Below are 72,089 nucleotides of genomic sequence, written 5' to 3'. Positions count from 1 at the left end.
GCAAACAATGTGCAACAACTATTGCAACAGAAGCAAGTCGTTGCAACATCGTAAATTCTTTTGATACGAATTTTGCAACAACCTACAACATACCATTTTACCACTTACATGTTCCATTGCAATTTAGCCACGACTTTTGCAATGAGAATAGTGAAGATCGCATGGTACGGTCCGGGAAGGCGCTAGCAGAAGCGGTGAAAATAAAAACGCATAATATCGAAATTAAACCAATCCAAAGGGTGCACCTTTGGAGTTCCCAGGCTTCGATGTACTAAACAAAATGTATTGTTTATATGTAAGGAATGTTAGCAATAACTTTTACTTTTGTGTTGGGAATAAGTTGTAGAGAAAATTGTAAGTTCGACAGTACTAAAAGTTGGATGGTTTAGAGAAATGGAATATTATTTACAATTTTACCAATAAATTATAAAATTTGGTATAGAGTTGCTTACTGGTTTTGTCTTAAATCAACTTAATTTAAATAATTTAAGAACAAAAATTGTGAAACAAAAATACTATTATTAATTTATTTTTAGCAATAAATTGAAAATTGGTTGTTTTGAGCATTAACACCCTCATAATTGCACCATGTCGTTAGAGTTTTACAAAAAATACTGAAGTGAGTAGAAAAAAACTAAAGAACTTTTAATTTTGTCTCTTACACTACAAAAAAATGCAACGTTAATTTAATTATGGTTAATTATCATAATTAAAAAAAATAATAGCGATAAATAATCATTGACCACGATGATGCAACGGTTGTTAACCGTGATATCTGATAGGGTGGCCAAAACATCTTAGCCATGGAAAAAAACGTTTTCTTGGTAGAAAATTTATGTTTTTGCTTTGATATTATTTAAATTTGGTCAATAAAAATTATTTATCACGCTTTTTAGTTTGTAGTTATTAAAAATTATAATCAATAGTCATTGTTTTTCTAGTATTATTAAATGGTACTATTTAATTTTGGATATATAAAAATAAGGATACTATCTAAGTCCACCTTATCTTAACCTAGCAATGTCATGCTTTGTACCACTATACATATTTCAATGTGTGAGTCCACCAAACTCCCTAATTGCTCTCAGAAGAGTCCCACTCATGACATTTGGTTGACAAGAGGCGCTAGTGTTTAATTTATTGGGATAATTACACTACTGTCTCTTGAGGTTTGTGTAATTATACATATATTTTTTGTGGTTTGTGAAATTACATTTAATATTTTTTAGGTTTACTTCCGTATAATAAATAAGTCCATATGTTAGCCAAAATAATTTATCGATTTTGCTGAAATTAACAAAAAAATTAAAAAAAAAATCAATATTTACCTCCAATTAATTATTACTGATTTATTACAAGTCAAATAAATAATTTTTTGACTAAATTACCCTCATACGTTTTTGCTCATTAATGCATAGGAGGAGGTATATCTTCATCGTTATAAGGGTAGTTTAATTGAAAAAAAATTATTTAACCTGTAATAACTTAGTAATATGTCAATCAAAGATAAACATCAATTTTTATTCAGTTTTTTATGTTTTTTATTAATATCAGTAAATTTGGTAAATTTTGACTAACGGATGGACTCATTTGTTAGGTGGAAACAAACCTCAAGGGCGCTAGATGTAATTTTTCAAACTATAGGGGATTTACGTGTAATTACATCAAATTTCAAGAGAGGGTAGTGTAATTGCCCCTAATTTATTTGATGCATCACTACTTTGTACGATTTTTTTTTTTATTATTATTTCTTGAATCTTTTTTTAAATATTTAGATTAAAATATCACAGTGACTATAGTCTCTATTTTATCTGTTGATTCTTTTCTTTAAAAGCAGGTATTTGTAAAACTTGACAAATTCTTGAATTTCGTTAATTCGAGGGCTCATGCCTGTAATTCCGAATTAAAACACTATAGTCTTGCCTTGATATTTGATGATTTGAAAGTGGATTTGCCACTTGAATCTTTTTGAGAATATATTTGAATATTTAGAACGTTAATTCAAGGGATTAACGCCTGTAATCCTGAATTAATCCCTATAATTTGTGGCGCACCTTCGACGAAAGAGTAGATCTCCGCCTTGAACGCCTTTGAATATTCTTGAACCTAAAGATCTATCCAGAGAGAATTATTTGACTTCTTCCCTTGCTTTGCTTTTTGTTCTGTATCTTTGTGTGTGCTTTGAATGAATTTCAAGGACCCTTTTATATATGTGTAAAAAAAGTAGAGTTGTGATGTACCTGAATACCTTTTGTATTATTCTTTATAATTTAATTTTAAGAGATAAATACATCAAATATTTGAAATGATATGATTGGTCAATTTAACATCTCTTCAATATTCGTACTTTTTAAAGAGATAAATATCATAAATATTTGTCTTGACTTGATTAGAGCGTACATGAAGTTGCTCCACTTGACGTGGTCTGAATGGCTTCAATCTTTGACTGCTAAGCATAATTTGATTGGTTGGAACACTTCATTTGGCACTTGTTGGCATTAATTTGATGACAAAATATATATTAAATTATCAATTAGATTGACTATTCACATTTAGAATTAATTTAATAAATTTCAAAATATGAATAAAAATTATTATAATCAATAATTAATATATTATTTTTTACTTGTCATTATTTAATTGGGCATAAAATTAATTTGCCTACAAATGTTCTCTCAAGACTCGTTCACAAATATATACTTAAAAATGTAATTTTACGAAAATATAAATCAAATTTGAATCGGGTTTATCATTTTATTTAATGTCTCATCGATTTGAGGATTTGGACAGCAATGTGAATTGGGTTTTCCCTCCGAATAAGCCGTTAGGGGAGGCCCATCGCTCTTCATACATGTATATATATGTTGGGTTAAGAGAACAACTTGGGCTGAAAATTACAAGCCCAACCCATGGAGAAAGGCACAATGTTGGTGGTTTACACACCCCTCGTTGGTGGTAGAAATGTGAACCCATGGTCGAGATCAACGAATTCTTCTTACTTAGACAAATGATCTCGAGAAGTTTCATTCAGCAAGAATATTAAGGCGTGGACTTTACGAGCTACCCATGATGAGCTTCCCCATCATCAACAATTAAATGACCTTGTCCTTTTACAAACTTTGAGTCGTTCCATCTTTGAAGTGGGATGGCGATCTTCGATTTACCGGATAATCCCACTACATCAAAGGATATTGGGAGTGGACTGAAGATGTACTTAGTCAGTGCGGAGATAAATTACGCTTCACCAAAGTATACTATGTTGTTTATGCTTTGTTGTTTACTTATGATTACAATTCCAAGATTGTCAAGGCATTTTGTGAAGTGTGGTGCCCCCTTATGAATACTTGACTTACTTCTGTGGGAGAGTTGTCCATTTCATTATAGGATTTACATGACATTGCTGGATTTCTTACGACGGGCTGCCTTTATGATGAAGTAGCACCAAGTGCGCTAGAGCTTGCCGACATTGACGAAGAGAGAGATAGATTCATTCCTCATGAGACTAATATAAATTATAATTTTATATATTTTTATGGATTAATATGCAATATAAATTATTTACTTTACACATCCTCTTATTCTTTTTACATTTTTCTCAAACCTTTTTCTTAGAAAAAAAAATAAAAAAAGCTAGAGTAAAATAATAATTTCCACCATTTTTCTATGCAATAATTGCTACTAGTTATTGTGAATGACAACTTTTACAAAACAATTGTCAATCAAACTATAAATTTCGCCATCGTGACCAATAAAAAAAAAAAAAGTACACACAATTAGGGATAACACTAAAATTGTCATTTAATCTTTGAATAAATGAATCAACAAGTCCTGATGTTAGGTTTAATAACACAAATAGCTCTTGTTCTTCACTAAATTACAAGTCCACCCCTGAGATTGGAATTATAATTTACACCGTACCCCTCTCAAGGGCAAAAAAATTACAAGTACACCATTTGAAATAAACTACATCGACACCTCATGAGAATTTTAAAGAATGTAGGATTTGCTTGTGTAATTATACCTAATTTCAATAGGTATTGATGTAACTTACCTATAAATTTCTTTTATTGTTAACCTCTGTAAAATGACTACCTCATCTGAAAGTTTAAACTGTTACAAAGAAGAATCATGAGTCCGAACCCTGCATACGAAAGCTTTCTTTTATAAATGGCCGACAATGATATTGGAACCAAAAACCTCTTGTTTGATTTTATTCTAATACCATATTAAACAACCACCTCATCTAAAAATTTAAATTTTACGTAATAAAAAATTATTGGGAAAAGTATTATTTTAGTCCGCTAAGTATGCTTAATTTTAATTTTAGTCCGATAGCTATGTCCATTTTTGTTTAGATCCAGTATCTTACGAAATTGTTTGTTTTTAGTCCTCTAATAGATTTTCGAACAATTTTACCCCTATGAGTGCATATGGACTAAAACTGTCTTTCAAAAGTTTTATAGGGGTAAAATTGTCCGAAAATCTGCCAGAGGACTAAAAGTAAGCAATTTCATAAGTTACTAGATCTAAACAAAAATAGACATAATTATCGGACTAAAATTAAAATTAGACATATTTAACGGACTAAAATAATTCTTTTTCCAAAATTATTTAATATTTAATATCTTAACAATCGTCTCATCTTTTTTGTTGTACCACTAACATGTACACATTTTAGCCCCAAAGCCCCTAAAATAATCCTAATAACCACTACAAATTAAATCCAACGAAAATTATATTTTGTCCTATAACTCTTTGTCGGTAATTATATTTTTTATTCTGTAATTTATTTCATTTACACATTTAGTCATGAATATCTCACATTTGATTTTTTTTTTTTTTTTATAAATTTTAGCTTTATGTTCACAATTTTGATGCTTTTCATACTGGAGTATATATCATTTTTTGTTCTATAACTATATGTCATTAGCACCCAAATTAACACAAAATCTAAATTTGCCCCCCCCCCCCCAAAAAAAAAACAAAAAAGAAGATCAAATTGTGAGATGTTCGTGACCATATTAATTAGTCAAAAAGAAGAACTAAATATGTAAATAAAGTAAGTTACAAAATAAAAAATAGGGTAAATTATATTTTGTCATTCGAATTATGCCCATTTTCATGCTTTGTCATCATAACTTTTTTTGTGTCAACTTACCATCTCAACTTTGTGGAATTTATACTTTGTCATATATGATCATTTTTTTATTGGAAAAACATCACATGCGTGTGTGAAAAATATCAAATCACGTAACCCTTAAACATCGGATGTCTGCATGTAATGTTTTTTCAACAAAAAATCTGGTTGAGAAATAGTTATAAACGACAAAGTGCAAAATTTTATACAACTGAGAAAATTGACACAAAAAAAGTATTTAGATATAAAAATATAAAAATATTCATAGGTCGAATGACAAAATATATTAACCCTAAAAATATCACTAATTTATAATTTACAGGACCAAAATCCATTAATCCTCCTTTGCAAGATCACTCTCTCTCTCTCTCTCACAGGTAAAATTTATACAGAATGCAACTCAATTGCACAAGAGATATATACACATTAGAGTTTCTGAACAGGCTGCATTAAATAAATCAAAAAACAGGTTGAAAATCGTCAAAATCAAAGCAGCAGGGGCCCTTTTTACAAGGACTGTAGTTGTAATTAATGGACAGGAGCGTTGGATAATCAGTTTCCCAGATAGAAATCGACGGATGGAATTCAATAACAGAGTAGCTAAAGGGGCCGTCGTTCAGACTCAGGCTTTTTGTGCGGATGGACGTCCGTCGGATGTGCCTACAGACCCCCACTATTGGTTCATGTGAACAATGGTTTTTTTTTAAATTATTATGATTATTTTTTATCTCTGAAATGGTAAATTACAATAAATTTTATTAAGATTTATCAAAATTACAAATATTCATTTTTATCAAAAAATATTTATAAATACTTTAGTAAAATTAACGGTCACCTAACAAATATTCTATCCTAATAACCTATTGTAATGGGGTATTTCTTAGACGTCTTTTAATTCTATAAAGACATTTGTGGTTTTTCAAACAATAAAGGGGTATTTGTAATTTTGATAAATTTTAAGAGAGTTCGTTGTAATTTACCTTTAATGAAATAATAATAATAATAGGGTAAATTACAACCCCGCCTCTTCTAAAGTTGACACAATTATAAATACCTCATAATTGTTTGATAAATTATAAATATCCCTAAATTTTAACATCTGTCTAACAACCAACTCATTCCAATAGTCTCCATTAGGTTACCATCTAATTTTTGCAGTAAGCTAACCAAAATGCCATTTTAAATTATGAATTATAATTTTATATATTTTTTAGAACCTCTCTAAAATATTTTTATGAACTAACATTCCCAATAGATTATTTATTTTACCCACCCTCAAATTTCTGACACTTTTTCAAATTTATTTTTTTAAAAAAAGATCCAACAGGGGCAAAGTAGTAATATTCACCTCACCATTTAAGGGCTACATATTCATTTTCCATTTGACAGAGGTACTTGTATTTTGTTTTAAACAACGAAGCAGTATTCTTAATTGTTCCAAGATTTAGGAACGGTAACTGTAATTTACACAATAATAATATGTACTTTTATTAGTACATTGAGCAATATGATAATTCAATTTGCAATCTGATCGGTGCACTTTTGAGCAAGATATTATTTGTTCTGAATTTATATGTGCATCAAATTTTTTATCTTAAAAACTGCTTTATTAAGAAAACGAGGCCTTAAAATTTATAAAACGTTCAAACTCCACCGGATAGCAACACATAAAATAACATAATGTATTGATTTGTGATGGTGATAGCAAAAAGAAAGTATAATTATATCCACTAATTCAAATACATTTTCATCTGAATCAATTACTACAAAAAAAAAATACGAAATAAAAACTCTCTAAGTTAAAAAATTACATTTAGTATCCCTAAGGTTTGCTTCCATCTAATAAATAAGTTTCCTTCATTAATTAAAATTCACCTAATTTACTGATATTAATAAAATAGTTCAAAAAAATTAAATATTTACTTCCGATTGACTTAATACTGATTTGTTGTAGGTCAAATAACAAATTACCCTCATACTTCTTCACGCGGTAATGCATGAGAGGAGGTACATTTTCACCATTATAAGAGTAGTTTAATCGAAAAAAAAAATTTTGACCTGCAATAAGTCAATCGAGGATAAATATCAATTTTCTTTCAATTTTTTGTTAATGTTAGCAAATTTTGTGAATAGTGACTAATAGAGAAATTTATTTATTAGACAAAAGCAAACTCTATATTTACTAAATGATCTTTCAAACTATAGGAAAATTTACGTATAATTTTTCCAAATCTCATGGCACACGTATGAGTGTGGGTATCTATCAGCTCAAGACCATCATTTGTTGTTGGTGGATGCTGGTGGCATCTCTCAACATTTACTCGGGGAGGGGGGTTTCCCTTCTTCCACTATTGTTGTTCGCCTCCCTATGATCGATTCCAGTATTGTAATTTATTTTTTTGTATTTTTTAAAATATAATAATTTATTCTTTGTGTTTTTTAAAATAAAGTAATTTATCATTTTAGATGGAAAGGTAAGTTTGCTTCATCGTTTAATAAGGGTTAAATACAATTACCACCCATGAAGTATCCATCCAACATCAATTACTCCCTAAAATATTGAAAACCTTCAAAAACCTTTAATTCTTAAGTTTCAAAAGTCCATTTTACCCTTACAACAATTGTTTTGCGAAAAAAATAAATAAAGTATTATATATAATATGTATATATGAATGCATACACCTCTTCATCTTCATTTTTAATACCCATTATGTTATACACCCTTTTGTATCCCCCATTATAATTTGTAATTAAAATAGTTATGATGTACTTTGTAACCACAATTTTGGTGGTCTATAAATACCACCATGTATTTCATTTGTAAAGTGATTTTGGAGTGAATAAGAAAGTTTGTTGGAGAAATACATATATTATTTCTTTATATTCTATTAAGAGTGATAGACCAATAAACTTAGAATTTCTCTAAGTTTATAACACGTTATCAGCACGACGTTACGTTACGATCGATCAAGGTAAAATGTTAATTTTATTAGTATAATTTTTATTCTTTGTTTGTTTACCTCTACAATATCATAGTTACTTTTATTCTTGAATATTCATAATAAAATATGAGTAACTATATTATATATTTCAATGTCTCCTGAAGTAGACATATATATATATAAATTCTCGATTTCATCCCCTGAAGTGGATGATATTGCCTCCAGAAGTAGGCATATAATTCTTGATTTTATCTCCTGAAGTGGATGTGATATTGCCTCCAGAAACAGGCATACAATTCTTGATTTTATCCCTTGAAGTGGATATGTTCTATAAAATTTCATTGCTTCCTGAAGTAAGTAATGAGTTAAAATCATCTTCAGTAGTAGGTGAAATTTTTTGTACCAATTATGTGCAATATCATCCCTGAAGCGATGATAAATATATGTTTGATTTTCTCACCACCTGAAGTGTTTTGAGATAATAGCTTGATTAAGAAGCCCGATGCTTCTTTGTTTATTTATTTGATTTGTGATAATTTTTCGATAACATAGTATAGCTATTGTTATATGACTAACTTGAAGTTAATTTTATTAACTTTGCCCACATAGTTTTCTTTCATATGCCCATATATGTATTTTGCATGTTTTGCTAATATATTTATGTGCAACAAAATTTATTTGTTAAGAAAATAATTTTGGCATGAATAACATTTAATTGTTATTTGTAACGTAATAAGAGTTAAGCCAAACTTAAATATATTTAATTTCATGTATGCATGCCAAAATAATTCATACTAATTACATGGTAACTTATATGTAACTTAATGTTAGTAATGTTTTCATGTCATTTTTACTTTATATATGTGTAATACATATTATTTTACTTTTATGTATATGTTGAATATTATGCTAAAAGTGCATATTAACTTGTTGTAGCTTAATGGCCAATCTCACAAAATTGAATTTCGTTGCTCTTGATGTTTCTGGAAAAAACTACCTATCATGGGTTCTTGATGCCGAACTACATTTGGCAAGTAGCAAATTGGGAGAAACAATAAAAGAAAATACTATTGATTCTGAGCAAGACTGTGCTAAAGCAATGATTTTGCTTCGTCATCATCTTCATGAGAGCCTGAAGTCTCAATATTTAACAGTCAAAAGTCCTTTTCAACTTTGGAAGAGTTTAAAAGATCGATTTGACCATCAAAAGACTGTAATCTTACCACGTGCAAGATATGAGTGGATACAATTACGACTGCAAGATTTCAAAATAATTGCTGAATATAATTCTGAAATATTTCGAATTGTATCAAAATTGAGGTTATGTGGAGAAGATGTGACGGATGAACAAATATTGGAAAAAACATTTTCTACTTTTCATGCATCCAACCTTGTACTCCAGCAGCAATATAGGGAACGTGGGTTCAAAACCTATTCAGAGTTGATTTCATGCATGCTTGTTGCAGAAGAAAATAATCAACTTTTATTGAGTAACCATCACAGCCGACCCACTGGTTCCAAGCCACTTAACACAGGTAAAAGGGTATAAGGGATAATTTCTACAAAAAATTTAACGTCGTTAAAATAATCTAACGGGATGGAATAGTATACAATATTTTAAATTCCATAAGAGATTTTTTTGCCTATTTTTTTAACATAAAAGAGTTTTCTAGCTAAATTTTAAAATCGCATGGAGATTTTATATAATTTATCCATTTGATTTTCACCTGCAATAAGTTCACACTTGAGGTAAAATTAAGAAACCTTCCCTTGAAATAAGAATATGTCAAAAAGGTTATATGGCAAATGGGGATGAGTATTGCAGGCCATGGGCGGTTTCATATAGAAATTATCTGGTTTTGAGTTGGGATGGGTTTTTTCCATTTATGAATTAGGTCGGGTCCGGATTGGTTATGGAATTCTGTCCAAGACCTGCCTCCAATAATATTTATAATATGTTTAATTTATTTAAATTTTTTACTTGTATTTACTGCATATATTTATAAAATAAATTATATTTTTACGTAATAATAACTAATAAGGTGGTTAAAAGTAATAATTTTAATTTTTTAATAAAAAACCGTGCTGACTCCATTGACGAAATAGAAAATTTACTTGGACGGATTAGACCTACCAAGTCTGAACAGGGGTAGATTTGAAAATAGATGGGGTGGATATCAGGCCCGACTATGTCGATATATAGGTCAGAGCAGGTTCCGAGCGTTCTTGCAAAATGAACCGTGCGCTACTTTTGGACCCGACAAAACCCATTCGGAATCCACATCGTTGCTATTCCTATATGTAAAAGTAAAATTGGAACAAGTTTATATTGTATAAAATGAAACTTTGATCTTCTAATTGAGGTATATATAAATTGATGGTACTATATAAACATGAATAATAGGACATTTCATGCCATATGAAAACATAGTACAACATCTAAGGTTACTTATATGCTAGAATGTCAATCAAGAAACTACTTTAATTTGTAAGAAAGAGGGAAGTTCGTTTTTTATTGTTCTTGCAAGTGTTTGTTTTTTTTTTTTTAATTAAATCACTGGGGGTGGGGAAGTTTTTCGAAGTCTCCGATCCTTCTTTATTAAGATTAGAAAGCGAGTAAATTTACAATGGGGAGTACTGACTCCCTATCATTTCTAAGAAGCTGTGAAAAAGGAGTACTATTCCTTTACAAATTGTTCTTGCAAGTGTTTGAAACTAATTTGTGTTTTCATTTTTAGTTTTTAATTTTAGATTAAAATTAACTGAATTTGTTGACGTCGAATTCAAATTAGTTGTTTGTTGTAAGAGAGTTTAATTAGGGTTTTCTAGTGAGCTAATTAATTAATTAGCTATTCAATGCATGTTACAAAATATTTTAAAACTTATATTATAAGATATTGTAGAATATTCGATATGAAATGAGCTCGAAGATTCAAAAATAAATTGGCAAAATCATAATGAGAGAGGTATATCTGGATTGATGTGTTTGAATTTGAAGAAAGAGTTTCGAGAAATAATTTCAAGCAGTTTCATATTAGAAGTGTTTGAAACCCATCCGTGTTTAACAAAAAATAGTTTAGTTTAATTAGAAGAGAAGTGTTTGAAATTTTTTAAAAATTTAGAATTATCTGAATAATTAAGTTCAAAGGATTTGTTACTGGGTATCTGAAATTATGATCGAAATGCAGCCTAAGATCATTTGAGGAATTATTAAAGATTTCATAACTTATTTTTTTAGAATTTTAATAAATTTATTCAATTTTAAACATATGAATTATAAAATTATCATGTCTAACATCTTATAAACTCCACAATCTTATTATATTTAAGGGTAAACTACAAAAAGCTCCCCTGAGGTTTCTGTAATTACAAATACCACTCATTTTAAAAATTAAAAATACCATCTAAAACTAATTATTAAAGGTCGTCTAATAAATACCCCTCGTGACAATTTTTATGTATTGTATGTAAACATAAATAAAATGTACGAACATTTTTTTATATATGTATAAATATACGCAAACTATATAAAAAAATATAAAATAATATAAAAAGAATTGCGTTCAAGTCTAAAAGATCAAGACCCGACACCTGTTATGACTTCAAAGCCCAACCCAAGCAGGACAGGTCCGTGTCCGAGCCAATGTCCATCCTTACTCAGTGGCAAAAGTGTCTTTTCACCAACTCTATAGGGGTATCCTAAGTACTGTCTATAAAACATGGTTGACAGCAACACTAACTTGGAACTAGCTACATATTGGTCTTGATGTAGTAAAAATTTATTGCACATTGAAACTCATAGCTCTTGGCATTGGCTTTCCGTAGCAATGTTGGTTCAATGTTTAGTTATTCTTTTTGCATTCCTCACTTATTCCTAACTAGTGTACAATATTCTTTCTTAAATTCACTCTTAAAAAACATGCTCTACCGTATAATTTTATTACTTGTCCCTATACTCTAGCTAGCTAGATAGGTCTAGCAGAGCCGTAGCAGGTCTGGTATAGACAGTCGACGACCCCTCCCACCTAGAAAAATACGAGCGAAATTTTACGTTCGGTTCTTCATTTTAGATTTATTACAATTAATTTTGCTCCGAACTTAGAGAGCTAATACTTTATTTGGAAACAATGATTTATTTACTATGTTAATAAAACATTGGCTATTTAAACAAAGTTATATGGTCTATAAAGATCTCAAAATATGGTCCACCGTATAATTTTAGTGTATGCCTCTATTCTCTATATAGACAGGTCTAGACAGAGCACTATTGTTAAGCTCGTACGGGCAATTGATGACCCTTCCCAGCTGTTATGGAGGAAAACATGAACATAATTTTATGTTAGATTCCTTATTTTAGGTTTATTACAATCAATATTGCTCACCCATCATTCAAGAACTTAGAGAAATAACACTTTCGAAAAAAAATTTTATATTTATTCTGTTGGAATAAAGTATGTGTGATTATTATACAGAGTCATATTGTCTATACAGATATCAAAATATGGTCCACGATATAATTTTAATGCATGTCCACTATAGTCTTTCTAGGTCTAGACGGATCACTATATATTCTAGAGCTGGAAAGGGCAGCCACCGACCCCTCCCACTTATTTTTTAGAAAAATATGAACAAAAATTTTACATTTGATTCTTTATTTTAGGTTTATTACGATTAATTTGGCTCCCCCATCATTCAAGAATTTAGAGAAATAACACTTTAGTTGGAAACAAAATGCTTATATTTTCTCTGTTGGAATAAAGTATGTGTAATTTAGATAGTCATATGGCTATAGAGATCTCCAAAAGAGGTCAACCATATAATTTGAATGCATGTATGGTTTTCGCAAGTCTAAGTGGTGCACTATTCTTGAGCTGGTACGGACAATTGACGACTCCTCCACTTGTTTTGAAGGAAAGCACAAACAAAAGTTTATGTTTGATTCCTAACTTTAGGTTTATTATGCCCTATTTTGCTCCCCCATCATTCGAGAACTTAGAGAAATAGCGCTTTATTCGGGAAAAATTACTTATATTTACTTTGTTATAATAAAATATGTGTAAGTTAGACAGAGTCACGTGGACTATACAAATATTGGATTAACATATAATTGAATGCTTGTCCCTATGGTCCTATGCAGGTCTACACGAAGCACTATTCTCGAGCTGGTACAGACAATCGACGATTCCTCATACTTTTTTTTTGTGGGGAAAATGAAAAATATTTTACTTTTGATTTCTTATTTTAGGTTTATTACGATGAATTTGCTACCCCATCATTAGAGAACTTAAAGAAATTGTACTTTATTTGGGAAAAATGCTTATATTTACTCAATTGGAATAAAATGTGTAATTTAGACAGAGTCATGTGGTCTGTACAAATTTCAAAATATCGACTATCATATAATTTTAATGCACGGCGCTATACTATGCAGGTCTAGACGAAGCCTTATTCCCCAGCTAGTACAGACTATCGACGCCCCTTTCTTTGTTTCAGAGAAAAACACGAGATTTTTTCATTTGATTTGAGATTTTGAGTTTATGATGAGCAATTTCGCTTGCTGATACCTCAAGACCTTTGGGAAATGGTTCTTTTTTAGGGTTAATTAGACCTCTTCTGAAAATGCAAAATATATTTTTTTTAAAGAAGTTTTAAAAATTACACTTACTATCTTCCAAAAATTCATTGTTTACACCTAACTCCTTTTTGTTAGGGTTTGTATGAAAAATACTGAATTAGCAAAAAAAAAGTTACATAATTAATTTTAATTTTACATTCATTTAACATTCCCATGTAATAAATTTGCACGTAAGAGGGAAAAAAATATAATGATGTTTGTTGGCCTCACTCCACACATACACACACACACACACACATATATATATATATATATATATATTACATTTATCTCTTATAAGCACAAAAATATACATGTAAATACAAAATGAGGACAATTGAAAAAGTTATATGCTTTCTTCATTTAAACCCTAGTGGAGGGGTCAAGTATACATGAAATTTTTTTAGAGAGGGTGTAAATATAATTTTAAAATTTTTCTTGAAAGAAAGTGTAATATTATATTTTTAAAGGAGTCTAAATATAATTAATTCTTTTCTTTTGAAAAAGAAAAATAATAATTATTATAGTTCCCAATCCAAATTCAAAATAAAAAAAAAATCAAAAGTGCCACCGTTCTAGATAGTCACAGAACCAAAATTATTTTCTCGATCAGGAATAACTTGCGTAATTTTGATTGACTATATAAGACAAAGGTAAGTCGGCTTGTGTCTTTAAAATAAAAGGTAAATTACAATATACTCTCATAAAGTTTATCATAATTATAAATACTTCTCGTTGTTTGAAAAATTATAAATATCTTCTAAAATTAATATTTGGGCAACAAATACCTTCTGTAATAAGTTATTATGGTGGATATTTATTAGACGATTGTTAATTCTAATGAGATATTTATAATTTTTTAATAACAAAAATATAATTATAATTATAACAAAATTTTAAAGAAATCAATTGTAATTTACCTTTAAAATAAAAAAAATTGAGATGAATCCACCACTTCGATGAAACACGACTTTTGGGTATTTTACCGACAATCGAGACAAGGAGTGAGAGTAACAACATATACATCCCAATTAAACTCAAAACTAGACTACACACCAACACCATCATCATACGTTGGTCCCCCCCCCTACCCCCACCCCCATTCCCCCCCCTCCCCCCCTCTGATGAGAGTACAATTAGGGCATCTCTCCTTTGTTGAAACGTGAAAAGCTCAGCTGATAAAGAAAGGATTGGTGAGAAATGGAAAAGGGGCAATTAACACTCCCACTTGGACCATTGAAAACTTTCTTTTAAAGGAAAGCCCTAACCACCACCACCACCCCACCCTACCCATTAGCCCACTATACATACATCATAACTATGGCTTCTCATCCTCCTCCACTTTATTTAATGGAACCCAACCCCCCCCCCACCCCACCCCTCATCCATCCATCCATCCATCCATCCATACACATATACATACAAATGTCTCTCTGTATATGATAAAATTTTGATCGATTTTTCAACTCGTTATGATTATTCTAATTGAAGGAACTTACCTGTACACGAGATATTTTTTTTTCATTAAAGATTGTTGAAATATCGATCCACTTGATCACTATAAACATCATTAACTCAGTAACACATTCAGCAACTCGGTCGTTATAGCTCCATCAATGCGTTAGGAATAAATCTTGTCTCCATTGGATCAAACCTTATAGGAAAAAATGCAATTTTTATTCTGTAACTATAGGGGGTGACAATTTTTGTCATCTCTGATTTTGAATTTGGAAGTGAGGACTATAATTATAACTTATAAAAAAAAATCACATTTTAGTCTAGGCGTCGCCCAAAAATCCTAAATTCACCTGAAATTGGCAAATCTTTGAAACGCGACATCTTTAACAATTTAGCTGATATGTCATTTTTGCCCCTATTGACGTTTGGACCAAATGTGCCATCCCCTACCGTTATAATATCAAAATTGCATATTTTCTTAATGATCATCATGGTATGTCAGCAAAAGTTGACAGAAAAATTAAAAAGCCCCAAATAAACTAGGAAATGTGTAAAACATGTAATAATTTCCTGTAAAATTATCTTTTTTCAGTGAGATTTACACTAAATGTATTATTTTTTTTAAGTACAGTCCTAAAATTACAACTTTGAGATAAGACAGGACTAAAATATTGTACGACCATAATATAATAAGTAGACCAAAATTGCATTCTTCCCAAATTACAAGTTGGATGTCACCAACCTGTAATACACTCTGCGCAGTAACTGTAGCCCCACCAACAAATTGGGAATTAAGTCCAGTTTTCAAAATCAAGAATTATAAGCAGGTGACTGTAAGTTCAAAACGCACTGCCAGCCCACATAAAGCGACGAGCTCTACGTCCTTAACAAGATCGAACACATGATATTCAAGTGAAAAAATCAATAGATCAGTGTGAAATTGATGGTATATATATATATATATGTGTATGTATATAAAAGATGAAGATGTGTATGGTGTATGATAATGTGTTAGTTTGAAATTGGACAGGTGAGCATTTCTATTTGTTGACTGTTTACTATTTGAACTTTATTTCCTATTTGCACCTCTTTGTAGTAAATTTCAGTTAGGAGATGAGCGTAGTTTATGGAGTTTCCATAAGGTAGAAAAAAGGGTGTACATAGTTATGCCAATTATGTTAATCTTAAATTCACCTTTTCTGCAACTTGCATGTGCCTCTGTACTCCAAACTCATCCTCTCTATATTTAGTTATCAATACATACATATATATATATATATTCATAACTTGTGTACAAAATCTAATTAATTAATCAATTAATAATTATTATAGGGTTTTTTTTTATTTTGGAAAAAAATACAAGCAATTCCGTGTTATGTATATTTATGAAAAAAATAATAATAATAACATACTACGTACCTTCTTATTTTTGTTAACAAATTACAAGACTAACATAACCAAATGATTGTAATTATATGACTAAAAGTATGATCAAAGTTCTGCAATTTAATTACTAAATTTTTAGAAGTAGTCTCAATATTTTGAAAAAGGGTAAATTATGATATTTGCCATAATTACGAATATATATCCCCTTATTGTTTGAAAAAATATAGTCTCTGGTGTTTGATAAAATTATGCAATCCTTTTATGGAGGTATGAAATTGTCAACTTTGCCCTTATTGTAATTTTTTTAAAAAAATAAAAATTTATAAAAAAATTCGAAAGGGGTAGATGAAAAAATTTGGAAAATTATAAGAAAAATTATCCACTTAATCCGTAAGAAAATCATTTTTTTTTAAAAAAACTAAAATGATAATTCTTAGTCCACAATGGCATTTTGGTTAGTTCACTATAAAAATAAATGAAAACCTAACGGAATAGACTAATTGTTAGGTGACCGTTAAATTAAAAAGAGATTTGGTAATTTTTCAACAAGGGAATATTTGTAATTATTTGGTAATTTATTCTTTAAAAAATTACACATATTTCGTCTTGAATTTTCAATAGTAAATGGATCCATACACAAAATTTATATATTAATTTACCCTTATAATTTCATATACTATACATATATTCTTGTACTAATTAATAATGATCTCTCTTGCTAGCTAGGCACACTTTGCGGCAAATATTTTATCACACTCGTAAAAATTATGATTAATAAATGTTGTATGATTATGAGTAGTGATTATTTACTATAGTTATTTATTTTTAATTTGAATTAATTAATTATAGTTAAATGTTATATTTTTTATAGTACGAAAAGTTATATAGAGAGGAAATGCAGAGTTATGTATGATAATTTTTAATTATTACAATATTTTCACCATTCTTACTAAATTTATGGTTGCACTTATATTACCATTACTTATTAATTAAGGCCTTGTTATATATTCTCACTTTTATTTATTTATTTTATTTTCTCAAAAGGGTTGAAGTTGTTGATATTTAGTATCCGAAATAATTATTATTAATCATGATATATCTCACCTTCATTCTTGTAGTAATATGGATATATATAACTAACGATTATTAATTCTCAATAAACGAGGAATAATATATAAAAGCAATAAGGGTAAAATGTAATTAAGTTAGGCTCATTTCACTTTTGGTTTCATTCGTTATGGGATTAGCACTTTTAGTCCTATAACTTACAAAACTTAGCACTTTTAGTCCTCATCTAATTTTTTTTTCTACAATTTAACGGTGCAACACACATGCCTAGTTAGCATGTGATCATTAAGTATTTTTGGCTGGAGAGAAAATTGATTTTTCCAATTTGGGACCATTTTTGGGGAAAAAAATATATTTTGAAGGCAATTAGAGCATAAAATATAACAATTTCTCTCTTCTCTCACAAAAATTCAATTCTATTCTTCCCAAACTTCTGTAGGTTTAAGCCAAGTAGAAGCAACACAAAGAAGAATCATGTATTCCACAAGTGAATCAAGTAGGCCAAATAAAGCACTCATATATTATTATTGAATAAAAAAAAAGGGTCAATTTTTCCTTCAACAGAAAATACTTAACGGTAACGTATTAGGCACGTGACGTACATTGTTAAATTGTAGCTGAAAAAGTATATGAGGATCAAAAGTATTAATTTTTATAATTTATGGGACTAAAACTGTTAGTCCCATAATGAATGAGATCAAAAGTGATATGAATCTAACTTATGAAACTAAAAATACTATTTGCTCTATCACAAACTATATATATAAAATTTTGATCCTATAATTATAAGGGTGCACTCTTGGTCCTTTTCAATTCGGAAATTTGCAATTGAAGATTACAATTAAAGAAAATTAGCACATTATCCAAATATCGGCAAAAAGAAAATTGTTAAATTCATCGAAAATTAGCACATATTTATCACGCAACCTTTAATTTGGGATCGGGATAGTTCCGTTGATACTCCATTTTGTCCCTGTGACATTTGGACTATGTGTACTAATTCTTTGTAACTATAGTCCTCAACTGCATATTTAAAATTGGAGAGAATCAAAGTGTTACCCCTATATATACGGGATCAAAATTATAATTTTTTCTTTAATTCTTCACAATAAAGTTAGGGTAAAAAGAAAAGGTATAGTCATTTCAGTGAAAAAAATAAATAAATAAGGATGGAACGAGACATAAAATTTACAAGAAATGTGGCCTACTTAATTTGGATTGTCACAAGAGGGAATTTTGTCACCTTTTGCAAAGTGGGCACCAATTTGATGAGACTGCAGCAAAGTCTTTTTTATGGTTTGCTGCCCACATAAAGCATCCTATATCTACTAACCTACCTACTCCTCATCAATAAAATTTGCGAAAAATTACGTCAAACACCTCCTGATTTATAATTTATTTATACAAATTATTTATATTTTTTAAAAAATTACACATACATTCGTTAGAAATATCAATATTATTTACACATCACACCCTGTAAAAATATCAACAACATTACACATACTACTCGTGTTTTTTTAGCTGTCAAAGGTGGTTTTTGTAATTAACCAAAAAATAGTTATGGAAAAAAATTCTTTTATAATATTTTTTTTCTTTATTCTTTATTACTCATTTATCGTATCTCATATTCTTGAAAATAAAATTTTCATTAATATTTTTATCTCATGATTTAAAATGTCATAAATACAATATCTCAAAATGAAATGACAAAGTGATTAATTACTACCTGAATGTACTATTTTTTATACTCATTGGCACGCAACTAATTAATGATCATTTAAATTACATCATATGTTAAGTGTTTGCTCTTTAATTTTCTTGTTGAGAATGTATATATATATATATATAAAACTTTATTTAGGGCTCTTACCTAAAATTCTATAGATAAGAATTTCTCTAGCTTTTCCACTTAATTAATTATTATTTTCAATAAAAAATTAAAATTTTAGTCTTGTAAGTATGTGGGGTTTATAATTTTAATTCTGTAAGAATTCATTTGGTGGATTTTGTCCCGCCAATGCACCAGAAGAAATATATATGACTTTTTACTATAGTTAATTATCATGGTTGAAATTAAAATATTTTGGCGTTAATAATTAACCATGGCTGTCAAACGGCTATTATAAGTTGATTTTGCAAATGAGGCCGAAATATTTGTTGTAGCTAAAAATTGTAGCGAATATTTTGGCAATAGATAAACCATAATGAACGCTGATTAAAACCGTAATCAAAATTTAAATTTTCGTAATATTGGTTTTGTTTGATTATGATAGATAGTGTTGATTTATTATGACTTTAAGTCGTATTGAGTTATAGCGTCGGGAACAATAAGTTTTTTTTCAACACAGCTGAGGTTAAAAATGTCCAAATATTTGCTAACATTGCAAGAAAAGTACATCTAATTAAACAGATCACGTGCATGTCAATTGCACTTTTTCAATCATTTAGAAAACTTGGACCAATTTTATCTTTAATGTGCAAAAATCTTAAAATTACAGAAAAAAAAATAATAAAATAAATCGTATAGAACTAAAATTGACACCCCTGGTATTTAAAGGATCAAACTTGCAATTTCTTTCATATCTACAAAATGTAAAAACTAAAAGATTACTTACAATCATTCAATAACAACATAAACTTAAACTACACACTCACACACATACATATGAACAAACCTTGAAAATCAGAAAGAAAAACAAGAAAGGTCCATATCCACACCACACACACACACACACACACTGTAGTACTATATATGTACTGAGAATACTATTTTTGGCAGTTTGATAACATAGGATTAATTAGTAGTGATAAATACAATTAACAAAACACATACTAAAACAGTTAAGTACTTGTAAAGTTTAACATCATCAAACATTCTTGTTTCTTGTCCAAATCAATGCAAGCACCCATAATCATCTCCCAAGCCCATATGTATTTTCACATGGGCACTTTAAATTCTTAAAAACAAACCCCTTTTTCACACAGTACACACACCAAGTGGGCTAGTAGTAGTGTAGTACTATACTCCCTAATTAATATTATTCTTCAACAGACCAATAGTCACAAAAAGTACTGAATTATCATCAGCAGCGCGTGAGGATCAGTCTTTACCCAAGAAAACCCTGTCACACAAGCAAAGATTGAGGTCTTTGGTTTTGGTTTTTGTACACAAGAAATGGAAAGACAACAGTAAAGTTCTTGTGTAAGAAAATTAAAAGAGAAACAAAGAAAATTGAGAAAAAAAAAGAACAATTATGTGTATATATATGATAGTACAGTGGCCATTTTCTTGCAAGAGGAAAATCCAAGAATTACATACATGTGTTGTATATTTATGAAGGAGAAGGAATTTTCAGGACCTCTTACATTATTACTACTCACTAACCCCACCCCACCTCCATCTTCACATATATGATTCCAGCTTCCACTATAAATATATAGATACATAAGCAAGACAGCATATATATATATATATATACATATATATATTCACACAGATACACCTCACACTGTGTGGAAAAGATTGAAGAGAATGGGGAGAGGGAGAGTGGAGTTGAAGAGAATAGAGAACAAGATCAACAGACAGGTGACTTTTTCAAAGAGGAGAAATGGGCTGCTCAAGAAAGCATATGAACTGTCTGTGCTTTGTGATGCTGAGGTTGCCCTTATCATCTTCTCCAGCAGGGGCAAACTCTATGAGTTTGGCAGTGCTAGGTATACACATATACATACAACTATGTATATCATATACATAAACATTCTTCAAAGTATATGTATGTGTGTGTGTTTATGGTAATGTGTTCATGTTGTTCAAGTGTGTTTCTTGTTTGAATTCAAATGGGCTGTTTTCGAACTACCTTAAAACCATGTAAGATCAGATTCTTTTGTCAATTTTCAACTTTTTTTTTTCATGATTTCAAAAAGGGATTTCAGATCATTTCAAAAACTCGACTTTCTGTTAGTGATTTCTATGCTTTTACAGAACTAGCTTTCAATTCTTGATTAGTTTTTTTCCAGTCTGTATATGTTGTATTTCTGCTTCTGTTGTCATTATCCAATCTCACGTTTTTGGGATTTGGGTATATATATATATATATTTGCAATTTGTTGTTTTTTACCCATCTTGAATTTCTTACAGTTTTTTATGGTTTCAAGATTGTCCATCTATATCTTTTAGTTTTTGTTTTTGATCAATGGGCTGCAAGATCTTGCAAGTCGACACGTTTCATGTTGTTCTGGGAGTCCCATGGAACAAAGATCAGGAAAAGAAAGAAAGACTGACGATGTTTTTCCAGTGCAGAAACTTCTCCAAACCCCTTCTTGGACCTCTGTGCAAGATCTAGGGTTTCTCTCTCCTCCTTTTCCCCCTCTTTCTCTCTCTACATTCTCTGCCTCCCTCTTCTCTTTAATGCTGATCCACCCCAATTTTTCACCAAGAAAATTAAAGAAAAAAGCTTCAACCTTTGTCTTTTTTCCCTTACATCCTTAGATCTTGTGGTTTCTTCACTTACCTAAATTACTGGGAAAGCACAGAAGAAGTACTATCTGAAATATGCATGTAATAATATATATGATTCTTAATTGAATGCTAAAAATCTTGATGCATGTGAATGAGGAGTCATGATGTCCTAACTCTTACATTTTTTGACGATAAGGTGAGAAAATAGGCTGTCTGGTGATATTATTACACCGTTTCCGGGCATAATTTGGTGAAAGTTTTTGCAAGCACACAAGTTGAGTTTTTCTTTGTTTTGGGTAGTCTGAAATTCAGGCTTTCAGGCAAGAATTTCCTTTTACTACACATTTTGGTGAAACATTGTTCTTTGGGGGATTTCTTTACTTCACTCACTCTCCCTGCACATCATCTACTGTTCTTTTTGTTTTTTCAGTTGAGATATATGATTAGTTCTTGTTGATGCAAGCTTTTCTCCACCTTTCTCATGAATCCCAGTTTCATTCTTTACTTAGATGTAAGAATTTTTTGGGTAAAAGACCTCTGATTATTAATGTCCTCAAATTCAGCAACATGTATACTTACTTCATATGATCTCTGTCTGTCTTAGTTTATGCTTCTTGTATTTTCTCCCAATTGCTCTCCTTCTTCCCAAAGAGGGATCTTTAATTTGTGGGAACTTGCTTTGTCATCAATTCATTTGGAAAAAAGATAAAAGAAAAGATTAATAGCTACGCGAAAAACTTTAATATTAAAATAAGCGTCGAGCTAATTAACAAGTAAAATTCTTAATTTATTGATAATCTATGTTAGTAACCAACTCTACTGATTTGAAAAGTTATGTCGATGTTATCAATACAAAAAAAAAAAAAAAAATTACGATCTTTTTCTTACATTTTCTCTTTTTCTTAGTTTTTCCTTGGAAATATGTTATAGATTGATTTTTAACCAAAGTTTTGTCAGACTTATTACAATTTATTTTACCAGCATACATACATACATATAAATTTATTAGACATTTATGCCGATGATCCGTGCTGCTTAATATTTCGTTGCGCGTGCTAGAACAACTTTGTTCATATTTTCGTAGTTTGTTTGAGTTATTATCGAACTTGAGAAGTGAAAATTGTTTCAGACAGAAATTTGTTCGTTTTCTTGCAGCATGACAAAGACCCTTGAGCGCTACCAGCGTTGCTGCTTTAATCCTCAAGACAACAGTGCTGAAAGAGAGACACAGGTTTTACAATTAGTAGTCTCCAACTTCATATATATGATCAATTAATCTCCATTGATTAATCAAGTACTGCATTTGTACTAAAGTACGAAATTATACCATTTTTCCAAAAAAAAGCTTCTAAAATTACACTTATACTACTTTCGAAAAATTTTCATTTATACTTGATCCCTTTCCGTAAGGTTTTGAAAGTAAAATGCCGATATTCAGCCAAAAAAATTACATAAATTTTTAATTTTGCACCTCGTTTAATATTTTCGTATGTATTTTATAGTTATAAAGGGATAAATATAATATATATATCATGGAATGAGGTTAACATTATTATATAAATACAAAATTATTACATAAGAATGTTAAATTAAGGATAAAATTTAAAAAATTATATAATTTTTTTTTTTTTTGCCGACATTAGCTTTTTTCATCCAAGCCCAAATGGAAAGGGTCAGGTGTAAATGTTGAATTTTTGAAGGGGGCGTAAATTTTAGATTCTTTTAAGAAAAAATATAATTTTTGCATTTTCAAAAGGGGTCGAAACATAATTAATCTTTAATCTTATGCAATATTGTTTTGGTGATATAAATTAAGTTTAATCTCAATGTATAGTTTGCAACTAAGTAATTAAACTGAATTATTGTTTCCTTTGTGGTGTGTGTGGATGGATATATATATAGAGCTGGTACCAAGAGGTCTCCAAATTGAAGGCTAAATATGAATCCCTCCAAAGGACTCAAAGGTTATATCTTGCACCCTTTTCTCTTACATTCTTTTACATGTCCCAATTTGTATCTATCTGTATGGTTGCATTTGAATTGAAGGATATGACGGATAAAAATTTCGTCGAGAGATAGTTTAAAACGAAGGCTAAACAATATAGATCAGAAATCCGTAAGTTCAAGTCCGTCCAAACTAGAACTTAAAACATGCATATTTGCCGTGTTCTTGAAAGTTTCGGATCAAGCATTGCGGCATTAATATATATAGATAGATAGATAGAATTATGTTGTTATACGAACTTTTGAATATTTAAATTTATCCTTTTAATTCATTCTATCCCGTCAATAAAATTTGTTCATAATAGTAATTTCAAGGGTTTGATGAATTTACTAAAATAGGCCTCAGGCTCGCACAAATCAATTCTTTGACAAGTTTTGTATTTTGAAGTTACTATTCAATGATCGATAACCAACTCATGAATAAATAAATAAATTATTTATATTTTTATACAGACATCGAGTGTGGTGTGTACTGCTGGTATGTATATAATATTGAATAATGTTTGATGAATGAAGGCATTTGCTGGGAGAAGATCTTGGACCTCTGAGTGTGAAGGAGTTGCAGAATCTTGAAAAACAACTGGAAGGAGCTCTTGCTCAGGCCAGGCAAAGGAAGGTATTTTATTCATTTAATTAATTAATATCTTATATTTCAATTAAATTAATATATTAATTATACATTGGGATACTGTAACAACTATTGTATTTTTCTACACATGAATTATTATGAATTTTCACAAATATATATATATATATATATATATATCTATATTATATATATAAAAAAAAAGGTCTTTTTCATCTTATAAACGACTGTTATGACACCACAATATCAATTTTATTATTACACCAATAATACACCTTTGATTTTTTTTTTCTTTTTAGAAATATGATGTGTTCTTTTATATATAATTTTATTTATTCATAATATATTTTAAAATGTAAAAGATTATTCATTATATGTAAGCAAGGACATCGTATCACGACGGCTAGTTAATATAAAAAGAAAAGTCCCTTCATACTCATAAATGACAGTTAATGACGCAGCAGCACTAATTCTTACTGAAGTAAAAAATGCACTTCATAATAAAATAATTAATTTATTTATCATTTCAAAATTTACATTAATTAATAAATTATTATTATTATTTTTTATTAATGTAATGTACTGATTCATATATTTTATTTTTATTTATAATATATTTTAAAACATGAAAAATTATTCATTATATGCATATAAGAACGACGTAGTTCAACGACTAGTATATATATGTCATGATACATAAACAACAGTTCAAATCTTTTCTTTTAAATTAATTTTTTCCAATTTTATATTCCATTTTACATGTATACATTTCCAGTTTATTACAAATAAAGATTTCATGTGTTGCAGACACAGATTTTGATGGAACAAATGGAAGAGCTCCGCAGAAAGGTATATATATACGTCAACAGTATTAATTTGATGGAACTGATGATGGATGATGTGAAGTCCAGTAGAGTAGACAACAACTGATGTGACTGTCTTAAAACTCAAAGCTTCTAATTACAACTCCTCTGATTTAATTACATTAGTTAAAAATTAATGTATGAATGATTTGTTCAGTTCATATATGTCGATTTTTGTGAACATAATTTCGATTCAGTACACAAACTTGTCATCATTCTTGCAGGAGCGCGAACTTGGAGACATGAACAAGCAGCTCAAGATCAAGGTTTCCCTGGAAATGTCATCGGTAATCGTGTCGTAGAATATTTTTACGTTCGAATGTTTTTTTTTTTTTTGTTTTATGAAACCTGAAAGAATTGACAGTAACCTTCGGAATTTGTAGCTGGAGACAGAAGGAGAAGGGCTGCGAGCCATTCCATGCCCATGGAACCCTGGTTCCTCGTCTGGAACCAATAGCTTTCCGGTCCACGTACAACCTTCCAATCCAATGGAAATTGAACCGGAACCTGTGCTGCAAATAGGGTATTAATTTATAAATATTTATATATATACTACAAGATGGTTTGGGATAAATGCATTTTCGATTCTTGAATATAGCTATTAATGCAATTTTGGTTCTCAAATAATTTAGAATTGCAGTTTTGGTCCTCAACCTCTAACTTTTTTTTTACTCTTTTGGTTCTTTTGTTAGCTTTTTCGTTAAAATTAATGGAAATTTCAATTAATATAGAAAAAACTGCCGCTTTCCTCCCATTTTGTGGTGTTTTTTATTTTATAATACAATGCACTCATTTTTTCTATTTTTTTTTCAAATTTCAAATGAGAATAAATAAAAAATAAAAAATAAATAAATTTAAACAACAAATTTTCTAAAATTTATTGATAATTTAAACAACAAACGAATTGTTGCTTAATTTTTTATTTTTTTTTGGTTTATTCTCTTTTGATGTTTGAAGAAAAATAGATGCATTGGATTACAATTTTAAAAACACCACAAAATGAGAGAAAATAGCAATTTTTTCCACATTACATGAAATTTCCGTTATGTTTAATGGAAAAAAATTAACGGAAGGACTAAAAGTGCAAAAAAAGTTATTTGAAAATCAAAATTACGTTAATGACTATATTTGAGGATAAAATGACATTTCTCCCAAATTATTCTAAGTTAGAAAATGTAATGATTATATATATGGGTTACAGGTACCATCACTACAACCTTGGAGAAGGGACATCATCAGTTCCAAGAAGGATGGCTGTTGAGAGTAATATCTTCCAAGGGTGGACACTTTGATCTCATCTCATATTTCAATTTGAATCCTATCATCATTGTCATGTTTACATATATATATGTTTCCATCTTGAATGATTGAAAGGGCCTTTGTCTTTGTCTTTGTCTTTTGGGAATATTTCAAACACTATCTTTGGACCTTTTTAAATCATCAACCAATATGTAAAGCGCATCATAAATTTGACATAGTATTTTATTTGTGTTTTATTTCAATAGTGGTTTTATGATTTTTGTAACCATACATCTCTAGAGCTTAAGCTTTACCTAAATCAAGATTTTGATTTTTGTGCACTAGCTAGTGTATGAATTATAATCAATTTTTACTTTTTTTTTTGTGAATAATAAAAACATAGGAAAAATAACAAACAACTCCCTTGTGATATTACAAATGAATAAATTATCCCATTATGAAAAACTAAATAGTAAATTACCTCTCTGTATAAGGAGGTAAATTGTTTCATTTTTTAAAAAGTATAGGGGAATAAACTTGCTATATTTTTTTCATAGGGGGGTAATGTGCTTATTTCAATATCACAGGGGAATAAATTGCTATTCACCCTGAAAACATATTTAAAGTCATCAATATCCGCATGAAGGGTCTGATTTGACCTAGTATTTAGGGAGTGTTTGCAAAAATTTTTATTTTTACGGAAGTGATTTTTGTAACTAAAAAAAGTTGAAAGTTGTAATAGAATCAAAAGTGAGGAGTGTTTGTGAAAAAAGTGTAAAAGCAAATAAAAGTTAAATTGAATAGTGTTTGGGAACAAATTACACTTTTAAAATAAACTTAATTGATTAACTGTCGATTTGTCCCTATTTATTTAGAAGATATTATTGTTGTTTACAAAGCACTTGTTGATTGTCAACAATAATTATTTTCACAAAAAATAATAAATTTTACTTTGACTAGTATATTTTCATGTTTATTTTTTAAAAATATTAATAGAAAAAATGAATGCTTAATTTAATAATGCTCCCACTAAGTAAATATATATAATTTTTTATTCATAAACAAAAAAAAATATTTTTAATTAATCATAGAATTTAATTTATATTTTTTTAATAGTATAGGAATAATATAATTATATAATATAGCAAATAAAATATAAAAAAATATAAAATATTTAATATGTGAAAGTGTAAATTTGATTATGGTTAAATTATTTAAAAATTTTAATATCAACTTCAAATATGCAATTTTAAAAATAAAATACAAAAGATAAAGTTAAATTAATGAAGGTTATTATAATGATGGTTAAATAGTAAAAATAAAATGAGATTTATTTACAAAAAAATCAAAGCAACTAAAAATACGCACAAGATACTTCTAACTTTCGGCCTAAAAGCAATTTTTTTAGTAGTTTCAGAAGCAGATGCAGAAGCTTCCAACACCTTAAAAATATTTTTTTCAAGCCAAAAGTTGAATTTTTTTTTTTAAAAAGCTCCCGCAAACACTCCGTCAATAAATCTAGACGAATTTAATATACTCGTATAAATGAATATAGTACACTTATTATGTAATTAATATACAATTTAAAAAAAAAAAGTGATCGATCACACAAAATTATTTAATGGAATGTGTAATTTTATGGGGGGTTGATTTTGTAACTTTCTTGAAAATGAGTAGGTTTCTTGATGTCATGAATTGATTTAGGATTTTAGGGTTCATTTATTTGGAATAAGCGTTTGGTAATTTTTTATCATCTTCCAGCTAATTAACTTTGAGGCCTAAGTGTCAGGAAAGCATAGGCCCAAAATTGAAGATCTAAGGAGACTGCGGATGATTATGGGCTATTGGGCTTCACCAAATCATAACCTCATTGTTTTACAATTTTTATTTGTAATTATACTTAGAATCTTGACATATCAAAGAAGAAATGACCTTTTAGAAAATAATATGGCAAATTATATGTACATCAACATCATCTATACAAACTATTCGTGTTTTTTGAATAATTATATATTACACACCACAGAATAGTTAAAATCATTATACAAATTACCGTTGTTTTTTGGCTACTAGGAGTAATTTTTGTAATTATACAAAAAGTAGAGTGATTAATATAATAAACTATAAATAAAGAAGTGTAGATGTAATTATTCTTTAGGGTTCGTTTGGTTTAAGTAAGAGAAAAATGAAAGTGGAAGGGGGAGGGGAAGTGGAAGGACAGGGGAGGGAAAGAATGATAGTTTTCCCTTAAATTGTTCGTTATGATTGGAAAGAGAGTAAATTTCAAATATTTTCCCTTATTGGTACGAGGAAAACAAATCGAGAAGAAATGACTAACTCTTATAATTTTACTGAATTACCCTTCTCTTCACTTTGTATCAGAAAATAAATGAATTAATATTATACTAATATAATTTTAGTATATAAAAAATTTAAAAATTTTATTAATAAAAATATTATCAAATGAGAATAAAAATATTTTTTATTAATAAAAATATTTATAAATGAGTATTGTTCGTTTATTCTAAACTATTTAGTTTAAATAAACAAAAATTAAGATTGTTGACTTCGATGCACTAGTTTTTCAGTGATTTCGTTATTATTATTGTTTTTTTTTGGAAATTATGTAAAGTATTATCAACAAGAAGGAGAAAAGAATTGGAGAGAAATTATACATATATAGATATATATATGTAATAGACTAAAGAAAAGTAAACCTATACCTTTTTTACTTTTTGGCCTTATATTTCCACTTTTCCGCCCAATAAAATTGGACTCTAGAAGAGTTTCATATACATTGAGTTTTACTTCACTTCCATTTCTTCCTCCTAACCAAACACACGATTATCTCTTATACATCTATTTTTACTTCCACCTCTTATTCCTCCATCTCTTACCCCAACCAAACACACTCTTAGTATCTATTTACATGTCCCACTACATGAGGGAATGAATTTTAAAAGTTGTCATTGACAAGATTGTTGTTACTTAAAAGATAATGCAACCTATTAAACAAGATTTGAGTTTTCATTTTCAGGTATTTTCATCAATTATTTACCAGAAGTCTAAGTCCTATTGTTTTAGATTAATTGCAAATTGGTGAAAGTGGACTTACTTTCCACAAACCAAACAGAGATTATCTTAACAATTCACTTTCAGAAACTTTAAGCTAGCTTTTGGTTTGTAGCTTTGCTATCAATGAAATCAAAGGGTCCAAGACTTGCATTCAAATCCAAGCAAGTCGTTTTGGATAGAATGGATATTTGTGTATCCGATATTATCTTCGATACACAAAAAATTTACACAACTAAGTATATCCGACTGCTAATGGAACAAGGGCTACCAGATATGTATATTCCTCGTTGCCATATTACTTGACAATTCTGATTGAAAAAAGGAATGACAGATTCGATTAAATCCATTACGAATACACCTATTAAGGGAAAAGACTGAAGTCAATCCACTAGTCTATAATACATCCACATGTAGTAACTACCTTTACGTTATCACTAAAAAAGCTTCAGACTCGTGATATTCATGTAAAAAATCTACAGATTTAACCACGATACCGTATGTGGGTGCAAGGTATTGGGTTTCATGAAGGCTTAGTAGGCAATCCTAAGTTCTGGAAACACAGTAGAGTAAAATGAAATGATCATCCAGAAATAGAAGTTGAAAGCTATATAAAGTTTGCTTTAAAGTCTTCAACAAAATAAAAACTTTGCCCTATAATTCTTTGTCAACATCAACATCCCATGATAATCAAACTTTTGTCCATCTATCTTCTAAGATTTCCTAACCCAAACCTTCAGACAGATGACTAAGGAGTTAAGCTAAAGTCTCTGACTATTACCTTACTACCACTCATGGAAAGCCTTATTTCTTCTTCTCTAACCCTCTTTTATTGCATCCTATTTATACAATAATAGTCCTAGTCATGAACATATATGTCTCTTAATGGTATCTGAAATCAAGCAATAATGTCGAGGAAGATTTGCAACGATAGGCTTCCGTTGCCTTATCTTTTACTTTACCTTGTCTTTGCAAGTGTTTCAGCAGCAAATGTAAGGAAGTCAAACATAATTTTCTCACTTTTTACATATATATGTACACGTATCTTTTTGTTTGTGTTGGTTCTCGATGATTTGAGGTAATCACTTGCAGGACTTTTACATTGTTTTTCTGAGAGATGATGTGGTGAGTGGGAGGTCAACTCTTCAGACGCATCTTAATGTCCTTGCATCTTTGAAGGGAAGGTTAGTTAGTAAATCATCTTATCCTCTATATTCATACGGAAGCTGATATGAGCTAGCGCTTATTAGTAAGCCAAAAGCTATAATGAGGAACTGTAATATAAATAAGTTCTTTTCTGGGCATAAGTTAAAGTTCATTTTTATAAAATCGACTGGATTAAGACATGTCGTTTTTGCTATAGTGAATATGATGCTTCAGAGTCCCTTGTCTATAGCTACACGAAAAATTTCAATGCATTTGCGGCAAAGTTGTCTGAAGCTGAAGCCAGAAAGTTATCCGGTACTATATCTTGATTACTTTGAATGCATGTGTAGTGAGTTAGTTTCCTTCATCCTTAGGATCTTACTACAGAAAATTTACAGATATGGATGAAGTACTTTCAGCTTTCCCAAACCGATACCACAAACCCCACACAACGAAATCATGGGAGTTTATTGGCCTAACACCAAATGCAAAAAGGAACTTGAAAGTTGAGAGCAACATCATAGTTGGTTTACTAGACACAGGTAAAAATGCAATCGAACAGAATTTTTGTACTTACAGTTTATAGTATTGCTCAACTGTCAATAGTTAATATTGCCATGATAAGTACTGTAGGCTGTCTTTGGTTGTACTTCTAGCAATCCTTATAGTTACCATGTACCAGGAATCACCCCACAATCTGAGAGCTTTAAGGATGATGGTCTTGGTCCTCCACCGGCTAAATGGAAAGGAAGTTGTGGCCCCTTCGCCAATTTTTCAGGCTGCAACAAGTAAATTCTTGTCGTATCTCAGTCTGACGGCATAGTAGTGAACAAACCTTAGATCTTTAATAACAGAATGTCGAAATTAGGTAGTCATATATTACCTTTAAGGTTTACATAGTATGAGCATTAATCATTTGTTGTTCCTGTCTTGTTATGACCTGAAGCAAGCTTATAGGAGCAAAGTACTTCAAGCTTGATGGAAATCCTGACCCTGCAGACATCTTATCGCCTGTCGATGTGGATGGCCATGGAACTCACACATCTTCGACTCTAGCGGGAAGTCTAGTGCCAAATGCAAACCTTTATGGGCTCGCAAAAGGAACTGCAAGAGGAGCAGTGCCTTCTGCTCGGGTAGCCATGTACAAGGTCTGTTGGGCCAGCAGCGGCTGCGCAGATATGGACATCCTTGCTGCATTTGATGCTGCAATAAGTGATGGAGTCGACGTTATATCCATCTCCATCGGTGGCCTAACAGGAAGTTATACATCAGACTCTATAGCCGTTGGCTCATTTCATGCTATGAGGAAAGGGATCCTTACAGTTGCTTCAGCTGGGAACGATGGGCCTGGCCATGGTAGTGTTTCGAACCACGCACCATGGTTGCTCACTGTTGCAGCTAGTGGGACAGATCGTCAGCTGAGGAGCAAAGTGGAGTTGGGCAATGGAGCGACTGTATCAGTAAGTCGTTCAACTTTAACCGTTTCATTGACAAATGAAAGAAGAGCCATGATTACCTGAGTAATGTCTGTATGAATCAGGGAATTGGAGTGAGCATGTTTGAGCCAAAAGAAAAGATGTATCCTCTTGCAAGTGGTGTTGATGTGGCCAAGAATTCTGATACAAAGGAGGAATCGAGGTACTAATATCAACATTATCACCACTTAACATTACGTTACACTTAACATTAAACAACGTAACATGTACAGCACATTCAGGAAACTGTACTATCTCAGCCAACTTTTTGCCTGTCAATAGGTACTGTCTTGAAAACTCGATGGATCCCGGAAAGGTTAAAGGGAAGCTTATATACTGCAAACTAGGTTCTTGGGGTGCTGATTCTGTCGTAAAAGGCCTTGGAGGCATCGGCATATTCATTGAGAGTGAGGTGTTTCTTGATGCAGCTCAACTCTACATGGCTCCAGCAACTATGGTCAATGCTAGCACGGGCAAGAAAATCAATGACTACATGCATTCAACAAAGTAGATGTTTTGTTTCTGTTCCATCACATGTAAGATTGGTTATTTCATAATCATCAAACATTTGATAATACTTCGGATATTGGCAGATCGCCCTCTGCAGCCATACACAAGTCAGAGGAAATCAAAGTCCCTGCTCCATTTGTTGCTTCATTTTCCTCCAGAGGTCCAAATTCTGGATCAAAAAACCTGCTCAAGGTACAAAATTAGAACAAAAGATGGTAGCTATTATGTTCATTTTCTATCCTTAAAAGCCGTATTTTCTAATAGTATCTGATAAAAACCACGAACAGCCTGATATTACAGCACCCGGAATTAACATCCTAGCATCATATACTCCGTTGAAATCACTAACTGGGCTGAAAGGCGACAAGCAATATTCAAAGTTCACATTCATGTCAGGCACATCGATGGCGTGCCCACACGTTGGTGGGGCTGCGGCCTATGTGAAATCATTCCGCCCCAATTGGTCTCCAGCAGCAATAAAATCAGCCCTCATGACTACAGGTAAATAAAACATCGACTCTTAGAAAAATTAGTATAATTACACTGGCAAATCATTAAGTTAAAAACATATCACAAGAAAACCCCTCAGTTTTAGAAAATCACTCCACACCTCTTGCAGTTATATTTTACAGAACAAATTCTCTTCATAGACAGGATATTTGAAGGAGAATCTTGTAATGTAAAAACATGAACGAGGATTGAAAACAACTATTTACAATTGAAGGGTCTCGAAATGTTTATGTAATTATACGTAAAGGAACTTACTGTCACGCTCTAGTTCATATATTAAGTGAAAAATTGTTGAATAGCAAAACAAATGAGCTCCAAGGTGGACAAGGATGCTGAGTTTGCATACGGGTCGGGCCAACTCAACCCGACTAGAGCAGTAAACCCTGGTCTAGTCTACGACATGGATGATATATCATACATCCAGTTCCTCTGCCATGAAGGCTACGATGGGGCCTCCATCGGTAGTTTAATAGGCCAGGGGACCGTGAACTGCTCCAAATTACTCCCATCAAACGGCGTAGATGCAATCAACTACCCGACGATGCAACTGGCGCTGAAGAGCAATAAGGAGCCGACGGCGGGCGTTTTCCGGCGGCGTGTAACGAATGTGGGCCCCGATGAGTCAGTGTACAACGCGACGATCAAAGCGCCGGCAGGGGTGGAGATAGCGGTGAAACCGGCGACTCTGTCCTTCTCCAAGGCGGCGCGGAGACGGAGCTTCAAGGTTGTGGTGAAGGCGAAGCCGATGAACAATGTGCTTATTCTCTCAGGCTCCATCACGTGGAAAAGCACACGTTATGGTGTGAGGAGTCCTATTGTAATTTACAACCCTTGGGCTAATTAGGGGTGTTGAAATTTATGAACAGAGATTTATTGGGTTGTTTGTGAATGGTATAAGAAGGGGCTTGGAGATGCCGTCCATGGTCGTTTCCACACATGATATCATCATCGTGTGTGAATCTGATAATTTATAGTTGATGTGGGACGACACCAAATTTCCCCTATGTTAAGATTTGAGTGTTGGAAAATGATCATTAATTTTAAAGGATTAAAGTCAAGAAAAGTCCCCTAACTTGGGTCATTTTCCATTTCAGTCCTTTAACTTTTTGTAATCCCATTTTAGTTCCGTAACTTTTCAAAATCGCTCAATTTTGGTCTTCCGACAGGATCAGACAGAATCTGAAAGGAATCTGCGCGGAGCTGGGCTAAATTCTGGACCATTTTACCCCTAAACTACTTTCAAGCACGAATTTTAGTCAATTTTTCACTATTCTTGCAAATTTATGCATATTTTCACCCATGCTCGCCAAGAATGGTATCAGAGCCTAGGTTTATTGAAGAAATATATGATTATTTATCCACTAATGGAGGAGACTCTTTGAGAGAAAATGGAACCGAACGAAAGTTCGAGTTAATCTGAAAAGAGGGAATATTTCCAGATTCTGAAAATATAGAGAAGAGAATTTCTTATGGAAATTCTTGACAAATGTTACAATGGTCCCAAGAGGACTGATCCAAGATTTCTCACGCCGGAAGAAGAAAAAGAATGGTTGAGAAATTTCGAAGCTCGACAAGTGCTACCAGGGAATGCAGTGAGGCGTCTACACTCCACTTAAGTCCATAGTAGAATCCCAACCAGGAGAAGCGGAATGGGTAAATTCCTACATAATTTCAATTCTAAAAATTATGACTGACTGGAAGGAACTCGAGCCGGATACATCAAAGATCTCTTAAGATCTGAGGAAAATCTAAAAGACGGTTCAAGACTATGGACATAGGTTAATCCATATACCTATGAAAATAGAATCTTTGAGCCAAAAAGTGGACGAGGTCCTTAAGATTCTTCCCGATCTACACAAGATCCTTACAGATCTGAAGACAGAAATTACAGACCTAAAGAGAAATCAACGAGAGAGCCCTGAGACATCTAGATCCAAACAGGAGCGAATCAGGTACGCCCTTGGAATAGTACCTCTTCTACACCAGAAGGGGAAAGCCACAGGGATTCCAAAGTCGAAGTCAAGAGAAGATCTGATTATTGCTTCTATTAGATCTATAAAATAATGGAAGTAACAAGAGCGGATCTATCAGATCAACAAGAATTGGCGGAGTCCTTTTCCCAACTCGGGATCGTGGATCTAGTCAATATCCAGACAAATGAGATCACTCCAGCACTACCACCGCCGGAGGGAAGTAAATGTTCTAATGATCCTCCACAGGATCAATCGATGAGACAAAATACTGATTTCCACACTAATGCCACTCCAACATTTGTGGGAACCAGGCTAAAGGAAAATCCAGGAAGAAATCCAAAAAAAGTGCCGGAGAATACACCTTAGGCAAGGACCATGCTCCAACCCTTACATCCATATGGCGTTGTACTAAACCTGGATATTATCGATTTTCGAAATACTGAGAAATTGATAGACGAATGGGTTGCAGCAATCAAGATAGCAACAACTACCCTAAAGCTAGACAAAGAAAACTTCATAAAACTTGTGGAGTTGAGCTTAGAGGGATCGGTAAAGATCGGATAGGATAATACCCTAGAAGATACCAAAGCCAACATCCTTGCCGGAGATTCAAAAGGTGCGATAGCAGACCGGCTAGAAAGACTTATCAAGATACACTTCTTTGGAGATGGATACTTCGAAGGAAGTAGAGCATAAACGGCTAGAGAATATGCACAGACTCTCTTCAGCCTTGAACTTAGAAGTATTTGCGCAGTAGATGAATACATCTATTGGTTTCGCAAGTATTTTTTCCAGAGTGGAGTAGCAACGGAAGTAGCAGCTCCAATGTTCTTCGCAAAGATATGCAGTCCATGGAGAAAAATCTTGATCCAATCATACAAAGTACCTGAAGGACAGCTAGATTCAGTGGTGCGAAGAATGTCTTTCCCTAAAGACAAACCAAATGATTGGCGTTATCAAGCATCCATCCAGAAGAATATAAAAAAAACTGAGAGGTAAAATCAAACGAACCCCTCTCTGTTGTGATAACAATGATTTTCCAACTATTATAGGAGAATCAAGTGAGCCAAGGAAAAGGAGGAAGCAGAATAGTGACTCTTACCCTAGGAGTTCCAGAAGAACCTTTTCCCGGAGGAGATCATGGTGGTCCAAGTCCAAAACCAGAATATACAAATCTGGACAGAGAACAGGACCAACAAGGGTTTCATCCCAAGGATCTAGACGAACAGATGCAAGATCCATTGGAAGAACCCCTACAAGAAGAACTTTCAGACGGGCCCATACCCGAGCCATTGAAAGTTTCAAAAACTGCAATTGCTGGACTTGCGGAGCAAAAGGACATATATCTCCCGACTGCCCGCAGAAACGTGGTGAATTGAGAAAATTTGAAGCCACGGATGATATCCTAAATGCAGTATACTATGGCGATTTGGTACCTATCTACTAATTCAAAGATCTTCCTTCAGACGAAAGCGTCTATGAAGAGGAAATAGAAACTGATTCGGATGGATCTTCAACTGAGTCAGAATAATTACAACGAGGGAGATAGGCTTCAAACTTCTGAAAGCCTATCAGGATTCTTTTCCAGAATGACGGTGCTAAACAAAACCATGGAAATAATAATGCGGCAAGATTCCAACCTCAGCCCATACGATGGATTTAGGATTGGAGGAATTGAAAAAGTCCTGAACCAGATAGGACTGAACTAAAAGAAGCATCACATAATCTACAAAGTAAGTTCAGGTGAGTTTGCTCTACCTATGAAACTTACTGGTAATGTGATGGAGATGCAGTTAATTCCTAAAGAAGAAATTCTTGAAGAATTGAGTAAGCTTAGAGAAGAAGTAGCTACTACTATGAAATGGATCCACATAGGGACTATTGAAGTAGTAATAAAAGCAACTTTTAAGGAAGGAATTGATTCAGAAATACATTTATCGATAATGGATAGAAGAATCAATAACTTAAGAGATGGTTGTCTTGGAACAATGATAGGAAATTTGTATGCAGGAAAACTGATGTTTGACATTCATCCTAGGATTGCATACTACCTAGCAGACCATGATTTCAGTAGAGTCTTAACCCTTCATCAAGACTTTAAAATAAAAGATATAATGAAAGAAGGAAATAGACCGTATTCTATAATCTATAGAATTGCATATGCCCTTTCCAATACCCATCATTCAGATTTATTTCTTAGGAAAGAGCATATTGAGATTCCTAGAATATTCAAGGAGTTCGCCAAGGTAATGACACCAGATCCTATTAGGATACCTAGAATAGGTGGTGTTGATATTATTATAAAAGATCACCCAGTCTTAGATAGGACACTTAGCTTTAGGATTGAGTTTAGTAGTCGGATGTCCTTTTCAGAAGATAGGATTATAGGTTACAAAGGAAAGGAGAAAGAGTTATTAAAAGTTTTAACTCCTCAAGAGATTAGGGTGGATAACGTAAAACTTAGATGCCCTGAAGGATGGAAAGAAATACAAGTTATATTCGACATCACTAAAAAAGAGAATTATTTCCCTTGTGATGACTTATATCATTTACAGCAACCTATTGTTGGAAAATATGAGGGCATGTTAGAAATAGCAGGCCATAAAATTTTAGTTGCAGGTGTTGCAGGACGAGAAAATGGGAGTATGACTTTAGGGTTAAGTTTCCTCGAAGATCATAAACCATGGGGAAGAAAAGGTAATGGAATGGAATTCAGTCTTGAGGGTGTTACCATAAGGATTGAATGACGAGTCCCTTTTCGATATACATATATGTTGGTATATTGTATGATCAGTATAAGACAGAATATTTTGCAGCTTATATTAATTCAGGTTCAGGAATTTGCACGGCAAAACCTGAAGTTTTCCCTAAGGAAGCAAGGATAACCTTACCCGTTATTGCAGGAAGGGATTTTTCGCAAAAAATCCTGATACTCAATAAGGGAATACAAGAGACCAAAATCGCTAGAAGCACTATTGGAAATAAAATCGCTAGACAACAGCGAAGAGAGCAGGCTTTCTCTTGAGAATGTCAAGAGGCTTATCTAGAGGAACTTCAGTGAAAATCCTCTGGCGTGGTGGGATAGGAACAAGATCGAAGCTACTCTGAAGATCAAAGATGAATGCAGATACGAGTATGTTCGATACAAACCCATCCAGATGAACATTGAGGATAAGAAGAATATGCAGATGATAATCAAAGAGCATATCAGTCTTGGACTCATTGAACCCGGAGTCTCTACCTATAGTAGCCCTAGATTTCTGGTAAGAAACCATGGTGAAATTAAGAGAGGTAAACCCAGGTTGGTTATTAACTATCAAGGTATTAATAAGATATTAGAATTTGATGGTTATTACATTCCTAGTAGAGAACACTTAATTGATTGCATTAAAGGAGCAAAAGTGTTTTCTAAATTCGATTGCAAATCTGGTTTTTATCAGATTAAGATGAAGAATAAATCAAAGAAATTTACTGCATTCTCCACACCACAGGGACAGTATATATGGAATGTGCTTCCAATGGGTTTAGCTAATGCACCCCAGATATTTCAAAGAAAAATGGATAATCTTTTCAAAGATTATTTTGAGTTCATGTTTGTCTATATTGACGACACACTAATTGCATCCAAAAATATGAAGGAACATATTAAAAATCTTGAAATATTTTCCAATGCATGCTATAAAGAAGGTTTAGTACTTTCTGAAAAGAAAGCTACTATTGCAGTCAATAAGATTGAAATTTTAGGAATCCTTATTGACGAAACAGGAATTGAGTTGCAGGACCATATTGTGGAGAAAATCCGCAATTTTCCTGATGTACTCAAAGACAAGAAGCAATTGCAAAGCTTCTTGGGAGTTGTTAATTTTGTAGGAATCTTCATTAAGGATCTTGCAATATACAGAAAGGATTTCCGACCACTTCTAAAAGAAACGGAGAGTTCAAAGTGGAAATGGTAAGAAATCCACACCAAAAGGGTTCGTGAGCTGAAACAAGTTTGCAGTAACCTTCCAAAGTTTGCTATACCGCAAGACGGGGATGAATTGGTAGTCTATACAGACGCCAATGATTACAGATGGGCGGCAGTGCTCATGAAGAAGACAACGACAGGGGAAGAACCCTGTAGATATACCGGAGGGTTGTTCTCAGAACAACAAGCCAAAGTTTGACACATAAGCGAGAAAGAATTCTTTGCGGTTTGGAAGGCTTTCAAGAAATGACCTTTATTTTTACTTACTAAAGAATTCACTTTAAAAGTTGATAATACTAATGTCAAAGCTTTCTTAAAAAATAAATTAGAATCAAAAATAGAGAAAGCTCGTATTATCAGGTGGCAAGCTGAATGCCAATATTATTGTTATAATATTGTCGTTATAAAATCTCATGAAAACGTTCTTGTAGATTTTCTGACGAGAGATGGAGGCATCTGAAGCAAACTCCATCATGTTGAGACTCAAGTACCTTCGGGAAAACCTCGAGGAGCTTGACAGAAAGTTCGGACAGCTAGCGGTGAACGCCCAAGTTGCCGGACAAATTCAAAGAGCCGATCTAAACATTGTCCAGGTCACAATAAGGAGTTCCTTATTAGCATCCACCTCGCTATGGAACGACTTAAGAGAACCAATTCGAAAGGTTCACCTTCGGGGATAACTCACGAGTTAAGGGAGCATTACCCAAAACATGCCTTTAGAGTACAGGGCTCTACACCTGTAGCATCGGATTCAAGTACCGATTGCACAAGGCCATCACCAGACTCTGGTGAAACGGCAACAATTGAATCACAGGAAGTGCAGACTTTTGTAGGTCAAGTCAACCCAGCACCTCTGAGGTTAAAGAGGGAGAGATTAGTCTTAGGTCAATGACAGGCACCTCTAATACTTACGAATTAATATCTTCTTCTACTTGGCAGGATTATCAGCATATGTGGAAAAAATTAATTTCCCACAAAGGAGTCAACCCGGGCAAGACTATTATCGAAACGTTCGGAAAATATAACAGAGTCTGGATGTTAGAAGGGTCTAAACCAGAAGATGTCAGAGAATGGTATGATTTTGGAGCTCTTGCTTCAGTTCATACTATGTCACCAAGTTTTTCGAAAATCTCAAAACATTCGAAGTGGATTAGTGGGCTGGTCTTTGATTCATGGCAAAACAACCCCACTTGAAGAGAGACGATGTTCTGGAGATAAAATTTATTTCAGTAGCTCCAGAAGCTGCAGAAAAGGGGTCTCATCCAACATTTCATTTTATGAAGCTGTAAAGACCAGATATGGTAGCTTTCAACAAAATTAAAGCTGCATCAGGAGAAGCTCTCTTGCGGATTATGGGTCTGTCTCACAGAGATGGACAAAGTTAAGTATCCATTCAAGATTTTCTCAAACAAAGTGAATGGATCATTCCTGTTAAATTCCATGATAGGAAAAAGCATGGAGTTTGTTGAAAGCTTATTCGAAAAAAAGAGGATGTTAATATGAAAAAATAAGCTGCCGGCAACCGAAGCCACAAGGATGAAGACGTGCAATATGTTGCATGTTGGGCAATGGCATAACCATTTGTGCCCTTGCTGCGAGAAACAAGAAAAGCCCCTGTTCGGGACAAAGATTCAGGTCACGAAAAATAAACTCAAACCGGACCAAGATAAGGGAAAGAGAAAAAATTTTACCAAGAGAAGTAAAAGTTAAACAATGTAAAAAATCGAGAGGATAAGACTGTCTGTAGAAAACAACAAAAGCCAACAGTCAGCAGAGCATCCAGCTGGAAATCATGTGACCGACAAACCATTATGACAGACAGCTGGAAATCACAAGGCAATGAGGAACGCAATGACGTAATCACAAAACAAGTTTGGAGTCCAAATTTCAAGTCCGCGGACGCCTATAAATAAAGAGGCAATGAAGCAGAAGGGGATTATCATAAAAACTTCTCCTACTCTTCAAAGTATTATTTAAGTATTTTCAATCTTTCTAGTATTTTAATCTTTCGGTTTATGGGGGTTTCTCCAACGACTCTTGATGAGTGTCGAGATCACCAAAAATAATTCCTACTACACTTGTGAAAGTGGGAGTTGGGTCGATCCACAGGGATTGGTTTTAAGTTAATTTCTTTTAGAGAAATAGAAAATAATGGGGGAAGGTTGTTGATAAAAAGAAGTGATGGAAAACTAAATAAATAATTAAAAATACCTGATGACGATATGGAAGGGAGATTTTTTCGGTTAAGGCTAGGATTATGCTTGATTCTTGTGAGTTGATCATTGATGCAAAAATAACACGTGTATAGACAAATAAACTAGTTATGGTTGTTGATACGACCTAACAACCTCACCTTTCCTTACCTTTTCGTTAGCCAAGGTACGACCGTTGGCTAGATCCCTAATTAACAGACAACCCTAGGAACGTCCACAAGATTTAATCTATTAACAGCATTAAGAATTAGAAAGGCCTGATTCTAATCAACAAACTCCTACGAGGATAATTCGTTTAAACTAGATCATGCATTCCCCATAACATAACTAATTATTGTGACACAATTAATCATGCTACGTTGCTACTAAGCATTGAACTAAATAAATAATTACACGGATTTATAAAGTCAAATTAGCTAAGCAAACCTTCTTGATAATGAACAACCGGCCGAATCATTCATAAATCAGATGTTAGTAATTAAAGTACAGAGAATAGCATGAATATTTGTTTCACAAGTGTAGAACGCAGATTAGATCTCAGAACATAATGGGAATCAAGCAATCACCATACCTTAACCAGAAAATAAGGAATTTAGCCGGACATGTTAATGGAAGAACACACTAGAAAGTGGAATTCCATTAATTCCGGTAGTAAAATAAAATAAAAGAGAAAGGATGAACAGAGAATTCTATAGAGTTCTAAAATAATAAATCGAGTGTCTTCTAATGAAGAGACCCCCCCTATTTATAATAAAAGTCTCCTAGGAATCTAGACGTAGTGGGGGGATAGATACGTGATAAACTCTAAAAAGGTAAATAAATTACAAGAGATAAGTTTTAAAGAATCCTTTCTAAATCTAAACACTTGATTCCTTTATCTCTTGCGGAAATTGCTCGTGCTTATCCTTATCCCGAGTTGACTACTCCACTAAATGTGGGCATGCTTTGTCAATTCTGCAGAAATTTTCTTGTAATCTTCCTTTTTTGCTGAATATGCAATAAAATCACATAATTAGGAATATTTTGGCTTAAAAAGAAAGATTAAATCGCTATAAAATCATTATAATTGCAGAGTTATCAAATACCCCCACACTTAGCCATTTGCTTGTCCTCAAGCAAAATCAAGATGCATTCAAAAATTCCCTCCAAATCTTGAACTACTCAAGGAAATTTGTAATCATGTGCAAAGTAAATGACATACTTTACGAAAAAGATAATTCAACACGTATCAAACAAGTTTTCATGTGATGACCATTATCAAAATCAATCGGATAAAAACTAGTGGACTATTTTCTCTCCGCTTTCCATTCTCTCAAGTGTACATATGGCTCAAGTGTATCTCTCGACATTTACTACGACAATGCTTCACCATAGGCTTGCCTATACATCACATCTCCACCACTTTTGAAATATGCACATATATGGATCAAAAGGTCTTTAATTTTGGTTGTAATGGGGCTTTGGTTTGGGGTAGGGTAAAAGGATAATGAGGTTAAATTCCAAGAAACTAATTAGAGTACCAAAAAATTTGAGTGAACAATAATTCGAAGCTCTCAAAGTTTACTCATCTCCCTTCAAGATCTTTCGACAATTCCTTGAACTATGCCTTTCTTATTCCTTTTGGAGAGTTCATACATTTTTTTTTCTCTTCTTTTTTTTTTGTTTTTTGTTTTTTGTTTTTTTTTTGTTTTTGTTTTTTTTTTCTTTTTTCTCTTTTTTTTTTCTTTTTCTTTTTCTCCTCTCCAATTTTTGTGATAGGCATAGACCAAGAAAATTGATGTCGATTCCCACAAAGTGAAGAAGAACATAATTTTGGAACCCCCACACTCATTTTGAGGTACATCTGTAAATCACAAAGGTTTTGAAAATCTCCCTTTTTGAGAACTTGTTCTTTTGAACATAAACCCATTTCCCTTGATGCTCTAATAGTTCTTAGAGGGATCAAAATCAATGTTTTAAACAAACGACGGGATAGGTTCGTATATGACGGGTTATTCAACAAAATAGGTCGAAAGGCTCAAAGGAGTTCTCTAAAGTTAAAATGTGTTGGGTGGTTAAAGAAGGCCGAAAGTGATTTCTAATTCCTTTATCATATCCAAATAAATGCACATTTTTGTGGCCTCGATGTGGTTCAAGGCAAGTTCTAGGAAGACAAAGCCATAGAAGTGTTATTCTCTCAAGAAAGAATGAATTTTTTTTTTTTATGGACATATTAAGCTCAAGATCTCACAAGGTGTGTTTTAGTCCACTAATCCTACATCAGAAGATTTTAACTCAAGTCATTTTGGTAAAACAAGCTTTCAACTAGTGAATTATCCTCAAACATAAAACATGCATTGGTTTCACACATAACATCATCAAGCTAAGATTAGTCCAAAATTGAAAGGGTTTTATCATGCCAAAATTTTTCAAAATCAAGCAAAAAAAATTTCCATAAGGCTAAGAAATTTCCACAAGACTCAATCTTCAAAAGTTTTGGTCAAGCTAATTTTATCAAAAGTCAAGAAAATCAAGGACAAAAATATCTTTTCAAGCTGTTTCAACAATCAACAAGGGCAACAACCATTTTCAAACACGCAACCAACAACACCCAATTCAAGAAGCATGCTCAATAATAATACCCCAACACTTAAAATCCACATTGCCCTCAATGTGGACTATGACAGGCATTTCAAGGAAAAATTAAAAGGAGAGAGTTTAAGGAAGCGTCCCTGAGTGCAAGTCGCGAAAAGGTCATGGTGTGGGTGGTTGCCTTGGTGTCAGCCCGAATTGTTCAAATTTCCGGTGAGCGACGACGGCAAACGACAGCGGGGAGCTTTTCCGATGAGATGGCTTTGTTGACAGGGATGAAGAGTTCTTGGCGGATTTGAAGTTGCTGTGGATGAGCTGAGAAAGATAAAAAAGAAAATATCGGTCAAAGATTTTGAAGTGTGATGGAAAGATTTGACTGATTTCCTTATTTCTTTTGATTTTTCAAATTTTTGATTTTTTTTAAAATAAAAATAAATAAATAAAATGAAAGGAAAGGATAGAGATGTCATTGGTTGCCTCCCATGCAGCGCTTTTCTTTAACGTCTTTGGCTAGACGGAGAGAAGTTCGTTTAGATGAGCGCGGGATCCACAAGTTGAATTTTCTCAATTGTTGGTGTTTGAAAGTCCTCGTAGAAAGGCTTGAGCCGATGTTCATTCACCTTGAATACCTTTTGAGTTGTGGGACTCTTGATTTCGACTGCACCATGGGGAAAACATTAGTAACAATAAAAGGTCCAATCCAACGAGAACTCAACTTACACGGGAATAATTTGAGCTTAGAATGAAAGAGGAGAACTTTTTGCCCGACAACGAACTCTTTCCGAGTTATGGTGCGATCATGGAATGCTTTTGTCTTTTCCTTGTAGATTTTTGAATTTTCATAAGCATCATTCCGTAACTCTTCGAACTCTTATATTTGCAACTTCCTTTGCCCTCCCGCTTCATCCATTGACGAGTTGAATTGCTTGATCGCCCAATATGCCCTATGCTCAAGTTCGACAGGGAGGTGACAAGATTTACCATAAACCAAACGATATGGGGACATACCTATAGGTGTTTTGTATGCTGTACGATAAACCCAAAGTGCGTCATCCAAGCGGGTACTCCAATCTTTTCGGTTAGGATTCACCATTTTCTTAAGTATGGACTTAATCTCTCGATTAGAAACCTCTGCTTGGCCATTCGTTTGGGGGTGGTAGGCGGTCGAGATTCGATGCGTGATGTTGTATTTCTTGAATAATGCCTCGATCACCTTGTTGCAAAAATATGTCCCTCGGTCGCTTATAATTGCTCTTGGCATACCAAACTTAGAGAAAATGTCAGCTTTGACAAATTCCACAACAGTTTTAGCATCATCGGCACGAGTGGCCTTTGCCTTTAGCCATTTAGACACATAATCTACTCCTAAAATGATGCAAGTTTTGCCAAAAGAAGATGGAAAGGGGCCCATGAAGTCGATTCCCCACACATCAAAAATACTTCACACACAAGTATTGGGGAAAGGGGCATTTGATTACGATGGCCAAGATTCCCTACTTTTTGGCAATTTTCACAAGATTTACAAAATAGATATGCATCTTTAAACATATTTGGCCAAAACAAACCGCATTCTAACACTTTTCGTGTTGTTCTTTTTGGTCCAAAGTGACCCCCACATGCATATGAATGACAAAACTCAAGAATAGAGGGGATTTCAGTTTCAGGAACGCACCTTCGAATGATTTGATCTGAACAAAATTTCCATAAGTAAGGTTCATCCCACACATAGTGTTTGGCATCACTTTTGATCTTATCTTTTCTTGCTTTAGTTAAATCTCGTGGTAGAACACCAATGACTAAGAAATTAACTATATCAGCGTACCATGGGGTGACTCCTTGAATGGCGTGAAGATGTTCGTCTGGGAACTCGTCATTTAGAGGTGGTGGGTTTTTGTCGGTTACTAATTGAGATGGTCAGCTATGAGGTTCTCCGCCCCTTTCTTGTCCTTGATCGTTAGATTAAATTCTTGCAGCAGCAGTATCCATCTTATCAATCGTGGTTTTGCCTCTTTCTTTGATAACAGGTATCTCAATGCTGCATGATCAGAATACACAACAACTTTAGTTCCAAGTAAATAATGGCGAAATTTTTCTAAAGCAAAAACAATAGCCAAAAGTTCTTTTTCCGTTGTTCTATAATTGCTTTGAGCGCTGTCCAACATACGTGATGCATAGTATATCACGTGGGGATCTTTTCCAATCTTTTGGCCTAGGACAGCCCCGATGGCGTGATTACTAGCATCACACATTATCTCAAAAGGATGATTCCAGTCAGGGGGACGAATCACCGGTGCTGATGTTAGAGAATCCTTTAACTTGTCAAAGGCTTTCATGCAATCTTCATCAAATGCAAAAGTTACGTCTTTCTGCAGCAGCGCACACAGTGGTTGGGCGATTTTCGAGAAGTCCTTTATAAATCGTCGATAGAATCCTGCATGTCCAAGAAAAGAACGAATCTCCCGCACACTAGCGGGGTAAGGCAAGGATTTTATGACGTCTATTTTAGAGCTATCTACTTCTATCCCCCTAGAAGACACGATATGTCCTAGAATTAAACCTTGATCTACCATAAAATAGCATTTTTCATAATTTAGAGCGAGGTTTTTTTCTATGCACCTTTCAAGTACTTTAGTCAATTTTTCCAAACAATCTTCAAATGAGTTTCCGTAGACGGTAAAATCGTCCATGAAAACTTCAATAAAGTGTTCAACAAAGTCGGAAAAAATACTAACCATACATCTTTGGAAGGTAGCGGGTGCGTTGCATAGACCAAAGGGCATTCTTCTATAGGCGAAGGTTCTGAATGGGCATGTGAATGTTGTTTTCTCTTGATCTTCCGGCGCCACTGGAATTTGATGGAAACCTGAATATCCATCAAGACAACAATAATGAGATTGACCGGCTAACCTTTCTAACATTTGATCTATAAATGGAAGTGAAAAATGATCTTTCCTAGTGGCGGCATTAAGCTTTCTATAGTCAATACAAACTCGCCACCCATTTTGAACACGTGTGGGTACTAAATTTCCAACATAATTTTCAACTACAGTAATACCAGTTTTCTTAGGTACTACTTGATTCGGACTTACCCATTCGCTATCAGAAATTGGAAAGATCATACCTGCATCGAGAAGTTTCAAAATCTCTTTCTTTACTACTTCCATCATCAAAGGGTTCAACCGACGTTGTGCTTCCCTTGAAGGTTTTGTGCCTTCCTCTAGGAGTATTCTATGCATGCAAGTCGAAGGACTTAAACCTTTAATGTCGGCAATAGTCCATCCAATGACTTTTCGAAATTCGCGAAGCACTCGGATTAGTTTTTCCTCCTCAAGATCGGTGAGCTTGCTTGAGATGATCACCGGTAATATTTTGTTCTCTCCCAAGAATGCGTACTTAAGGTGTTTTGGTAACTCCTTTAATTCCAATGCGGGTGCCTGCAATATAGAGGGAACAATTTTAGTGTGAGAATGCGGTAATTCGATGAAAGCAACTTTAGTAGGTAAAATTTGAAGGGCGTCGAGTTCAAAAATGGTGTCACCGATGTTTGGATCTATGATAATTTTTTCCTCCAAAATTTTTGCTTTCTCCAACGTGAGGCTTTCTTCCAGTGCATACTTCACATGGTCCTCGCTGCCTATTGCTATGGAATCCTGCACAAGAGGGTCAAAGATATCTACAAGAAGAGCGGTAGGTAAGTCAGTTGGATACCTCATTGATTCATAGATGTTGAATCTTATGATTTCGCCGTCGAATTCCATAGTGAGACTTCCACTATGCACATCGATTTTTGTTCTAGCTGTCTTGAGGAACGGTCTTCCTAGCAGGATTGATGTGGAATTGGGGGAGTCGTCTTCCCTCATATCCAATACGTAGAAATCGGCAGGAAATACTAATTTATTTACCTGTACGAGAACATCCTCCAAGATTCCTTCCGGGTACACTATAGAACGGTCTGCAAGTTGGATGACTACTCCCGTTTCCTTCAAAGGACCAACTTTTAAGGACTCAAAAATGGTTAGAGGCATAACATTTATAGATGCTCCAAGATCGCACATAGCCCTCTTTATTTCAATCATACCAATTTTACAAGGTATAGAGAACGTACCTGGGTCCTTATCTTTTCGGGGTAATTTTCGTTGGAGAATTACAGAGACGTTCTCCCCCATACTTACCCGTTCGTTTCCCTTGAGTTTACCCTTGCTAGTGCACAATTCTTTGAGAAATTTCGCGTATCGGGGTATTTGCTTGATGGCATCGAGTAAAGGGATGTTTACCTCTACTTTGCGGAACGTCTCAAAAATCTCTTTTTCTTCCTCTTCCTTCTTTGATTTGGTGAATCTCTCTGGGAAGGGTGGTCTAGTTACCAAAGGTTTCGGATGATCCACTTCGTGTTCGGTTTGTTCTTGTTGGATCTCAATTTCTTTTTTCGGCTTTCTTTTCGCACTGTGCCCACATTTGGTGTCATCTTCGTTCACATGTTTCTGCAATTCTTTTCCACTACGAAGCGTAATAGCACTAGCGTTTTGTCTAGGGTTAATGACAAATTAAGAAGGTAGCTTACCTTGGGACTCTAGCTTACCAACAGATGACGCCAGTTGACTGGTTTGAGATTCTAGATTTTGAATGCTCGTCTGGGTCTGTTGTTGGAACTGCTGGGTTTGTTGTTGGAATTGTTGTGTGTTGGCCACTAGTGCTTTCATCATGTCTTCGAGAGATGGGTTAGGCGTGGGGTTAGGTTGCGGAGGTGGTCTGTATTGGGGTTTTTGAAAGTGTTGGTTACCGTAACTCAGATTCGGGTGATCCCTCCATCCGGGATTGTATGTGTTGGAGAAAGGATCATATCTTCTTTGTTGTTGTCCGGCGAATCCTCCTACGGCATCGGCATGTTCGGTAGTTGATTCTTGAAGAGTTGGGCACATGTCGGTAGCGTGCCCCGTTAAAGTGCAGATACCACACGCTTTGACTTGTTGATAAGTATCTGCAACAACTTTTTCAACAACAGTTGTGAGTTAATTTAAACGTTCTTCAAGATTACTTACCTCGTTGCTTTTCCTAGGTGGATCATCGTGTCTAACCCCAAATTATTGCGTGTTGGACGCCATAATCGAGATTAGTTTACGCGCCTCGGTGGGGGATTTTGTCGAACAGTGCTCCGCCACTTGCCGCATCTATCAGTTTCCTATCTATATTTGATAGACCTTCATAGAAATACTGGATCAACAGGTGGTTTGGGATTTGATGATGGGAGAAACTTTCCACTAGTCGATTGAATCTTTCTCAATATTCGAAAAGACTTTCTCCCGCGAATTGTCGAATCCCGCTGATCTCCTTCCGGATCGTTGTGGCTCTTGAGGCAAGGAAATATTTCTCAAGAAACTGCCTCTTGAGATCATTCCATCTTGTAATAGATCCTGAAGGTAGAAAATACAACCAATCTTTCGCTTGATCGGCAAGAGAGAAAGGGAACGCTCTCAATTTGACTTGTTCTTCGCTTATGCCTTGTGGTCGCATTCCGGAGCATACTACATGGAATTCCTTCAGATGCTTGTGTGGATCTTCACCTGCGAGGCCACGGAAAGTGGGAAGTAAATGAATTAATCCAGATTTCAATTCAAAGTTTACCTCCAAGTCAGGGTACTCAATGCACAGTGGTTGTTGGTTCAGATTGGGCGACGTCATGTCATTGATTGATCTTTCAGGAATCAAAGCCATTATCTCTTCTTCGGATTCGCTTAGGGATTCCTCAAACTCCAAAGTTATGTCTTCTTCGTCTTCGTATGGGGCGGATGTTTCTTCCGATTGTTGCTTAGTTTCCCGACGAAGTCTTCGTGCGGTCTTTTCGATTTCGGGGTCGTATACCAATTTACCTGTACGAGAAGACCTTGGCATTAATGGTGATAAAAATCAAGTAACTAAAAGTAAAGAAATATACTTAAAAACGCCAATCCCCGGCAACAGCGCCAAAATTTGATGAGTGTCGAGATCACCAAAAATAATTCCTACTACACTTGTGAAAGTGGGTGTAGGGTCCATCCACAGGGATTGGTTTTAAGTTAATTTCTTTTAGAGAAATAGAAAATAATGGGGGAAGGTTGTTGATAAAAAGAAGTGATGGAAAACTAAATAAATAATTAAAAATACCTGATGACGATATGAAAGGGAGATTTTCCGGTTAAGGCTAGGATTATTCTTGATTCTTGTGAGTTGATCATTGATGCAAGAATAACACGTGTATAGACAAATAAACCAGTTATGGTTGTTGGTACGACCTAACAACCTCACCTTTCCTTACCTTTTCGTTAGCCAAGGTACGACCGTTGGCTAGATCCCTAATTAACAGACAACCCTGGGAACGTCCCCAAGATTTAATCTATTAACAGCATTAAGAATTAGAAAGGCCTGATTCTAATCAACAAACTCCTACGAGGATAATTCGTTTAAACTAGATCATGCATTCCCAATAACATAACTAATTACTGTGACACAATTAATCATGCTACGTTGCTACTAAGCATTGAACTAAATAAACAATTACACGGATTTATAAAGTCCAATTAGCTAAGCAAACCTTCTTGATAATGAACAACATGCCGAATCATTTATAAATCAGATGTTTGTAATTAAAGCACAGAGAATAGCATGAATATTTGTTTAACAAGTGTAGAACGCAGATTAGATCTCAGAACATAATGGGAATCAAGCAATCACCATACCTTAACCAGAAAATAAGGAATTTAGCCGGACATGTTAATGAAAGAACACACTAGAAAGTGGAATTCCATTAATTCCGGTAGTAAAATAAAATAAAAGAGAAAGGATGAACAGAGAATTCTATAGAGTTCTAAAATAATAAATCGAGTGTCTTCTAATGAAGAGACCCCCCCTATTTATAATAAAAGTCTTCTACGAATCTAGACGTAGTGGGGGGATAGATACGTGATAAACTCTAAAAAGGTAAATAAATTACAAGAGATAAGCTTTAAAGAATCCTTTCTAAATCTAAACACTTGATTCCTTTATCTCTTGTGGAAATCGCTCGTGCTTATCCTTATCCCGAGTTGACTACTCCACTAAACGTGGGCATGCTTTGTCAATTCTGCAGAAATTTTCTTGTAATCTTCCTTTTTTGCTGAATATGCAATAAAATCACATAATTAGGAATATTTTGGCTTAAAAAGAAAGATTAAATCGCTATAAAATTATTATAATTGCAGAGTTATCAAGTCTAGTCCTCTATCCTATGAGAGGCTAAACAGTGGTCTCCTCCAACAGAGAAATAGTATCTATGTAATATTTCATATATTTCTTCAATAAAGAGAGGCTTCTGTTCCACTTGTTTATCCAAAAATATTATTAAGCCTCTGTTTTGAAACACCTTTTACGTTCTAAGGTAGGAAACGAAATAGGGATGTGCTGTTTTGTTACTGAAGGAGTCAAGTACCTGTGAACCATCAACTGCGGTTGTGTGGTTGGAAGAAGTCCGTAAAACCGAGGACTTGGAACACCCGGAAGCAAGGCGGTCAAACCAAGGTATGAATTTAGGGAGGCTTAATTTCATTCCGGAAGCATGATGGGCCAAACTAGGGCATGTGTATGGACTATATTCATTTTTCTTAAGAAGGGCAAAATGGTCACAATTTGAATGAAGGACTAAAACAGAACAGATTTGAAAGATACAGGACCAAAATAGGAAATCAAAAACTTAAAGGACCAAAACAGGAAGACCCTAAAGCTACGGGACCAAAATTGCATTAAAGCCAATTTTAAAAAATGGTAACTGTGTATTTGAACCTGTGCTAACTGAATCGATGGGTAATTGTAAGTATAAGCAATTGACTTGCGACATTTAATATTGTTCTGATACAAAATAAATTGCATTGATGCACATCAAAATTGAAATCACTCAAACTTTAACAGCCTCAACTGGCAAAAAATTCCCATGACATACCGATCATTTACTAGTTATAGAAAGGTATAAAGTCCTCAAATTATTGCCCTCCAAGATGGAAAAGTAAAACATAAGAAGTATGATTTTATTTCTGCAAGATTTGAGTTAGCTACACATGTTGATGATACCCTCTTGAAGTTTTCAGTGGCAACTAAACCTGCTACTGTGGCCGAGACTCTGTCTAATGCAGGCCGGCCGGCCTAATTTTCATTCTAGTCCTTTCTGCATCAAACCTTTTGTTTACCTTTCGCCACTCTATCCTTTTCTGCTTCAGCCACCTTCAACTGTTCTTTTAGTGTCGATATTCTCTGCTCTAGCTCTTCTAACGTTCCTCGGACAATGGATGCACGATACGGTGTTACAAAGTTGTGTGAAAATGCTTGCAACGCTTCAACCCCACAAACCTGTTAAGCATTACTAATGGATCATGGTAGTTATCGAATAAACAAGAACTGATTATGTCATCATGCATGGGAAGAAATCAGGGATATGGGACTAGACCCCATATCTCCAGAAGGCGGTGATGAAAACACTCATATTATGGGTTCTAGATGATGATTCTGTTACACTAGTGCCCCCCCTCAACTATGGTAAAATTACATAACTAATTATAATTTGTTTGAATAATTACACTGCACCCATGTACTGGCTGATTTCATTAACATTGAGGGGATGCCGATGTCAGGAAAATATCAAGGAAAAACATCACTGACAAGGTGAGTTGCAATTATTAGGACAGTATTGGTAGTTTCCATAATTCAACCATAGTTCAAGTGTAAATAAAGTTATCTCATTATACTATGGAAACATCAGTAAATGTTGCATATTGGTATATGCTATGCATACTAGAATACTCTTGAAAGCAATCGCACAGGGCATTCAAGAACTATAATGAAATGAATGACAGATTCGATTAAATCCATTGCGAATACACCTATTAAGGGAAAAGACTGAAGTCAATCCACTAGTCCATAATACATCCACATGTAGTAACTACCTTTACATTATCACTAAAAAGCTTCAACTCGTGATATTCATGTAAAAAATCTACAGATTTAACCACGATACCGTATGTGGGTGCAAGGTATTGGGTTTCATGAAGGCTTAGTAGGCAATCCTAAGTTCTGGAAACACAGTAGAGTAAAATGAAATGATCATCCAGAAATAGAAGTTGAAAGCTATATAAAGTTTGCTTTAAAGTCTTCAAGAAAATAAAAACTTTGCCCTATAATTCTTTGTCAACATCAACATCCCATGATAATCAAACTTTTGTCCATCTATCTTCTAAGATTTCCTAACCCAAACCTTCAGACAGATGACTAAGGAGTTAAGCTAAAGTCTCTGACTATTACCTTACTACTACTCATGGAAAGCCTTATTTCTTCTTCTCTAACCCTCTTTTATTGCATCCTATTTATACATAATAGTCCTAGTCATGAACATATATGTCTCTTAATGGTATCTGAAATCAAGCAATAATGTCGAGGAAGATTTGCAACGATAGGCTTCCGTTGCCTTATCTTTTACTTTACCTTGTCTTCGCAAGTGTTTCAGCAGCAAATGTAAGGAAGTCAAACATAATTTTCTCACTTTTTACATATATATGTACACGTATCTTTTTGTTTGTGTTGGTTCTCGATGATTTGAGGTAATCACTTGCAGGACTTTTACATTGTTTTTCTGAGAGATGATGTGGTGAGTGGGAGGTCAACTCTTCAGACGCATCTTAATGTCCTTGCATCGTTGAAGGCAAGGTTAGTTAGTAAATCATCTTATCCTCTATATTCATACGGAACCTGATGTGAGCTAGCGCTTATTAGTAAGCCAAAAGCTATAATGAGGAACTGTAATATAAATAAGTTCTTTTCTGGGCATAAGTTAAAGTTCATTTGTTACACAATTGACTGGATTAAGACATGTCGTTTTTGCTATAGTGAATATGATGCTTCAGAGTCCCTTGTCTATAGCTACACAAGAAATTTCAATGCGTTTGCAGCAAAGTTGTCTGAAGCTGAAGCCAGAAAGTTATCCGGTACTATATCTTGATTACTTTGAATGCATGTGTAGTGAGTTAGTTTTCTTCATCCTTAGGGTCTTACTACGGAAAATTTACAGATATGGATGAAGTACTTTCAGCTTTCCCAAACCGGTACCACAAACCACACACAACGAAATCATGGGACTTTATTGGCCTAACACCAAATGCAAAAAGGAACTTGAAAGTTGAGAGCAACATCATAGTTGGTTTACTTGACACAGGTAAAAATGCCATTGAACAGAATTTTTTGTACTTACAGTTTATAGTATTGCTCAACTGTCAATAGTTAATATTGCCATGATAAGTACTGTAGGCTGTCTTTGGTTGTACTTCTAGCAATCCTTACAGTTACCATGTACCAGGAATCACCCCACAATCTGAGAGCTTTAAGGATGATGGTCTTGGTCCTCCACCAGCTAAATGGAAAGGAAGTTGTGGCCCCTTCGCCAATTTTTCAGGCTGCAACAAGTAAATTCTTGTCGTATCTCTGTCTGACAAGATAGTAGTTAACCAACCTTAGACTTTTAATAACAGAATGTCGAAATTAGGTAGTCATATATTACCTTTAAGGTTTACGTAGTATGAGCATTAATCATTTGTTGTTCCTGTGTTGTTATGACCTGAAGCAAGCTTATAGGAGCAAAGTACTTCAAGCTCGATGGAAATCCTGACCCTGCAGACATCTTATCGCCTGTCGATGTGGACGGACATGGAACTCACACATCTTCGACTCTAGCAGGAAGTTTAGTGCCAAATGCAAACCTTTATGGGCTCGCAAAAGGAACTGCAAGAGGGGCAGTGCCTTCTGCTCGGGTAGCCATGTACAAGGTCTGTTGGGCCAGCAGCGGCTGCGCAGATATGGACATCCTTGCTGCATTTGATGCTGCAATAAGTGATGGAGTCGACGTTATATCCATCTCCATCGGTGGCCTAACGGGAAGTTATACATCAGACTCTATAGCCGTTGGCTCGTTTCATGCTATGAGGAAAGGGATCCTCACAGTTGCTTCAGCTGGGAACGATGGGCCTGGCTATGCTAGTGTTTCGAACCATGCACCATGGTTGCTCACTGTTGCAGCTAGTGGGACAGATCGACAGCTGAGGAGCAAAGTGGAGTTGGGCAATGGAGCGACTGTATCAGTAAGTCGTTCAACTTTAACTGTTTCATTGACAAATGAAAGATGAGCCAAGATTACCTGAGTAATTTCTGTCTGTATGAATCAGGGAATTGGAGTGAGCATGTTTGAGCCAAAAGAAAAGATGTATCCTCTTGCAAGTGGTGTTGATGTGGCCAAGAATTCTGATACAAAGCCGGAATCAATGTACTGACGTTAACATTATCACCACTTAACATTAAACAACATAACATGTACAGCACATTCAGGAAACTGTTCTCTCTCAGCCAACTTTTTGCCTGTCAATAGGTACTGTCTTGAAAACTCGATGGATCCCAGAAAGGTTAAAGGGAAGCTTATATACTGCATACTAGGTTCTTGGGGTGCTGATTCTGTCGTAAAAGGCCTGGGAGGCATCGGCATATTCCTTGAGAGTGAGGTGTTTCTTGATGCAGCTCAAATCTACATGGCTCCAGCAACTATGGTCAATGCTAGCACGGGCAAGAAAATCAATGACTACATGCATTCAACAAAGTAGATGTTTTGTTTCTGTTCCATCACATATAAGATTGGTTATTTCATAATAATCAAACATTTGATAATACTTCGGATATTGGCAGATCGCCCTCTGCAGCCATACACAAGTCAGAGGAAATCAAAGTCCCTGCTCCATTTGTTGCTTCATTTTCCTCCAGGGGTCCAAATTCTGGATCAATAAACCTGCTCAAGGTACAAAATTTGAACAAAAGATGGTAGCTAATATGTTCATTTTCTATCCATAAAAGCCATATTTCTAATAGTATCTGATAAAAACCACGAACAGCCTGATATTACAGCACCCGGAATTAACATCCTAGCATCATATACTCCATTGAAATCACTAACTGGGCTGAAAGGCGACAAGCAATATTCGAAGTTCACATTCATGTCAGGCACATCGATGGCGTGCCCACACGTTGGAGGGGCTGCAGCCTATGTGAAATCATTCCACCCCAATTGGTCTCCAGCAGCAATAAAATCCGCCCTCATGACTACAGGTAAATAAAACACCGACTCTTAGAAAAATTAGTATAATTACACTGGCAAATCATTAAGTTAAAAACATATCACAAGAAAACCCCTCAGTTTTAGAAAATCGCTCCACACCTCTTGCAGTTATATTTTACAGAACAAATTCTCTTTATAGACAGGATATTTGAAGGAGCATCTTGTAATGTAAAAATATGAACGAGGATTGAAAACAACTATTTACAATTGAAGGGTCTCGAAATGTTTATGTAGTTATACGTAAAGGAACTTACTGTTACGCTCTAGTTCATATATTAAGTGAAAAATTGTTGAATAGCAAAACAAATGAGCTCCAAGGTGGACAAGGATGCTGAGTTTGCATACGGATCGGGCCAACTCAACCCGACCAGAGCAGTAAACCCTGGTCTAGTCTACGACATGGATGATATATCATATATCCAGTTCCTCTGCCATGAAGGCTACGACGGAACCTCCATCGGTAGTTTAGTAGGCCAGGGGACCGTAAACTGCTCCAAATTACTCCCATCAAACAGCGTAGACGCAATCAACTACCCAACGATGCAACTGACGCTGACGAGCAATAAGGAGCCGACGGCGGGCGTTTTCCGGCGGCGTGTAACGAATGTAGGCCCCGATGAGTCAGTGTACAACGCGACGATCAAAGCGCCGGCAGGGGTGGAGATAGCGGTGAAACCGGCGACTCTGTCCTTCTCCAAGGCGGCGCGGAGACGGAGCTTCAAGGTTGTGGTGAAGGCGAAGCCGAAGAACAGTGTGCTTATTCTCTCAGGCTCCATCACGTGGAAAAGCACACGTTATAGTGTGAGGAGTCCTATTTTAATTTTCAACCCTTGGGCTAGGTAGGGGTGTTGAAATTTATGAACAGAGATTTGGTGGGTTGTTTGTGAATGGTATAAGAAGGGCTTGGAGATGCCGTCCATGGTCGTTTCCACACATGATATCATCATCGTGTGTGAATTCGATAATTTATAGTTGATGTGGGACGACACCAAATTTCCATCGTGTTAAGATTCTTGTGTTGGAAAATAATCACTAATTTTAAAAAATGGTAAATGTGTATTTAAACTCGTGCTATCTACATCGATGGGTAATTGTAAGTATAAGCAATTGACTTGCGACATTTAAGAATGTTCTGATACAAATAAGTTGCAACGATGCACATCAAAATTGAAATCACTCAAACTTTAACAGCCTTAACTTGCAAAAAATTCCCATGACATACCGATCATTTACCGGTTATAGAAAGGTATAAAGTCCTCAAATTATTGCCCTCTAAGATCGAAAAGTAAAACATAAGAAGTATGATTCTATTTCTGCAAGATTTGAGTTAGCTACAGATGTTGACGATACCCTCTTGAAGTTTGAGTGGCAACTATACCTGCTACTGTGGCCGAGACTCTCTCTTGGGCACAGGCAACCTAATGCAGGGCGGCCTAGTTTTCATTCTAGTCCTTTCTGCATCAAACCTTTTGTTTACCTTTCGCCACTCTTTCCTTTTCTGCTTCAGCCACCTTCAATTGTTCTTTTAGTGTCGATATTCTCTGCTCTAGCTCTTCTAACGTTCCTCGGACAATGGATGCTCGATACGGTGTTACAAAGTTGTGTGAAAATGCTTGCAACGCTTCAACCCCACAAACCTGTTAAGCATTACTAATGGATCATGGTAGTTATCGAATAAACAAGAACTGATTATGTCATCATGCATGGGAAGAAATCAGGGATATGGGACTAGACCCCATATCTCCAGAAGGCGGTGATGAAAACACTCATATTATGGGTTCTAGATGATGATTCTGTTACACTAGTGCCCCCCCTCAACTATGGTAAAATTACATAACTTATTATAATTTGTTTGAATAATTACACTGCACCCATGTACTGGCTGATTTCATTAACCTTGAGGGGATGCCGATGTCATGAAAATATCATGGAAAAACATCACTGACAAGGTGAGTTGCAATTATAAGGACAGTATTGGTAGTTTCCATCATTCAACCATAGTTCAAGTGTAAATGTAGTTGACTCATTATACTTTGGAAACATCAGTAAATGTTGCATATTGGTATATGCTATGCGTACTAGAATACTCTTGAAAGCAATCGCACAGGGCATTCAAGAACTATACTGGAGAGGTATGATACAACAATCTTTACGTACCTCTTGGGGCAGCAAAGGCAACTTAGTTATGTTAAAATCGTCATATAACACGTAGAACTGATCCAGGTACTTTTGTTGCATGTTCATTCTAGCTCTGAGCAATTTTGACTCGACGGCTAGAAAGATAACCAAAACCATGTAAACTGCTTCGGTGAAAATATTTAATTTAATACTGAAATAAAAGTGATGCAGCAACAAAAGATGGAAAAGTTTACCTTCTTCATCAAAAATTACTTGGTTAATAATGATATTATGGGTATCTATCTCAAATTTAGTAAGCTCCTGAACAAGTCGTTCAGTTTCATACAGAGACAGAAATTCTGGAATGCAAACACAGACGAAAGTTGTCAAGTCCTGCCGGAGAAAGAAAAGCAATGTATCAAGAGATTTTGCCAGTATGCATACGAGACAAAAAAATGATCTTATAAAATTAAGAGAAAAAATATAAGGTTCAGCTAGAATAACATTCATCAGGTAGTATGATTTCGTTCGGTCGGTTAATAACTTAATACATCTGTAGACCCAAAAGAACTTTGGGGAGAAGGGAAAGCAAACCAGTATTAACCTTGCACCAGAGTCAAAGACAATTACTGGGGAAAAGAAAAATATTTGCAACTTGTATCGTTTTCATCATAATTCAAATACTTGTCAAGTAATGCAACCAAGTATATGTATTACAAGAAAGTTTTGCTGAACCCAAAATGCAAACAAACAATTCCGAACACACACCAGCAGATAAACTTCAGGTAGTCAAGAACCAGAGATATGCATATACAGTTTAACTGTTAGCTATCAGGTCCAACTTCGTTCGCTTGAGTGGTGGCTAAAATAAACTGATATGATACTATGATAATGCAATTGGCTATGAAGATGTAATAAAGAGTTCAAATTTAAGACTACATGATCATGTTTCTTAAGATATTACCTAATTCCTTCCATCCTTTTGTCTTAGTAATAGATGGTAATGGATAATGTAAAGATTCCTACATCAAGTATTTGCCCGCCGCTGTCTCAAGCACCCATGAAAGGCTGAAGCTAGATAGAAGCAAAGAGAAATAACATGCCACGTTCTTGGAAAACGAATTCACACCTTGAACTTTCTTCGAATATCTAAACAATGCCCGAACCCCCCACACAAAGGAAAAAAGAAAATGAACATTGCACAAGTTTCTCGCAAACCCAATAACTGCTGCTTCATTGAGTGATAAGTCCCTCCAACAATAAATTTCAACCTCAATAGTCCCTAAGAAGCCTGTAACTACATGCCTATAACTTCAACTGAGCTTTTCCAAACTTATAGATATGCTTATGAGCACCTTCACGTTCTTAATTCTTAGTACATGCCAAGCTAAATTGGCGCTAATATTTTTCTGAGTTGCAGTATTTGCGGGCATTACAATTTAACTTGTGCAGAACCCTTGAGTAGCAGAAGTCTTCTTTTCTAACAATAGCAATGAACAAGAAATGTATATTCTGAGGGGAAGCAGTAAGATCTTACAGGATCCTTAAACTGCTTGTTCACTTGTTCAATGACATCTTTCATGCCTTCAAGCTTTCCCAGGAGGTCATCTTCACCAAAGTCATCTCCAACACCAAAGAGGCGAGTCATCTGCCATGAAATGATTAAGAGCAACTTAATTGAAAATCTAAGAAACGTGCAAGATATACATGAGAAATTAATAGAAGTAATAACCCACAACAACACACTGATGTGGGAAGGTATCTATCTTGATAATTAATCTATGTCCAAACAGAAGAACGTTAAAGTCAAATCCACTTCCCACTTAAAGTAACAAGACCAAGACATCAATATATCATTGCACTAATTAGTAACTTAGGAAGTCAGCGTGAGCGGACCTGGCTAAACAAGCCACCAAACTTGCTCCTCAAACTCATCACCTTAGCAAGCCCCTTTTCTAATGTTGTAGGAAATTGTAAGAGCCGAAGAGTATGGCCAGTTGGTGCTGTATCAAATACTATTACAGAATAATCCATAGTCTGCACTAGCCTGAAGAAGACAGTCACATACAACTTCAAAATTGAGATAACAAATAAAATTATGTATTCAGATGTGACAGATCCACCTAGTAGTTATTTACATTAGATACTACGCTTCTACTCCAAGTAGTTATTTACATTGACTACTGTTCTGCATTAGAACTCCATCTGAGAAGATGTAATTCGAAGGGAAGGGTAGACAATTAAATAAAAAGAATCACAAATCAATTTATTAGTTTAGCACTCATGGAAGATAAACAAAACCACATGCCTTAGGAGTGGGAAGAAAAGCATTGGTTTATCTTCCAGAGCTATACTTCGGCAATTTCAATGAACAATGATATGTGAAGCTAGCTTAAAAGAAACAAACTAGAGAAATGGCTTGCCACTAATGATGGAAAACATCTGCAGTATGAAGGGAACAATCATTATCTCTAAATTGGGATTACCATCATTTTACACTTTAACTTTCTTTAGCAGAATTAAGACAATATAAAGGAGACAATATAGTTTAATACACATCGCAAACTGATTCTTTGGTAAGTCCAATAAAATCTAACAAAGTCACTCTACTATCAAAATAACGTTTAACATCAGGTTCAAGTTTACCAGAAACTCTGTAAGGTAAAATTTATTTGTAAATAATCAATAGTGTATTAAATGTTAGGTAAAACTTACCTAAGTTTCTCATCAGTTTACGTGAATTGCGCCACAAAAAGGATAAAAGGCTTACTGCACCAATAATTTGGAAATGGGCAGATCCAAAATTCTGTCTAAATCAAAGCAGTAGTAAAGTTCTGGTTCTCTTAAAATTTTAAGGCGAGCGGCCATAATTCCAGACATTTGACAATTAAAGGATTACTGAGGAGTCAAACTTACTTGAGCATTTCCGCAAAACTCATAGCCTCGTCAATTCCTGGGATAGAATTTGATAAATCTGACATAAATCCATCAGACATATCACCCTCTTCATGTTCCACAGTGGGATCAACTTCCTAGAAGACAGAATCTTTTTTCAATGCACATTTAAGATATCGGATATCCTTGGCCATGATACACACATCAGAAACACAAACCTTCTGCACTAAACCACATTCACAAACAAATTCAAGTTCAAGCCAAAATCAGTGTGTCCTAAGAATGCTTGGATTCTGCTATTCATCCATAAGCATGAGCAACAACCAAAATGGGGTAAACTAGTCCCATTAGATTCGTTTAGAAACAAAATTTTGTTTGAATCAGGATACTTCATCCATTGCTAAATGCTATCTTCTGCTGATCATAACTCATAAAATCAGTGTGCTCTATGATTGCTTGGTTTCTACTATTAATCCACGAGCATGAGCAACAACCAAAACCAGTAAACTAGGACCATTAGATTCATTTAGAAACAAAATTTTGTTTGAATCAGCATACTTCCTCCATTGCCAAATGCTATGTTCTGCTGACTATATCTCATACACCGTAGACAATCAGGATTAAAAGGAGAAGCCAACAACTCTTTCATGGACCAACATTGCAAAATTAGACGACAAATCACCCTAAACAAGTTTATCACAGACTCAAACTTCGAATTCATCTTCACTGTCCAAACCAACCAATGACATTTTTGCCAAATAAACAAACAAACAGAAAAAAGGATTGCACCATGAACAATAAAGTAAGACTTAAAAATTTCCTCACCATAGCGTACAAGTTGTTGAAGCCAGTAACAAGGGTGGGAGCCTTTGTGAACCTCTGCTGGAATGCATCGCTCAGGTTATGTGCAGGGTCGGTGGAAATGATGAGCACAGAGGATCTCACCTGGGAGAGTAGGACAGAGAGAATGGAGCTGCATGTGGTCTTGCCCACGCCACCTTTCCCCCCCACGAACACCCACTTCAGCGTGTCTTGATCAAGAATATTCCGCACCGTTCCCGTCGAGTCCTCGCTGGAACCCATGAATCAATTCTGAACGATAACGAGGAATGATGATGATATTATTCCTACAGTCGATAAATTGCGGAAAAGGTTCTTGTTTCTTGGGTGTTGTTCTTCTTGTTCTTGGGCTTCCTTGTTGTCTGGGGAATTTACACAAACAGTCGCAGTGGGCCGCCAGGTTCTGCTTCCTCTGCTAGTTTCTGTCGCAAGTTTCAGAGCAGAAAGAGATCTAATGTGGGGTCTGATTCATGGGGATTGATCGCCCGCACGCCGCAACAGAAACCTGCCTTCTTCTTGGGGGAAATTCCTGTAATTTTTTTATAATAACATATTGCAAAAATTATATTTTTGGTCATATAACTATATGCAGTTAACATTTTTTATCCTATAATTTATTGTATTTATATATTTAATTTTAAATATATCACATTTAGTCAATTTTTAATAAATCTATACAAATATTAATAATTTTAATTCCTTTCACACTAAAATAAATCTCAATTTTGGTATTGTAACTGTAGATCGTCGGGACCAAAATTATCATTGCTCGACTAAAATTTTATTAAAAAATGAGCAAAATATGACATGTCAGGACTAAATTTATCAAAAAATAACTAAATGTACCAATAAAGTAAGTTATAAGATCAAAAATTCTAACACTTATAATTACGGGACCAAAAATATAATTTTATCTAATATATAAGCTTTTTCTTTGTATTTTGTAATTTGTTCTGTTCACAAGATAGAAATATAATAGTAGTAATTCAGAATTATCTTTTGTATTAGGAATAATTACATTTACACCCCACAATTTTTTATATTTATACAAAGGGTGAATAGCAATTTATCCCCTATGATATTATAAATGAGCACATTCCCCCTCTATGAAAAAATATAACAATTTACCCCCTGTACTTTGTTGTATTTTAAAAAATATAAGTAAGGTAAATCGCTATTTATTTTTTTCTTATAAGGGGGTAATTTGCTCTTTGCGATATCACAAGGGGGTTGCTTGCATTTTTTCCTTTATACAAGTCAACACCAACTTTTGTTAATTACCAGAGTTACCCCTAACGACAATAAAAATAATAGTTTGTGTAATAATGTTCACATTTTTTATGGGTGTTATGTATATTTTTTAAAAAGTATGAGTGATTTATATAAATCATGCTGATTTTAATGAGTATATATGTAATTTTTTAAAAGATATAAATAATTTATGCAAATAAATCACAAGTGGGTATTAATGTAATTCCCCCTTTACATTATTACACCAGCGATCATCCGTGTTCTCGTAATTGCACTTTTCTCCCTTAAGGACTCAGTTATTAAGGAGAACTCCCAATTCTTTTCTTTCATTTCTTTTCTTGCGATTCAAGTGAACTATTTACATTTTCGTTTATCATATAAGTATGAATGAACTTATAACAAAAATTTAAAAAAAATTAACATAAGTTTTATATAATTTAATATGAAAAATATACGAAGAAATTACTAACATCTCAATATCTTATGTAAGTATATTTATATATTACATATATTCCTTATTCTTTTTCTTTTTTACTATTTTATATACACTACAAAAAAAATATGGAATTTGAGGCGGATTTTGGAACGATTTTTTTTGTTATTTGGAATGATTAGAAAGTAAAAAAATTATTTTAGACCGGATTTTGAAACGATTTACGAACTATCACTGTAAACGGCGTTACTAATATTTAGGAACGGATGGTGAAGAACCGTTTCAATTTTGGCATAGTCACCGTAACATATTTATGCGACCGTTTCGAAAATCTTAGAGATGGGCCAAAACACAAAAACAAACATAAACTTGGTGTTCTGGCGGCACCTGACTCAAACATCCCAATCAAACAACCTTTACCAGATTAACATGTTCGATCTTCATGGTTTTTCTTCGATCTCCAAGATCAAGAAGAAATAATGGAGAGAGGGAGAGAAAGAGAGAAAACTAAGAGAGAGTGTAGAGATTTAGTGCGTGCTGTCTTGGGCTACGTTCTTTATATGTGGCATATATATGACCTGGTCATATACACACATACAGGCCTTAGGCTTGTGTTTAATGGATCGGACTTAATTAATTAAAATTAAATCAAACCCATAATGGACTTTAGTTAAATCTAATTTAATTACAAGACCATCATTATATTTCATATCTTTTAATCCAATAAAAAGATCCAAGCCCATTTTCTCTCTTTCAATTTATAAATCGAATTTATAAATTGGACCAAACCCAACAAGATTAATCCAACTAATTTTAATGGCTAACTTAAAATTTTAATTAATCCAATTAATTAAATTTTAAGTTATTCACCCAATGAATTAGTCTAAATAAATGATCTAACATTTATTCTCTCCAAGAATTAATCTAATCCAATTAAGTTAATCCGATTCTTTTAAAATTAATTCTAAATTAATTTCATCTCATTTTTAGTGGTAGTGTGTGACTCTTTAGGTTCACACCGTCTAGACTTGGGCGTGTCTGACCAACACAATTAATTAAATTAAATTAAATTAATTATTTCTTATTATCCCATAACCAGAAATAGCCCGTTACCATGGGTGGCCGTCTAGCAACAATCCATAACACTAGAGATCAGGTGAATAATGGTATGAATATTTATAGCACGTTTGGTTGTGTTTCCATTTTCATTTTCAGTTTCTAACAATTATACTTGTGTAAAAATGATTTATCGATTTCTGTGCAAAAACTGAGAATATGTTTGGATTAGTTATTTCTAAATAAAGGTTTTATAGGTGTGAGAATTAAAAATGTAGGTATATGTATTTTTGATGTGATATAAATTAATTATGAGAGTTTACCAAAATGGTTGGGAGAGAAAGCAATTTTATTTAATTTGAAACAAGAAAAGACATGCTGACAAGATAAGACAAATATGACCAACCCATGTGACCTATAATTTTAAAAAGTTCAAGATTAAAATAGGAATGCATTCTCAATGAAAATGGCTTGACCAAACAAAATTCCAACTATCCAAATAGTGAAAAGTGAAAATAATCTCATTGAAAACATAACCAAACGAACTCTTAGGCTTCGAATCTCATACGAGTACAGTCTTACTGTCAACCGTCTTGGCGACTAAGTCTGGAAATGGAACTGGGCGTTGGTTCCAATCCTTAACTAGGCATCTATACTTATAACTCGAGTCCTTGTTTACCCCATTGATTGAACTACGAAACCTATCCCATTCATTCAGTCACTGTTGAGGACTTTTCAGAATGCATTCACTCGTTAGCGACTCCTACCAAATAGCCAGACAGAGAAGGGAAGCAATAAAAATAGCAAAGATCTTAACTGCCTTTATTATAGTATGACAGTTGCTAGCTCTTCTTCGGCTTCCTTCCTATCGTAGTCGTCATTATCATTCCTCGGATCATTAGGCACAACTAGGAGAATTAGGAAAGCTCATAATGGAGTGGAATTGGCATCGTGCCTACTTGTTAGGAAATGGATCGGGTTAAGATGGATAACAGGTGGAATATGAAGGCGATAAAAGACACACGAACTTGTTAACCCAGTTTGGATATAAATCCTACGTCTGGGGGCGATACCAAGCCAGGAGAAAACACTCAAAGAGGAGGAAAATTGAGGAGTACAACACACACACACTTGTATGCAAGTCTTCACCACACGTGAAAGACAACACTCACCCTCGTCTCAACTCTTTCTTTTCTCTCTACTCTATTCTACTCTGCTCTGCAAAGCAATGCTAATAAGAGTAGAATATATATAGCCATGACTTATCCTTTTTCCAACTCAACTTGGGATTTCTAAGTTGAATCGGGTTATCCTTCTCCAACTCAACTTTGAATCGGGTTATCCTTCTCCAACTCAACTTGGGATTTTTTCTTTTTCAAATCAATCTTCACAACTTAACAATCTCCCACTTGAAGATTGATTAGCTTTTCTCCACTTCTTTCTTGGTACCGCCGGGTTTGTCCACTCTAGTCATCAAGGCCAGTCCAAGCCGTACACAGCTTCAACTTCTCCATCGCAACCGCCTTGGTCAGCATGTCCGCAGGATTCTTTTCTCCTTGGATCTTCTCCAGCTGCAGTGCCTTTTTCTCCAGAAGTTGTCGGATGAAATGATACTTGATCTCGATGTGCTTTGTCCGCGAATGGAACGCGGGATTCTTTGCCAGATGGATCGCACTCTGGCTATCGCTATGAAGAATCACATCTGCCTGAGGTTTCCCTAATTCACCCAACAAGTGTTGCAGCCAAATGAGCTCCTTAGCTGCCTCAGTAACTGCCACGTACTCAGCTTCCGTCGTGGACAGTGTGACAACCTTCTGCAGCTTTGAGACCCAGGATACGGCTGTACCGCCATATGTGAACACGTACCCTGTAGTGCTCCTCCTTTTGTCATAGTCACTCCCTGCAAAATCAGCGTCAACAAATCCAAACAAGGTAAGCTTGACCTTACCAAACACCAATGCTCGGTCCTTAGTACCCCTTAGGTACCTAAGAATCCATTTCACAGCTTCCCAGTGCATCACTCCTGGATTGCTCATAAAACGGCTAACTACTCCCACTGCATGTGCTATATCCGGTCGAGTACAGATCATAGCATACATCAGGCTCCCAATTGCTGAGGCATACGGTGTGATTCTCATCTTTGCACGTTCGGAGTCAGTCTGGGGCGAATCACTGTTGGATAGTTTGAATTGATTTCCCAATGGCGTTCCAACCGGTTTTGCATTTTCCATCTTGAATCTGCATAATACCTTCTCAATATAATCAAATTGAGATAACCATAATTTACCAATACCTTTGTCCCTTGTGATTTTCATGCCCAATATCTGCCTTGCTTCGCCAAGATCTTTCATGTCGAACTTCCTCGATAACTGATCCTTGAGCCTATTGATCTCCTTGACATTTGATCCTGCTATCAACATGTCATCAACATACAGGAGTAGAATGATAAAAAACTCATCGAACCTCTTCACGTAGCAGCAATGATCAGCATTGCATCTAGAGAAACCTATCTCTAGCATGAAGTTGTCAAACTTCCTGTACCACTGCCGCGGAGCCTGTTTCAATCCATATAGGCTTTTCTTCAGGCGACACACCTGCTGATCATCTCCATTATACCCCTCTGGTTGTACCATGTATATCTCCTCCTCAAGATCCCCGTGTAAGAAGGCTGTCTTCACATCCATCTGTTGTAACTCCAAGTTCTCTGCCGCTACCATGCTCAACACAAGACGAATAGTAGTTAACTTGACAACAGGTGTAAAAACATCAGTAAAGTCAATACCGTATCTTTGTTGGAATCCCTTTACTACGAGTCTTGCCTTGTACCGCTTCTTCCCGTCTGATTCTTCCTTAACCCGATAGACCCATCTGTTCTGTAGGGCCTTCTTTCCTTTTAGGAGCTGACACAATTCCCATGTGTTGTTTTTCTTCAACGAGTTCATCTCGTCGTTCATCGCAAGCTCCCACTTGCTCTTGTGGACATCATTGATTGCCTCTGCGTAACATTCGGGTTCTCCACAATCAGACAAAAGCAAGTAATAAAGAGAGGGGGAGTACCTATCTGGGGCCCTTCTCAGCCTCGGTTCTCGACCCAGTGCCAAGGGTATGCTGCTTTCAGTTCGGTTCCTCCGATACTGGTTCTGGCTCTATCTCCGTCTGTTCGGTTTCGTCCGTCTGAACTCCCACTGAATCCGTATCTGTTGGTCTCATGATCCCGGAATTTGAAATATCGAGATCAACAAATTCCCTTTCCTTCTTGTCATCGTCCGGGCTTACCTTCCTGTCGTTGTACATTACATCCTCATTGAATATAACATTCCTACTATGAATTATTTTCCGGTTTTGATCATCCCAGAATCTATACCCAAATTCGTCAGTCCCATACCCAATGAATGTACATTTAATCGACTTAGCATCCAGCTTAGTCCGATCATCGTTCAAAATATAGGCTGAACAACCAAACGTACGTAAGAAAGAAAGATCCACTTTCTTACCACTCCATACTTCTTCTGGTATCATGTTGTTCAACGGGACAGAAGGCCCTCGATTGATCAAGAAAGCAGCCGTGTTGACTGCATCTGCCCAAAACATCTTTGGTAGTCCGCTCTTCAATCGCATGCATCTCGCACGCTCATTCAGTGTTCTGTTCATCCTCTCAGCAACGCCATTTTGTTGAGGTGTCCCCGGGATTGTTTTCTGCATTCGGATTCCATGGTCGGTGCAGTAATTCTTGATACCTTCACTGCTGTACTCGCCACCATTATCCGATCTGAGACATTTCACTTGTAGACCTATCTCATTTTCCACTAGTGCCCTCCATCTCCTGAATGTATCAAAGGCATCAGATTTTCTTTTTAAGAAATACACCCATACCTTTCTAGTGGAATCATCGACGAATGTCATGTAGTACGTTGATCCACCAAGAGATGACACTGGTGCTGGCCCCCACAAATCGGTGTGAACAAGCTCCAACTTTTCTTTCCTCGGAGTTCTTCCAGTGGTCAAGAAGCTCACCCGCTTCTGCTTTCCGAACACGCAGTGTTCACAATGACCCACCTCCACCGATTTTAACTCGGGCAACCGTCCTTTCGACTTCAGCACGTTCATTCCTTTCTCGCTCATGTGGCCCAAGCGATTGTGCCACAGGTTAGCCTGCGATACAGTTCCTGCAAAGGGGATGTTGGAACTGGATCCTCCCGCCATGTAGAGCGTTCCCGACTTTAGTCCTCGTGCCAAAGTCATTGCTCCCCAACTGATCTTCCACTTCGCGTCTCCAAACGTCGTGTGGAATCCATCACTATCCAGCTGTCCGACTGAGATCAAGTTCCTCTTCAGTCCAGCTGTCCGACTGAGATCAAGTTCCTCTTCAGTCCTGGTATGTGTCTCACATCATGTAGGGTCCAGCATGACCCATTCGTTGATTTGATCCGCACATCTCCCTTTCCTACAATCTTGAGGGGTTTGTTATCTGCAAGATAAACTAAGCCAAAATCACCTGAGGTGTATGGCTCCATGATGTCTTTATTGCTGCATGAGTGGAATGAGGCCCCTGAATCCACAACCCAATCATCGGAAAAACTGCTCACACTCAACAAGAGTGCATCCGTGATCTCTTCCGCCGCGGCATTCGCTGTCCGGCCCTCCTTTTCCTTCTTTGGCGCCCGACATTCGCTTTTCATGTGTCCGGGCTTCTCGCAGTTCCAGCACACCATCTCCTTCTTGCCCTTGTTCTTCCCCCTGGACCTTAACCTTCCACGGTATTTACCCCGTGTGTCAAGTCTCCCTCTGGACTCTGTATGTAGTGCAGAGCCAGATGATCCACCCGTCTGCTTTCTACGGGTTTCCTCGTTCAACATCATGTCCCTGATGTTGTCGAACTTCATCTTCTCCTTCCCAGACGAAGTGCTCACCGAAGTAACAACCACATCCCAACTATCATGTAAAGATGAAAGCAAAATTAACGCTTTTACCTCATCGTCAAACACGATATCCACAGACGCCAGCTGTGTCGTGAGTTGGTTGAAGTCATTGAGGTGATCGGCCACCGACTTCCTCTCTTCCATCTGCAACCTGAATAGTTTTTTCATCAGCATAACCTTGTTCATTGCTGAGGGTTTCTCGTACATATCGGCAAGAGTCTGTAGGACTTCCTTTGTGCTCTTTGCTCCCTTCACATGATAGGCGACATTCCGAGAGAGCGACAGGATTATTGCGCTCATCGCCTTTCGATCGAGCACCTTCCATTCTTCATCACTCGTCTTCTCGGACTTCTCTGCAAGTGGTTCATACAGGTCCTTCCCGTACAGGTAGGCCTCCATCTGCATACGCCAAAATCCAAAGTCGGAACCATTGAACCGTTCGACTGGAAACTTTCCCTCCATCTTAACTCCTTGAACCAGGCTCTGATACCAGTTGTTAGGAAATGGATCGGGTTAAGATGGATAACAGGTGGAATATGAAGGCGATAAAAGACACGCGAATTTGTTAACCCAGTTTGGATATAAATCCTACGTCTGGGGGCGATACCAAGCCAGGAGAAAACACTCAAAGAGGAGGAAAATTGAGGAGTACAACACACACACACTTGTATGCAAGTCTTCACCACACGTGAAAGACAACACTCACCCTCGTCTCAACTCTTTCTTTTCTCTCTACTCTATTCTACTCTGCTCTGCAAAACAATGCTAATAAGAGTAGAATATATATAGCCATGACTTATCCTTTTTCCAACTCAACTTGGGATTTCTAAGTTGAATCGGGTTATCCTTCTCCAACTCAACTTTGAATCGGGTTATCCTTCTCCAACTCAACTTTGAATCGGGTTATCCTTCTCCAACTTAACTTGGGATTTTTTCTTTTTCAAATCAATCTTCACAACTTAACACTACTATTTATGACGATGTTATTAATTAGATACCGACATTAGTAGAGTGCCATTTAGCTAATAAGCCCATGGATATTGAGGTTCCACAAGCCGTACTTCCTGATACTGTATTTCAAGCAGTTGTTCGAATTCCTTATGATAAGCAAGTGAAACAAGTTCTTGCTAACTCTTTCTGTTCTGTTACAGCCAAGCAAGAATTAAGCTATTTTAGAGTTCTTTTAGGGGTCTTGAAGTCTCAATCTTTCTTAAGAAGCCAAAGTAAACCATGTAAATGATCGAGACCTCGCAAACAACAACGCTCCTTCCCCATATGGAGTTGGAACCCAAAGGCAATCGTTGTGTTTATTGTAGGGGAAAGGGTGAAAAACCAATCATATTAGGGGTCTGACACGCCCATTAGGTCAGATCAAGGAGGGTTGGTGTGGCACCTAAGGCCACAGCTTTTGAAGGTATAAATGGATCTTAGAGCGTATAGGAGACACTTTTGTCATAATACTGACAGGGGACAGTTCTATCTTGGAATCCACAATACTTGCTACATACTCCGACTGCACTGGATAATGCTTATGACGACCATGCCTCACAAAACGGCTATCGCTCGCCGTATACAAGATACAATCTTCGTATACACGTGACTGTCATGATTCCTCAAGTTCGAGAACTAATCTCGTACTATTGAAATCGAGAATCCCAATCATACCGACCAAGGCCCTAAGCCTTCCATATGACGATTCTCGTGAATCAGTACATTTAGTCGACTACCTTTCTGTCTAACCCACTAAAATTGAATAGACGACCTACGTCTCCTACTGATGAAACACGACTGCAGTACTTAGTGCAAGTCTCTGTATGATCCTCGATGCCCTGTCTTAAATTCCTCGATTTGGAACGTTTCAAATCGACCCTTAATAGTTGGTTTTATAGCTGCCAAACCAGTGAGCAACCCAACTCCACAGGTTTAACCTTTCAGTCTGTGGGCATTATGTTGTAGCATTGAAATCCCGTTCAACATCAGTTGTAAGCACAATGAAACACACTGCTAACTTGATTAACACTTATCGTATTCATCAATTGAATATTATTCGATAAAGATAGACGAATGTCAAATAACCAATTCAATTGGCTTTTGGTCACCCATTCCAATAAGGATACTTTTGAGATTTGATGTAGTTATACAGATTTATGTAGTTTATTAAATTGATTTAGTACTCCTAACATTTATTTACAGCCATCAAATAGATCATTCTGTTGGTCAAAGTTTACAAAAT

At 34.9% G+C, this 72,089-nt stretch overlaps 5 protein-coding genes, 1 long non-coding RNA gene and 1 pseudogene across 9 annotated transcripts; 4 read left to right on the top strand and 3 right to left on the bottom strand.

The window, feature by feature from the left end:
• Positions 1–9,019: 9,019 nt before the first annotated feature.
• Positions 9,020–9,628, top strand: LOC148784979 (uncharacterized). Its single transcript, XM_088875649.1, has one exon. The coding sequence runs from the start codon at positions 9,020–9,022 to the stop codon at positions 9,626–9,628; it is 609 nt and encodes a 202-aa protein (XP_088731775.1).
• Positions 9,629–20,903: 11,275 nt separating this feature from the next.
• LOC105173203 (agamous-like MADS-box protein MADS3) lies at positions 20,904–27,050 on the top strand. The gene is made up of 8 exons (XM_011094883.3): positions 20,904–21,322; positions 23,223–23,298; positions 23,970–24,031; positions 24,588–24,687; positions 25,465–25,506; positions 25,745–25,807; positions 25,904–26,043; positions 26,722–27,050. Exons 1-8 carry the CDS (start codon positions 21,141–21,143, stop codon positions 26,810–26,812), a joined length of 756 nt encoding a protein of 251 aa, XP_011093185.1. The 5' UTR covers positions 20,904–21,140; the 3' UTR covers positions 26,813–27,050.
• Positions 27,051–30,581: 3,531 nt separating this feature from the next.
• LOC105173202 (subtilisin-like protease SBT4.14) lies at positions 30,582–34,553 on the top strand. The gene is made up of 11 exons (XM_011094881.3): positions 30,582–30,823; positions 30,924–31,015; positions 31,195–31,292; positions 31,376–31,519; positions 31,660–31,765; positions 31,924–32,437; positions 32,518–32,615; positions 32,735–32,959; positions 33,046–33,154; positions 33,250–33,463; positions 33,772–34,553. The coding sequence occupies exons 1-11, from the start codon at positions 30,740–30,742 to the stop codon at positions 34,314–34,316; spliced, it is 2,229 nt and encodes a 742-aa protein (XP_011093183.1). The 5' UTR covers positions 30,582–30,739; the 3' UTR covers positions 34,317–34,553.
• Positions 31,468–33,869, bottom strand: LOC148784978 (uncharacterized). Of its 2 annotated transcripts, none has more exons than XR_016062692.1 (5): positions 33,728–33,869; positions 32,494–33,457; positions 32,299–32,395; positions 31,861–32,227; positions 31,468–31,756 (listed from the first exon to the last, which is right to left on the bottom strand). It is a non-coding gene; the product is annotated as an uncharacterized LOC148784978 (long non-coding RNA). The 2 variants fall into 2 exon arrangements; XR_016062693.1 differs by having other exon boundaries at positions 31,861–32,180.
• A 10,173-nt stretch (positions 34,554–44,726) lies between the features above and the next one.
• Positions 44,727–50,085, bottom strand: LOC105173266 (uncharacterized; annotated as a pseudogene).
• A 2,123-nt stretch (positions 50,086–52,208) lies between these two features.
• Positions 52,209–62,731, bottom strand: LOC105173201 (ATPase GET3A). Of its 3 annotated transcripts, none has more exons than XM_088875591.1 (7): positions 62,183–62,731; positions 61,379–61,494; positions 60,359–60,509; positions 60,000–60,110; positions 58,717–58,855; positions 58,502–58,617; positions 52,209–52,548 (listed from the first exon to the last, which is right to left on the bottom strand). In XM_088875591.1, exons 1-7 carry the CDS (start codon positions 62,438–62,440, stop codon positions 52,372–52,374), a joined length of 1,068 nt encoding a protein of 355 aa, XP_088731717.1. In that variant the 5' UTR covers positions 62,441–62,731; the 3' UTR covers positions 52,209–52,371. The 3 variants fall into 3 exon arrangements, 2 of the variants coding, with proteins under 2 accessions (XP_088731717.1, XP_020553499.2); XM_020697840.2 differs by lacking the exon at positions 52,209–52,548 and adding an exon at positions 57,518–57,981; XR_848704.3 differs by lacking the exons at positions 58,502–58,617; positions 58,717–58,855; positions 60,000–60,110; ... (1 more) ...; positions 61,379–61,494; positions 62,183–62,731 and adding exons at positions 54,440–54,673; positions 54,746–55,280; positions 55,379–55,520 and having other exon boundaries at positions 52,408–52,548.
• On the top strand, positions 53,520–57,405 carry LOC105173200 (subtilisin-like protease SBT4.14). Its single transcript, XM_011094879.3, has 11 exons — positions 53,520–53,706; positions 53,807–53,898; positions 54,079–54,176; positions 54,260–54,403; positions 54,545–54,650; positions 54,809–55,322; positions 55,407–55,504; positions 55,607–55,831; positions 55,918–56,026; positions 56,121–56,334; positions 56,643–57,405. Exons 1-11 carry the CDS (start codon positions 53,623–53,625, stop codon positions 57,185–57,187), a joined length of 2,229 nt encoding a protein of 742 aa, XP_011093181.1. The 5' UTR covers positions 53,520–53,622; the 3' UTR covers positions 57,188–57,405.
• Positions 62,732–72,089: the final 9,358 nt, after the last annotated feature.

This window comes from Sesamum indicum, linkage group LG11, assembly GCF_026168435.1.
Source record: "Sesamum indicum cultivar Baizhima isolate 11 linkage group LG11, ASM2616843v1, whole genome shotgun sequence".
Lineage (NCBI taxonomy): Eukaryota > Viridiplantae > Streptophyta > Magnoliopsida > Lamiales > Pedaliaceae > Sesamum > Sesamum indicum.
Note: the sequence above shows the minus strand (reverse complement) of the source record. Positions and strands in the feature narration are given on the sequence as shown.

Bases quoted from the DNA above. Each gene is read 5' to 3' on its own strand.
- LOC105173202 (XM_011094881.3), top strand. From the start codon at position 30,740: ATGTCGAGGAAGATTTGCAACGATAGGCTTCCGTTGCCTTATCTTTTA. The intron at 31,520-31,659 runs GTAAAAATGCAA...ACCATGTACCAG, and splicing joins AGTTGGTTTACTAGACACAG to GAATCACCCCACAATCTGAG. The intron at 33,464-33,771 runs GTAAATAAAACA...ATTGTTGAATAG, and splicing joins ATCAGCCCTCATGACTACAG to CAAAACAAATGAGCTCCAAG.
- LOC105173201 (XM_088875591.1), bottom strand. From the start codon at position 62,440: ATGGGTTCCAGCGAGGACTCGACGGGAACGGTGCGGAATATTCTTGAT. The intron at 61,495-62,182 runs GTGAGGAAATTT...TCTGTCTTCTAG, and splicing joins TCAACAACTTGTACGCTATG to GAAGTTGATCCCACTGTGGA. The intron at 58,856-59,999 runs GTAAGATCTTAC...TTTCTCCGGCAG, and splicing joins ACAAGCAGTTTAAGGATCCT to GACTTGACAACTTTCGTCTG.
- LOC105173200 (XM_011094879.3), top strand. From the start codon at position 53,623: ATGTCGAGGAAGATTTGCAACGATAGGCTTCCGTTGCCTTATCTTTTA. The intron at 53,707-53,806 runs GTAAGGAAGTCA...AATCACTTGCAG, and splicing joins CAAGTGTTTCAGCAGCAAAT to GACTTTTACATTGTTTTTCT. The intron at 54,651-54,808 runs GTAAATTCTTGT...TATGACCTGAAG, and splicing joins AATTTTTCAGGCTGCAACAA to CAAGCTTATAGGAGCAAAGT.
- LOC148784979 (XM_088875649.1), top strand. From the start codon at position 9,020: ATGGCCAATCTCACAAAATTGAATTTCGTTGCTCTTGATGTTTCTGGA.
- LOC105173203 (XM_011094883.3), top strand. From the start codon at position 21,141: ATGGGGAGAGGGAGAGTGGAGTTGAAGAGAATAGAGAACAAGATCAAC. The intron at 23,299-23,969 runs GTTTTACAATTA...ATATATATATAG, and splicing joins GTGCTGAAAGAGAGACACAG to AGCTGGTACCAAGAGGTCTC. The intron at 25,808-25,903 runs GTAATCGTGTCG...CGGAATTTGTAG, and splicing joins TTTCCCTGGAAATGTCATCG to CTGGAGACAGAAGGAGAAGG.